The following is a 72089-nucleotide window of genomic DNA, read 5'->3' as shown; positions in this document are numbered from 1 at the left end:
TTTTATTTCAATATTTGAACTTAACAAATTTTAACATAGGCCACCTGCTCAATAAATAATTTTAATTAGCATAGACTTACATAATATTGTACTATGTGATAATATATTTTGTATACAAAACTGTTACCTAAGGCTATTTTTGCCAAGTAATAAACCTAGTGTTATTGAAGGAGTGACATGTTGCCTAGTAAGTAAGTAATAAGAACATCATTTGATATAAATTTTGTTTGTTGATATAAAAATTTGTTCAGTTTTTTATAAGAGTTTATTGCTTATTTATTATTATTGGCTGACTTTTTATAGCATATATACACTTGTTATGTACCTTTATGAATATAAATATCATAGCCTGGTATTTCATACTTGACAATTATGTGTCAACAAAAATAAATAAAATTATTCATTTAAAGGAAACGTAAGTTCCTTGAAATTCAGTCCATATAATCGCTATCTTTAAATATATATTGTATTATATATATATCAATAAATTAAATAAATTTACTTTTTTTTTGAAATCCTTTGTTAAGATGACTTTAATAACATGCCACAGCAATTAGTGGATAAAATGCTTTATTAGTATACAGCTCCTACACTTGCATAATCTTAAGGATTATATTAAGTAAATTTGGTGAAAAAAGCAAGGCATTTTTGAATTATATAAATTCATTCATAAATTTTATATCAAGGAACTACTTAGGTCATACAGAATGGGAATGAAATAAAATATTTAGTTTCAAAAGTATACACAATAATATTTACAACATTGAAATATTATCTTCTATGTCTCCATATTTTTATAGGACAAAATCAAAAGAATAAAGAAACTGGAATTCAGGGTAACCTATCAGATATCCAACCTTTGTTTACCTTGATTAAAATATTATTGGAGTCTTAACCAATTATATCCCTCAAAATAATTGCATATTTATTCATACAGCTGAGCATAAGATGAGTTCACAGTGATTTTTTCGTGATATATATTATTATATATATCACTTAATTAATATATACAATGTTTATATTAATTCGACAGTTACAAATTATATTTAATTATAATTACAATTTATGCAAATATATGTACATAAATATATACATACATATTATATATATAGAGGTAGTACATAATAAATAAATATATAAATTTATATTTGTAAAACGCCATGGGTAATTGTGCTGAATCCCACAGTGTCAAATCGCTAAAGGATCCAGCGCACCGATATCCCGCGTGCGTTCAAATAACTCCGTTTTGAGAACAAATGAGAAATTCACATACGTGTGATACAAGTATATATATGTGGAACATTACATTAATATAAAAAAAAAAAAAAAAAAAGAAAAATGGTATCAGGGAGCATTCCTGATAGACGTTTTTGTATTCAAAATTGGGAACAAATGTTAACAAGTGATACTTTACAGTATTATTATTATTATTTTAATAGTACCTATATGTGGATAGCCTTCTTACTGCAGCAATAAACATTTGAAATGCAGAGAAAATATAAATGATTACTATATTTATTTTAGTTCGAGACAAAGTATTACATACTTTAGCCTCCACTATTACCAATCAAGTTAATATAAATGATAACTATACATAAAATTATGAAACTTGAGAAGTTTGGACTCTGTAAAAAAAAAAAAAAAAAACAAATTCATATAATAATATTTTAAATATTTTATTTATGTTTCATAAGGAACCACATTTGGTCCATTTGAACCGTTTTGGTGGTATCATTTAGTACACTGTGCTATAGATTGCCTCATCTATGCAATCAAAAGTTATGCAATAAGTGTTGTTACATATTATCATTTATTATATATACTTATGTAATAGATAAGACTTCTGGGGCCACGGCAGTGCCACCGCCAAGTCGAAAAATATTTATTTTATAAGTACTGTGCTTTTTTTTGTATTGAATGTATAAGATGCTGAATTATGCTACATTCTCTAATTATAATTGGTTCTTTTTTAAGTAAAGAAGTCATAAACACACACAGGGAAGAATTAATGGAAGCGCGGAGTTGAAACAGAATTTATTATTTGATTTTCAGGATGTTTCCTAATTGAACACTGCGTTTCCGACCGGTACAGCGACCGTTCCACCACACAGGTCAGCACCTGCGTGGCGTATTTATTTCATAGCTGTGTGATGTTTGTCCGTATTGATTCTACAACAGGTCTTTGAACATCTAACAGTCAGTATTCTATGATCATCGAGGACGAGACAACTAGGGCATAATTGTACAATCAAACAAACTTACCAAGTGTAGTTCGATTGAAATTATGCTCCTGGTTGTCTCGTCCGAAGATGATCAGTCCCACCCTCCCCTGCAGGTATTACACCTGCTCCCGAAAGTTGTAGAATCAATTAAGTGTAGTAACAGATGTCCACGGGCGGCAGTAGCCACTTGACATCCGGTGGACGGCATACTTGTATGCTACTCCTATACTAAAATATATTTACAACTTTAAACTGAATGACAGCTCGACGTAATGACAGCGCGTGACAGACAACGAGGTACAGATTATGCAGAATTTTTATTTTCAGAAAGATTATTTAAACTTATGTGGCGTTAGTAAGTGCTCTAGGGAGCTAACTAACAGTCAGTATTCTATGATCATCTTCGGACGAGACAACCAGGAGCATAATTTCAATCGAACTACACTTGGTAAGTTTGTTTGATTGTACAATTAATGAAGTTATCAATAGTATGTAAAGTCTACCAAGTCCTCAGGGGCAGCGGCGCGTCTGTGGGCGACCTCGTAGGAATCTAATCTGTGGTTGATTACAGATATCCATGGACGGCAGTAGACACTTACCATCAGGTGAACTGTTTTTATAAAAAAAATACTCACACTGTTTCTTTCAACTTGGAGCAAGCAAATGAAATACATGCTTGAAATGTGAACCACAGAATTGCCACAGAAGCCGAAATTGATGCCACTAAGGAATTACTTAAACCATTATAGTAAAGTAACACGTTCCTATAGTATTACATAGTAGCACTACACAAAAGACTTAAGACACGTCATTTCCTGTACACATATTAGCGAAGTAGGTTGCGTGGGGTAAATTCGATTAAGACATTAACATTGCCGTCAGATCCTGTGAAAGTTTTAACTTAATTAGTTATATTAGCAGCAACTTGCCACTATCGCGACAGTAATGGCTTTTTCCGTGAAGGTACCTGTCGGAACAATAGGGCGACTAGATTAGACGTTTGTAAGAACACCGTAATGTAACATATTATACAATGTTACATTAAGCTAATGTTACATATAGCATTATTATTTTTTACATTTGTATACAGGCATTTTTTAAGACTGCTATTTAATGAATTCAAAATTCTAATTAGACGACGCAGGAAGGAGTAGGTATACACTTATTTTTTACTATTTAGCATTTCTTGTGTAGTGTCATAACATTATAATTACCAGTATTACCACTACTCAGGTGATCAATAATAATAATAATAATAATAAATGGACGACATAAAACTCTACGCGAATACACAGGATGAATTAAACAGATTAGCTCATTTAACTGAAATGTTCTCACAAGACATTTGCATGCAATTCGGTGTCGATAAGTGCAAAGTTAACTCTATTGTGGCAGGAAATTTACATAAACACTCTTATCAAATGCAGACAGGTGAACAAATAGACTCAATAGATGAAGAAAATGCTTATAAATACCTAGGATATTATCAGTCTAAATACCTACATAACAAAGAAATAAAGACTACACTAACCAAACAATTTAAACACCGCGTTACTTCGATTCTTAAATCCGAATTAAATGCTATCAATATCACTAAAGCCGTAAATACATTTGCTATACCCATACTCACATACTCTTTTGGAATAATCAGTTGGACCCAAACAGAGCTAAAAAATCTTCAGCGCATAATAAACACATCATTAACTAAGTATAGGAAACACCATCCTAGATCTTGTGTACAGAGAATGACACTACCTCGAATTGAGGGCGGTAGGGGATTCGTAGACATAGTTAATTTGCACAATAAACAAATACAAAATCTTCGAACATTCTTCCACACACACGCCACTACATCAATTTTACATAAAGCTATAACACAAAACGATAAAAAATTAACACCTCTAAATTTATATAATATAGAATCGCAGAAAAATGAAATGCAGGTTGATAGACAAAGCAAGATTTTGGAATGGACCCGTAAATCGCTGCATGGAAGGCACCGCCAAGACCTTTGTCTACCTAACGTCGATAAGGTTGCATCGAACGAATGGCTCAGACGTGGTCAGCTCTTTCCAGAGACAGAAGGGTTTATAATAGCAATCCAAGATCAGATAATAGAAACGCGTAACTACCAGAAACATATTTTGAAAACACCCATCCCCACCGACATATGCAGACGATGTCACAGTTCATCCGAAACGATCCAACATATCACTGGCGCATGCAAAGCAATAGTGCAAACAGATTATAAATATCGCCATGATCAGGTTGCTAAAATTATACACCAAAAGCTTGCACAGAAATACGACTTATTAACACAACCCATCAAACCCTACTATGATTACAATCCTGAAATAGTTTTAGAAAATAAGAGATACAAAATGTACTTTGATAGAGCTATACTAACTGACAAAACGATACATTACAATAGACCAGACATATGTATTCTAGACAAGCATAATAAAACAGGTTATTTAATTGATATTGCAGTTCCTAATTCGCACAATTTACAGAGCACTATAGCAGAAAAACTTTCCAAATATACAGAGCTAAAAGATGAAATAACCAGAATGTGGCAACTGAGAAAAGCTGTAGTTGTTCCAATTGTAATTTCTACAACTGGTTTAGTGCCAGTAAACTTAAAACTATCTCTTCAAACACTGGATTTGCCATTATATATCAGCAGTAATTTACAAAAAGCTATAATTTTGAATACATGTAGAATAGTAAGAAAATTTTTGCAATTAGAATAATAATAGTACTGACATTTAATTAACGACGCTCCCTTTAACATTCACTTGGTTTTGGCCCGTGAACGTTAAAAACCACCGGGTTTATAAACCCGAGCTCTTTGAAGAAAATAAATATAATAATAATAATAATAATAATAATAAGCCTTTTATTTATCTTTAACCTAACCTAGATACATATAATAAAAGTTTAGTAATAAAAAAAAAAAAAAAAAAAAAAAAAACGAGAAATAAAATAATTAAGTTAAAGCCCCTTTGCGGGTATAGGCCTCCTCCAGACGTCCCCATTTTCCTCTATCTTTCCCTTTCTCTATCCAGTCTGTGCCCGCTATTTTCCTTATCTCATCTGTCCAGCGTTCTGCAGGGCGACCCCTTCCTCTTCTTTTGACCGGACCTTTCCAAATTGTAACCCGCTTAGTCCATCTATCTTCCGTCATGCGGGCTATGTGTCCTGCCCATTTCCACTTTAAGCATAGTGCGTGTTGTTGTGCATCTTTAATCTTTGTTATGCTTCGAATATCTTTGCTCTTGCGTTTATCGCTAAGTTTAACATTTAAGATGCTTCTCTCCATGGCACGTTGGCAAGATCGTATTTTACTTTTCGTTGATTTGTTAAAAATCCAGGTTTGGGCACCGTATGTCAAACAAGGCAACAAGCACGCATCCATTATTTTTCTTTTTAGCCTTAGAGATAAATTTGATTTAAATATTTCTTTTAGGCTCCAATATTTTTTCCATGTAAGGTTAATTAAGACAAGACACAAAGATGATCAATAAATTGAGTTCAAATTAATTTCCAAAATGTCAGTTTAGTTAGTCTAATATGATAGGTTAGTATTTAATCTATTGGGAGTATGTAGATAATACCTCTTGGATTAAAGAAAACCTTAAGACGGTTTTAAGCCTACGCTCGTTAAGCGAAACGCCTACTGAATTGGCGCTGGCAACAAATGTGAAGTACGTTTATTATGTAAAGAATTATTCAGCTTTAGATTGTAATTTGTAAAATCACATTTTTATACAGAATATCAGATAAAAGTATGTCAGCCTTTATGAACCTTTAATATAAATCAACTTCATTTTAAGCTTTATTCGATGTTTGATTGACTCCGCTGGTCGCAACGCTACATCTATTTATTACATATTCATTATAAAAAAAGCAAAATAAAATAGAATATGTATAACAGGTCACATATTATATTACGTTATATGTCATCACGTGTTACCTTCGAGGTAACACATATTACCACAACTTTCTAAGCTAAACACAACATCACAATCATCGTTGTTAACGGAAATAAACGTATAGAAAATTCCCCTTTTTAATCATAAAACTTTATAAATGTATTTTAAAACTTGTTTATTTATTTGCATAGTTAAAACGGTTGTATATTTTGCTTCGGTTTAAAAACCGTTCTGTAAAACCCTGTCCCCGAATGGGGATGAAATAACGAAATTGGCCCACAAACCGGCGGCGGAGTTCACGCAATTATGCAATTCTATTGCAACTTTATTTTCTACGAAGAACTGCGTTTTCAAAGAATTTGAATTGTTATCAGTGTTGATTTAAGTTGTAATGGAGTAAAGTTCTGTAAGTACAATTAATGAACATCGTTTCATACGAAACGGGTTATAATTTCTTATTTGCTGAATTTATATATGAAATTGGGTAGATTAGAGACAGTCACTTTCATTTACTTATTTATTTATCCTTATTGCATTTACCTTATAAATAAGCTCCACACTTATGCCCAATGACATTACTTACCAGCCAACCCTAATGCTACGAAATGGGTGCCTTATTAAACATTAAAAAAACTTACCATTTTCATTGTATTTTATATGTCGTGTGTCAATCCTTAGATCGACCTAAGTAGGTCTCGTCTACGAAAAGGAATTTGCAATCAGGGCATACATTTATATGTGTTGGTTGGTGACCACCATAGATTTTATAACTACGCACCCCCACATTTATTAATAAGCCATAATAATTGACTTGATTATAATAATCGTAGTGTTAAGTTCAAATCTTATATTATTCAAATTATTTCGCAGGCAATCAATGTACGAGTAAATCTAGCATTACATGCAATGTTCTTTGGCGGGCTGTATTATGAAAGTTTATAGAGGTCTTAATACGGTATGGCTAAGCGCCAAAGTACTGTTTCCACCTCCGTCTAGTTAGTTGCATCTGTGTCCGCAAGCTAAGCTGCAAAGTAACTAATGAATTCGATATTAAATTTGTTTATTGTCACTGAAATTAACGTTACTTTTTATTTCTGATAGTAAAACTGGTTACGTAGTCTATGTAATAATATTGTGATTAATCTAAAAAATAATTAAGTTTAAAAATCAAAAGTGTATCAAAAAAGTTGCACGTAAAGTATATTACATAAAGTAGGTATATAAGGTGATCGAATAACATTAAAAATATATCCAGGTGTCATTTCTGTAAATACACAAAGATATACTCGTACATGGGTACTCGTACCACGTACAAAATAATGACTTATTTATATTGTGAAACAGGTAACCTTCTATTTCTTTTACACGTAGACTTAAGCTAGATCTCTCGTTATTGTTTGTTTCCTCTTATTCTCTGATTGGTAACGTAACACCATCCTAGCTAGCGCCTTGCACAAATTTAATAAATTGTTCGAACAACTTTTCATTTAATATTGCTCTTAACTTCTTAGTAACGATAGTAAGTAAATTACGATAATTTTGGATATATTAGTATTAAAATCGATTCATTTAGATGTGCTTATCAATTTTGCCTCAGTTTCTATCAATCCGAAGTACATGCGTTTATTGAGGGATACATTAATTGTATTTTTCTTTAATATTTTATTTCATTGCACAAGCGTTTAAAATCATTTAACGTAAGTATTATTTACAAAGGCTCTACATTCCTGCGAAAACATCTTTATAATACATTCAGCTACCTTTATATTATTTAAAAAACAACAACCAATCAGCCCATAAAAATATGATCTAAGCACGATAATTTCATACGTATTTATATTGTATACGAAGTTTACTTCCGATGTCGCCTAGAAGTCTTGCCTTAAGAACTCTAATTAAATCTGGTGGCTGGGGAGCGTCTGTTTGACTTCCTAATTAGGTTTCCGTGTGAGTTACGCTTACCCCCTCGTTTGTTGTTATGTCTATAAGACTTTGATATAAAAACCTATAGGGTTTCATACTCTAATGATAAACGTAAGTATGAAGTTTTTAAAACTAAATCTATTCAACAGAGTGTCGCCTGAAGATTTACAGTACTAGAGAAGTTGTAAAATTTGCGGGTTCTAAACAGTCTTCTTTCGAAGAATACCACTTAAATGTCTACCAGAATATGTGGTAATAAAAAAAGAGAAAATATCATACACATTTCTTTTAGTCAGGTCATAATTATATCCATCTAACTTTTGAGTTATACAGCTAGTAATACTAGAAGGTCTCTTGTAAATATCACTACTCCAATCGCTTATGTACTCGTAGCTTCTAAATCTAACAACTTAATATTAAATATTATAGGTTTTAGATTTATCCTATGTAGCACAATCTTTGCTTTCTTTGTTTAAGCGTAATTGTCACTCATAAAAGTTTCTTTATAAATTAGTGAGTAAAATCCTGTTTAAAGTTTGCTTTAAAAATAAATATAATAATAACTTTGAGCTGCATCTGGCTTACCGGAACCTTTAGTAGAGTTCTTTTGAATATCTATCCTTCAAATTCTCATTAAATAATATTTTAGAACGAAAGTGGTAGAACCCCTTGGCTCGATACCGGCGGCACCACCACTATACGCCATAATAGTGTCAAGCGCAGCTGTGTTCTGGTTTGAAGGGTGTGGTAAGGGAGGTATACTGCATTCCAACTTAGTCCTCAGGGGTAGCGGCGCATCTGTGGTCGACCTCAGGTAAGAAATATAATCATATCTGGGGTTGATTACATATGTCCACGTTCAGCAGAAGCCACTTACCATCAGGTGGACTGCATGCTCGTCTGCTACTCCTATATTATATATTATAAAAAGTACCCATGTAGGGCCATTTAAAACAATTCGTATGCAAACAGCCAGCTCGCAACCTCTTTATAATTTCGTTTTAAACTCTGCTCTAGTTGAAAAATTTCAATGCACTGAAACGAGCGTGTAAAAATTCCCACAGAGTGTTTTCAGTAAAAACTTTTATATGAACGTGCTCTCATTTAGCGAGTGGATATAAAACGCTTTATTTGATGACATTTTAGGGAATCCGTTTGGATTTTTTCCTTTTTAAATTTTTGTGAATGAATGCAATTTTATATTTTGAAATCTAACTACGCTCAAAATTTACACGATTTTGTCAGCCGATGTCATAGTGAAGATATTTTCATTTGTAGGTGTTCGCGCCAGTTTGCCGGATTTTTCAATATGTATGTCAATTCTTATAGTACCATGATGATGATAATTTACTCGTATATAGTAACCATCTAAATTTGTATGATATTGCTGTGTGGGATAAATTGGGTCAATTATTTTCTTAGACGTATGGGTTTGAAAGTACATATGTGTTTATTACTTGCCTTGATTAGTTTCGTTATTCCAAATTATTATTCCAAAACTTTAATAATATACTTAACCTGAAAAGTTTGAGTCAGTACTTAATCCATATTACATTAGCTAGTAATACCTAAGTCAACCTTAATTTTGCTAAATGGAATTAGGAAATCGTTCGAGTTACTCCAAAATTAATTCCAACTTGTGACCAATTGAATATCGTTATATCTCTAAATTGGAGAAACTCAGTTATAACTCAGGATATTAGAGGAAATTGCCTATAAATCTTTGGTCATTCCTATCTATATTGGGCTTAATTAGTTTCTAAGGGCCGGTTCTACGTCATAAATCATAAGTCAAGAAAATTGGATCAACTTTTTTTTCATACGTTTTAGGTGTTCATGTTAGATTTGTTTTATTTGTAATAAATGATTATTGTTCCAACATATCAGTTATTGTACCTATAATACCAATATTGATATAATTACTAATATCACGCAATTATAAAACATAGTCAACATAATTAAATCGATACATATTTGTTAATAATGTATCCTAATTCTAAAAGTTTATTTTTCTAAAACGTCATAATTTAGTTGTCTTATAAGTAGACACATCGACTTTCAATAAACAAAATATAATTAGATATAATGAACATATGATATAATAATTTATCAGTCCCTTGCAGTATGGTATAGTTATCGCCAAACTGCTAGTCAGCTCTGAAGTTCTTGCGAGCCTTGACCGTTGTACCGTAAAATTGTGGGATGTTTTGAAAACTCATGGTAAGGGAGGTGTAGTCATACAATTTGCTATGGCAACGCGATTCATTTCTTTATTCAGAGTTTTACGTGGACTATACACAGTTACATGGGGTAAACGCCACTTTGTTGTTGATAACAAGTTGTTATGAAAAAACTAAGACCTAGATTAAATACCGATAGGATATGAAGGTGGCCACCGGGAGACACGCGGCCTACATGTCGCGGGAATTCATATCTTGGGGCAACAGAGATGGATTTACGCACTAATTATTTTATCTTTTAGATCATAATCTGCTACGAAAATAGTTATTTTCGTGTAGTTACAATTGATTGAATAAAACATTAAAAATACTATGCAACATATAACAACAACATATTATGTATTACTAGCTGACACGGCAAACGTTGTGTTGCCATATAAATAAAAAAAATAAGGGTGAACAACCCTTATTACTTAGGGGTATGAGAAATAGATAGTTGCCGATTCTCAGATCTACTGGAAAATAATCGGAACTAATCGCAAAATAAAACTCTAAAATTCAATTCTTAGAAATAAAAAAATACCTTTTAACGTCAAACAGATTAATTACTGCGGATGATAAAAACGTAATTAAACGTATTTTTACGTTTACAAAATTAAATGTAAAGATGTCTACAAACTATTCACTCCAAACGAAAACGGTAACCTTGTACCCACACCAAAGTCAGAAGTTACAAGGGCTGTAAATCGAGTAGAACAAGTAGTTTCGATTTCAAGTTCCCTAATGCGTCCCTGGTGACACATGAACATGACACGCCAGGCCCGTTGACCCGTTTCTCAGCCACCTGCGACCAGTCAATTTACCTTAAAAAATCTCAGAAACCACCTAAAAGAAAAACAGTATGTTTACTTAACACACATACTCGGCCTACCGCCCGCGTGCCCTCGTTTTCATCTCCACGGCAAACTACACATCCCACTCTTGTCACACCTTTGACCATAAAGACGGTATTGCCGTGAACTCATAAGTGGTTTTTCCGTCATTCTAACCTGAGATATCAGTGGAATGCTCGGGAATAGTTTGAGGTCTGAAACGGTGTTTACGGTATTCAAATTACTATCTAGCTTCGCCAGGTCTCTCTAGAGTATTGTATGATCATGTGAAATTTATTTTCTCTCGGTTTGAGTGAAAAATCCGATTATAATAGCTATTTCTTCAAAAGACATTTGTTCATTGTCTAGTGCACATTAATACTGTTATTCAGCAATGAACGTCATACAAATAAACACATTTTTTTTCTTTTTTCCTATGGCAAGGATGAGTTCTGTTTTGGTGTTTGTTTACTTGACTTTGTGTTTACCAATGTCACCAATTTCACAGGGAATCAGTGTGCAGGATTATGAGTGTTGAAAGTGTTATACCCAATGATACGCTTGAGAATCTTAGAATATCTTAATCCTCAGAAGTGACAGCATTAGCAGCAGCAGGTAGAACCCCTGTTCTACATGATGTGAAGAGGTCTGGAGAGGTGTGGAGAGAGAGATGAGCGACAGTTACCGTTTACCATCGAATTGACTGAATGTTCGCTCATATAAAAAGATAACATAAAAGTGACGCCACACATACCGTATCTGAGACATATTGGTGAAAATTGTATTCAAAAGTGACTAGCAAATACGAAATGGTACATAAAGGCGCTTTTGGATACGATACGTCTACACCTACGAAGAGATGAATTATTCAAGAACCCTAAAGTCGGCGGGGATACGGGAATCTGTCCTCAAGATTGTTCTGATAAAAAGTATTTTGTAGCAACTTGCATGTCGAAATAACTTCAACGAGATAGCAGTTGTTAGTTGTTGAGATAGTTCCAGCTTAGTGTATTTTGAGCAAAAAAACTTGAGTAATATATATTTCAGACAAGAATTTTGTTTAACGAGTTTTATCGCTTCATTATTTTTGCGTTATATCATCAGTGTAGTATTCCCTTTATTCGAAGATGTAGCAGAATTACAATGCTGCTATCAGAATAATTCTCATATTATGTAAAGGCATGTTAGTTAAGTGGAGGCAAAAGTTTGGGCGCTAAAGTAAAGCTAAAGCGCTAAAGTTCCACGAATCTGAATATTCCGTTTCCGAGTTCAATTACACTGTCTGATATTTGCGGCAAAATTCAGATAACGTTTCAATGTAAATAGTAATAAAACCATAAAACATCCAATTACAATGGATGGATGGCTCAAATCCAAAATAATTTCCGCCTCGTTTTAATGTATCACAATTTGCTTTTTTTATTCTACGAATTACATGAATTTCTGGATTAAGTGGTTCTCATAATGGGGTCTAAGTGGTTCTATTTTATAGTTATAGTGGGTCTAAGTGGTTCTCATATTTTTAAATAAACTTTCCAAAGAAGAGAGGTTATTCAAAATAGGATACCTATTAGATTTTTTTTTATTACAATCACCTCATGATTCGAAGGTTACGAAGAATATGTAATTATTATTCGTCTCTGAAGTTTTAGCACTAGGTTAATAATTGATTGATAATGATCCTGATATATATAATATGTAGATATTTAAAGTTTTTAAATTACTCTTAATTGCAAATCTTAATAGGTACTACAAAAATCTAGTATATACAGGGTGTCCCGTAAGTACCACGACAAACTTGGGGAGAACATAGGTGAGGGTCCGACCTCTCTGGGAAAAAAAAATTACCTTAGTAAAAGTGTCACCGTTTTTGCACTATCAATTGTTTTAGATTTTTTGAGAAATTCAGCCCTCTTCATCTTCTTTCGTTAACAGCGTGTACAAATTTGGTGATGCAGTGTTTATTTTTTCTGTTAAATTCTATCAGATAGTTGGTCTATCATATTGAAGTGTAAATTGGTTAAAAGATGTAAAGGAACCATGAAAAAAATAGGGCTATTTTTAGATTTTAATTTTTTTGCTATTTTTCCCTCAACTTTGACTCGTCGCGGTGAAAAAAAAATGTACTGGATTATAAGTGTACATTGCGCAAAAAAATATGTCCAGTTAATAGAGATTTCAAAAAGGTACCACACTTACTATTTAAAGTTGAAGAAAAAAAGTTAAGGCCGTTTTTGCATGAAAGGGACTGAAACCAACTAAAACGTAATGATCGAGTTTTTATTTAAATTACACTTGCTACCATCTCAAAACGTGTCAAACAGTACAAATTTACATCATTGACTAGTTAGACACTTAAAAATATCCTTTTCAGTTGTAAAAAAACAATTAAGTAAATAACTAGCAAACAAATTAATACAATTTATTAAGACAATTTTTACCTACTTTGAAGTGTCGTTTCGAACTGAAACTTCGTACATGTATGTAATTTGAATAACATTCATTCAAATTTGTCGTGGTACTTACGGGACACCCTGTATATCTAATCTAGTACAATAAAAAAATATAGGAATAAAGTAGCACCTATGCAGTATCACTTATGAAGCACCTATGAAGTAAGATCCCTGCCACTAATGGACACCTGTAATAAATTTCTTATAGAACAGGAATCCTACCTAAAGTCCTTATATGTAAATAGCCGACATCCATGCCATTCTACTGAATAGTAAAATCTGCTTTACACTAGAAATAGACACCATACTGGTTCTACCACCATTCATCTTAGGGTATTGATCTTTCCATTTTTAATAAACTTTGTTCAACACAATTAATGTACAAATATGCATAAATACACATAATACGGTTGTAGATAGCATCTGGATATTTAACTTTGATTTAAGTCTTACAATAAAACCAATTAATTTCTACAACTGGCGATATAAAGTAATACACATTCTCAGATACTATATTTGGATATTTTTTTTTAGATTAGTATGTTACGTTTGTTACAGACAATATTAAAAAACATCATTTATCTGCAAATTAAACGAAACATATATTTAACTTTCTCACTTTATTATTAAGAAATAATTGTAATTTGAGTTTCAAAATACAAATTTAAAAGTTAAAAACGTTTAATTTGTTTATTTTAATCACACAGTATATCGATTACATTTACCTACTAGCGAGATTACGACTTAAAAATATGCTGTTATAAAAATATTATGCTATATTTTGTCATGAGCTGCTCTTTACATAATCCAGTAAGGGCAGAACGAAGTCGACGTGATACGATTGTGCAACGCCGTCGGGCAGACCTTTAAGTGCTAAATCCTCTATCCAATGTCCGCCTCCGGCTCAGTCCTTCATCGATACCGGGTAATAACATACGCCGCGAAAAAATAAATATGAAGTGAATATAGAACGAACGACAAGAAATGTCAGCGATTGCCCTAATTTTTGCAATTTCGCTGGCAAATCAAGTTACCGCGCAATCGAAAATAACCACATCTCCGGCGAATCTAACGACTGAGATAAAAACATTACCAGAAGCCTCCACAGAAACCGCCTTTGCCTTGCAAATCCCAAGAATCCGGACGGCAGCGGAAGAAACGCCCGCGGCCTCCGCCGGAAACAATCTTAATGTCGTTGGTCCCAGCGTGCCAAGTAACTCGTTTGATGTACAAGAAGAAAATTTCCAGGCAATCTCCACAGTTTATCCGATTGCAAAAGCGAAATCCAACGAGAAAAAATATTACGATGGAAACGGAGGTAACGTTCCGGTGCTTCAATCTGCCGATGGAAATGACGTAGCTAATAAAAAAACAATATCCGCAGAAAACCCTGAGAAAACCAGTAAGTTAACGGAACCTTCGAAATTAGTGTGGGATAACTGCTTGGAGACTATTTACAGAGATAATTATAACAGTCAACATAAACCACATAGTGACATGGAGAATGCCCATAACCTAGAAATACAGAATAGTAAAAGCAGTACCACAACAGTAAGTAAACGAGATTCCTTGAACACTAATAATAATTCTACTGCATTGAAAGCCTGGTTGGAGAAATATAATAATTTGAAAAAGGCCAAAGAAGACGAGATTAGTCGTCAAAAGCTGAATAATTTATTGTTTAAAAATACTTCCATTACTTCATTAAATGTGCCTGTCACTAATGTACCAATTGTACCTATAACGAGAGATATCCTTAAGGACTATATAGAACCTGTAAACATAAGTCTGGATGTCGTCGTAACAGAAAATAGCATTAAGGCGAGCAACGTTGAAGACTGGCTGAACGGAAAGGACAAAACTAAAATAAAATTTAGTAGCATGCCCCAGACACAAACCTATTTGATACCGAAGTTTAAGTTGGAAGAGGGATTTCATCCTTTCGGTTTTATGTCTGAGTTCTTTTACTTGATATATCCTTTTGATTTTCCTGTGGGTAAGTCAATTATTATACTATTTACACTTTTTAATAGTTATAAAAAATCATGTCGTTTTGAGATGTTATTTAAAACAACGTTTGCCATTTTTCACTAAGAATTAAAATAGGTTGTGTATATGGAATAAATTTAAAGTATACTAAATATAGAAGACCTATTTTAACTATGTACTTATTATATATTTATTAGTAAATTATTTCATAGGTCTGATCAAGGATATAGTATGGGGTGAATTTACATTTCCATACTCTTTCTTACAGGTATTATACAATACATTTTATATAATTTATTGCTAGTTTGCACGTTATCTAGCATAATTAGTTACATTTTCGATATGATTTATATTATATTCTTAATTCTGGCCAGAATCCCGATAATATTTACATGCTTCTTTTTAAATAAGCTTTCGTAGGCTAAAATAAGTTGCCATAAAAACTTCGACTAATGTCCCGATTGAAATATTTTAAATATCATACGAGTGAAATTAATATCCGTTATAATATTGATTTAATTATTTTTGATTTCATTGTATTACATATTAAAAAGTAATACATGTATCTATTCACCAACTGTACAAAAATATTGCATATTATTTTTGAAATAAGTAGATAACATCGTGTGAGACTTTTGTGTGAAATCTGCCAATGCACACAGGTCAGTGCAGGTCAATAGGTTAAGCCGAGATGAAATCGAGCCGTGATACAAACTTAATTTACGTATTTAAGTGTTTCCAACTATTCGACAGCTAACACCTACTACAGAAATAGTTTAGACGTGTCTTTACTATTTAGTGTTTTCATCTTTTCAATTTGAGACTTTTAATCAGAAATCAGGCTATTTGATTCCCCATTCTACATAGTTTTGTGACAAACGCATATATAGTGGAATTTGATAAAAATCCAAAATATTTATTTTATATTACGAATACTGGACAATCAGTGTTTTATTTACATTAAATTGTATGTATTTCTCAGTTAATTTTATAATGTAATATGATACCTTATAACAAAAAGTGGTCATTAAATAAACCACAGATAGTAGTCACTAACCCACTGATGTTCTTATATTTATGACAATTATTTTATAGAGCCCCAAACTCTATATACCCATCGGCTCTTAATTATGACAAGGCATAGTCTACGAAGTCCCAGTCTACGATAGTCCTAATTTCCTCAGATGCGAGAGCGCTGCACTACGTGACACGAATGCAGGTCAATGGGTTAAACTGACATGAAGTTTATAGAGATTCATTTAATTTTACATACTCGTAAGTTTTCCTTACGAGGTTTATTTACAGTATAACAGATTTAATCCTTAGAGTGAACATTATTATTATATCTGATTGTTTAAACGCACTATTTTTGAATATAATGTAACATGTCTATAGTTAATTGCTACAACCAAGATTTAATATAAATAAGTATACATCATAAACCCATTATCGTCCCACTGCTGGGTCGGCACGGGTCTCCTCTCAGAATGAGAAAGATTAGGCCATAGTCCACCGCGCTGGCCAAGTGCGTATTGGTAGTCTTCACATACCTTTCAGATTTTTTTTTTGATAAATCGCTCAGGTATGCAGGTTTCCTCATGATGTTTTCCTTCACAGTTTAAGCAAGTGATAATTAATTTCTAATACACACATAACTGAAAAATCAGAGGCGTGTGCCTGGAATTTGAACCTCGGACCCCTCGATCGAGAGGCCGAGTTTCTTAACCACTAGTCTATCACTGCCTATATAAATAATTACTGACCCATAACTTAAACTTAGTCGTGTGGCGCCGGCTGCGAGCCGTGTGGTGCCGGCTGCCAGCCGTGTGGTGCCGGCTGCCAGCCGTGTGGTGCCGGCTGCGAATAGCACCACTCCCTCTCTTCCCGTGGATGTCGTAAGAGTCGACTAAGGGACAAAAACCAGGAGATGGGCAGCAGCGTCTCTCTGTGAATTTACCACCATACTGCGGTCACCAACACGCACAGCCAAGCGCGGTGACTATGGCAAAAACCCCCTAATGGCAGCTGCAACAAAACCCCGGCCCCCAGTCCCCGGCAGCCCCGCTATTCCTGGCTACGGTAGCGGTCACGGTTACGGCGGGGCAGGGGGTGCTAAGAATCTCCGGCAGAGATCGGGCTACCATAAACGACGACTGCTGCACCTGGCAACATATAACACCAGGACTCTGAGGAACGATGAGAAGATATATGAGCTGGAAGAAGAGATAGGCAAGTTAAACTGGAGTATTATAGGCTTGTCTGAAGTCCGAAGACAGGGGGAGGACTCGACGATCCTAAAATCCGGTAACTTGCTCTATCACCGGGAGGGCGAACATCTGTCCCAAGGTGGTGTCGGGTTTATCGTCAACAAATCCCTCGTCAACAACATAGTGGAGATCAAGAGTGTGTCGCCAAGGGTAGCATACCTTATACTCAGAGTATCTAAAAGATACTTGTTGAAGGTCATACAGGTATATGCGCCGACATCGACACACTCCGACGACGAGGTTGAGGTTATGTATGAGGACATATCAAAAGCCATACATACCTCAAAATCGTACTTCACGGTTGTGATGGGGGACTTCAATGCAAAACTAGGTGTCCAATATGGCGATGAGTCGAAGGTGGGGCCTTTCGGATTTGGTCATCGGAACCATCGAGGCCACTTGCTGGCTAACTTTTTGGAAAAGGAAGGATTCTATATGATGAACTCCTTTTTCAAGAAGAAGCCCCAGAGGAAGTGGACCTGGATGAGTCCCGATGGTACTACCAAAAACGAGATTGACTTCATATTGGCGGACAAACGGCATATATTTAACGATGTCTCTGTGATCAATAGGCTTAAAACCGGAAGCGATCACCGGATGGTTAGAGGCACGTTAAATATCCAAGTCAAGCTGGAACGGTCCCGCCTTATGAAGTCGATACTTCGTCCAACACCTTGCCAGGTCCAGGGCTCTGAAGACTTTCGACTCGAGCTCGATAATCGTCTGCGATGCCTAGAACGTTGCGTAGATGTTGACGATATTAACACCAAGTTGGTAGAAACTGTCCGTGAGGTGGGGTCGAAGTATTACCAGACCGCCTCCAAAAGAACAACTCAAAGGCTCTCAGCCCATACACTCGGACTTATGGCAGAGCGGCGGGCAATGTGTGTGCAGTCTCCGGCTTCACTGTCTAAGTACAGGCGGCTCAACGCACAGATCTTTAATAGAATGCGACACGACTTGCGCCTCTCTAATGCTATTCGCATTAAAGAGTGCATTGAGCGGAATAAAGGCTCCAAAGTCTTCGCAAGGGATCTGCGGGTTGGGCAAAGCTTGCTGACGCAGCTGAGGACGGATGCCGGCACCACAGTTGCCACGAGGCCTGAAGTTCTGAGAGAAATTGAGAAGTTCTACGGACAGTTATATACCACTTCGCGTGCGCCTCTACGACCTGTCTTTGACAAGCGAGCCACGCTAACCCGGCACTATACCGAAGATATCCCGGACGTCAGCCTTTACGAGATAAGAATGGCCCTCAAACAGCTCAAAAACAACCGAGCCCCTGGCGAAGACGGAATAACAACGGAACTGCTAAAAGCAGGTGGCAAACCGATTTTAATAGCACTCCAACAGCTATTCGATTCCGTCATTAGCCAGGGTATAGCAAAAGCGTGGAGCAAAAGCGTGGTGGTACTGTTCTTCAAAAAAGGCGATACGTCTTTGTTGAAGAACTACAGGCCCATTGCGCTTTTGAGCCATGTCTACAAAGTGTTCTCGAGGGTCATCTACAATCGAATAGCTCGCAGGCTCGACGACTTCCAGCCTCCCGAACAAGCCGGCTTTCGAAAAGGCTTTAGCACCATGGACCACATACACACGCTGCGGCAGGTGGTACAGAAGTCCGAGGAGTACAACCTGCCGTTGTGCGTGGCTTATGTGGACTATGAGAAAGCCTTCGATTCTATCGAGACGTGGGCGGTATTGGAGTCACTCCAGAGGTGCCAGATCGACTATCGATACATCGAAGTGTTGAAGTGTATGTATAAGGCAGCCTCAATGACGATCCGATTACACGACAGAAGTACGGACCCCATCCAAGTGCAGCGAGGTGTGAGACAGGGTGACGTATTGTCTCCAAAACTGTTTACCGCTGCACTGGAGGACGTGTTCAAACTGATGGAGTGGAAAGGATTCGGCATCAACATCGATGGCGAATACATCACTCACCTTCGATTCGCAGACGATACCGTCATCATGGCGGAGTCGCTGGAGGACCTCAATACCATGCTCAATGACCTCTGTGACGCCTCTCAACGAGTAGGTCTTAAGATGAACATGGACAAGACGAAGATCATGTCTAACGTCCATGTCACACCCATGCCGGTCGTTGTAGATGGCGTCACACTCGAAGTTGTTGACGAATACGTTTACCTGGGACAGATAATCCAGATGGGTAAGTCCAACTTTGAGAAAGAGGTCACTCGTAGAATCCGACTCGGTTGGGCAGCGTTCGGGAAATTGCGTGACATCTTCTCATCCAAGATACCTCAGAGCCTGAAGTCGAAGATGTTCGAGCAGTGTGTGTTGCCAGTGATGACGTACGGTGCCGAGACGTGGTCTTTCACTGTGGGCCTAATACGAAGACTCAAATTTCGCTCAGCGAGCTATGGAGAGAGCTATGCTCGGTATTTCCCTACGCGACAGAATTCGTAACGAGGAAATCCGTAGGCGAACGAAAGTTACCGACATAGCTCTCAAAATAAGCAAGCTGAAGTGGCAATGGGCTGGCCACATAGTTCGCAGGACCGATAACCGGTGGGGTCGGAAGGTCCTCGAATGGAGACCACGTCTCGGCAAAAGGAGTACAGGACGCCCCCCGACCAGGTGGACTGACGACCTGAAGCGGACGGCGGGTAACCGCTGGATGCAGACGGCCCAAGACCGGTCGGAGTGGCGCAGACTAGGGGAGGCCTATGTCCAGCAGTGGACCAGTAAAGGCTGATGGATGGATGGATGGAACTTAAACTTCTTCTATTCAGCATTTTCTATTTAGTTCATGGCACTATTATATGGTTCTATTGTGCACTTAATTGTGAGTATAAATATTTTTATAAAGATTACAAGCAAGTTATGGTTACACATGATATACCGTGGTAATGGCAAGCTAATTATCTCATGAACTCTGCAGCCGACCTCAAATAGGATGCGCCTCAACCTTACACGATTATGTTATTATGTGTAGTTACATGAATAATTCCCTTATGATAGTTGGATTACTGCATACTTTTTATAATATTAAAGTGGCAAATGAACCTATGGTAAGTTGTCATCATGGGCGTCTATAACCCACTTTACATACGACAGTCAAAATAAATATAGTTCGAAAAACTAAAAAACACGCTTTTATGATAAAATCAACTAAAAAGTAGAAAATAATTTTCAATCTAGGAATCAATTAAGAAACGTTAAATAGTGTTGTGGAAAAAGCGTTTTCGAAAAGCGCGATTTTTACCGCACTAAAACCCCCTCGGTGGCCGTCCTCGGCGCTACGTAGAGGACTCCGGGATCTCCAACGGAACGCAACCGGAGTCCACTTGGCGCGTCGTCCCGTTGGACTCCGCTCAGGTGAGCTTGTCGCTCACCACACCATCTGATGTTCACGACGGTATGCGACAACACATACCGCCGTCCATCCCGGGGTTGCTGGCCGGGCGGTTCGAGCTCCCACTCCTGCCATCCGCAACCTTCGAAGCCCCTTGTAGTCGTATCTTACGACAGGCAGGGTATACCGTAGCCCTATTCTGGTCCCGTAACTACAGGGACAAGCAGATGGGTAACCTAAAAAGAATATCACGAAGCAAAATACAAAATTAAACGACTAGTTCCCTCTTTCAAGATTTTCAACAGATACCTATTGATTTAAAATATAAACGTACTAACAGATCTTTCACCAATAAAAACAGTTTTCTTGAAACGAAAGATACATTTCAAAAACGAAGCGTGCAATCAGTTCTATTTAATGTCAAAGTATTTTATCTTCATTTTTATAGCCTCGCTACAATTTCTAGTCTCTTGTGGGTTTATAACTGCGAGGATTAAGATAAAGTAAAGTTACGAGGATGATATAAGAGAAAATTTATAAGAAATGATTTTAAGTCTCTTTAAAAGTACATTTAAATAAGTTTTAAAAACCATAAATCAAAATAACACTTCCAATTTCATTTAAGTCGAAACTGTTGAATAATGTGATCCATAGAAATTATCAATGAAACATATTAATTGCTTTAATATGAAACTAAAAAGTTCATTTGAAACCTTAAGAGAAATGTATAAATAAAACCATGTAGTTAAATACTTTATAAACAAAAATTTTATTACACAAACTAAGATAAATATTTTTTTTGGATTAAACAGATTTAAAAAAATATCATTAAAAATAAAAATATTATAGTCCTCTTAATACAATTTAGATATATGACATAAAACTAAGCTATAAGTTCATTTTTAGGGATCTTTTTGAAGAATTTTTTGACGACATTCAGCGTTAACTTAAGCGCTTCGTTGACCATTGGTTTTCCGAATTCATCAACAACCTGCTCCCAATTCTCGTTCAAGAAAGTCAAGATGGTTTGACCTAAAATAACAGAATAGAATTTCTTTAAGTCGAAATTTTATGCCTTCGAGATACGAAGCTAAATATATACAGACGCATGAAGTTATATTTATTACACCTTCTTTATTTAAATTACTAATTTCAACTGCATTTTTTATAATATACGAGTAGTAGGCGAGCATGCAGTCCACCTGCCGCCATTTATAATCAACCCCAGATAGGATTAGATATTCCTACCTGAGGTCGGCCACAGATGCGCCGCTACCCCTGAGGACTAAGCTGGAACGCCTCGGAACAGTATGTCTCCCTTACCACGCCCTTCAAAACAGAACACAGCAGCGCTTAACAGTGCTGTCTTGAGGCAGAAATAGGTGTTGCCGCCGGAGTCGAACCACAAAGGGTTCTACCACCTTTAGTTTTGGTAGTATTTTAGTAGGAATTTGTTTGCATCACCCTTAGTACGAATCAATGATCGCTCCGTCATGCATCAGTAATTAAAATCGGTACTTACTCAATTCAGGGTTTCCTTTGAACAAGTTAGTAAATACAAATGATACTTTGTCGCCAAAACGCGAAGTCCATTTTATGTTTTTAATTTCATGGTATGTCACGCCTTGGCGGACCTTGTCTTCGAAAAATAATTTAGTGTTCACGATCATGCTTTCTGTTAAAAAGGAATAATATTTTATTAAGTAATTTAGAAAAACCAGAACAAGTAAATAACGTAAAGGTCGAACTTCATGTAGGTAAGTCAAACCTAAAAACTGTACTAAACGGAAAAATACTAATGAATTTGCAGCTTTTTCGTTCTGATCAGACTAAAATAGTTTGAAATTTCAGTTACCTATATAACATTATTATTAAATATAATTGTAAATCATAAATTAATTTTAAAACTAATGGCACAGATTTAAACTTTATAAGCTTGTTAAAACAAATGATTAAATATTGATTAAAATTGACATTGATCAAATAAAAAACTCAACTTTAAATTTGTAAATTAATTGTAAGTGCAATGAACTTACTAATTTTGATTTTTGCATCGCCATCTCCATCGATAGTGAAAAGCAGAATTTTTCCTCTTGCCTTGTATTTCCCTTTAACTACTAACTCACAATTTACTGTAAGGTCTGCCGTATAGTCTTCGTACCTTAAAAATAAGAACAGTGTTAGCAATAATAACAGGAGTATAGCCTAGTGGTTGAAAGTCAATCTTTCCGTCGGGGCGCCGAGGTTCTACCTCAGGCACACTTCAATCTGTTTTTTTTTTCAAATGTGCGAATCGGATATAAGTTACCGCTTGCTTTAATAGTAAAGGCAAAAATCTAGCGGAAATCTACATGCCCGGGAGTTTAAAAAAAGTTTTTAAGAGTGTGTGAAGTGTATATATGTACTTGGCCAGCGCGATAGACTATAGCCTAACTCATCTCATTCACTGGAGACAATAATGGGTTGACGACGAAGCAATACGAGGAATAATAAGTGTTGGTCTTATATAAAAACTTCTTATATTATGTACACATAGTAATGTAAAACGGCTAGCAAAATCTTCATAAAATTGCAAATAAACGGAGTAGCGAAATTAAAATAATTTAGGGAAAAAATTGGCGATTAAAAATTGGAAATTTGGAGTCATTGACAAATAAATGGGGTACACATTAAATAGAAAGCTATAAAACGTTGTAAAAGGGAAGAAACTAAGTAAAAACTTACTTTACAGAATCCACGATACACTTCCGTACACCAGTAATATTTCCATTGAAGAATTCGATTTTCAAGTCACCAGGCAGGTCAAGTTTCAAATAATCTACTTGTAAAGGGTCTGTTGCGATTAACCCTAAGTTTGGAACGCCCTTGACGAAATGCGGGATGGTCTTTTGAATGTTATCCTTCAGGCAATCCGATTTTAAACCAGGGCAGATGTGTATGTAATCGGCTGAAAAAAAAACATAATTATAATTGATTTTTGTGTTAAACCTTTTATTTCAACCTTACTAATATTTGGTAACATGATTTCTTCAAGTATTTTGTACAAAAAACATATATAGATTATGATTATAATACTTTTAAATCTGAAGTGATGATTTCTTCGAATTTAGACGTATGAAAATTAAGACCACTACATTAAATAAATTGATATGCCAAAGCTTTTAAAAATCTAATTTTATAATACTTAAAAAAAAGTGAAAAACAAATAATATATTAAAATGTAGTTCAGCCAGTATTTTTAGTTCTTTCGATTTTACTACTCGCCTAGCTCGGCTAGCTCGGCATCATAATTATACATAATTATATTATATTTCTTCCTCAATAATATCCACCATTATAAAGTTATTACGCGAGACAAATTAATTATTCTAAATTTATATGAGCAAATATTTCGCTATACAACGCTACTCCGAGCTGTAACATTTTAATGATGTAAGTTTTGTACAGAGGCCATTAGGCATACGTTACTCGTATTGAATAATAGGGCATTACAGGGTTACGTTATATGAGAAAGGCAGTAAATGTAGATCAAGATAAGTTTAATTTTACGAAGATTTTTTTAATTATAAGTATAGGAGTAGCTGACGAGCATGCAGTCTTCCTGATGGTAAGTGGCTACTGCTGCCCATGGACATCTGTAATCAACCCCAGATAGGATTAGATATTCGTACCTGAGGTCGGCCACAGATGCACCGCTACCCCTAAGGACTAAGCTGGAACGCCCCGAAAAAGTATGTCTCCGAAGATGTCGTATTATTACATATATTATACGTACAGAATTTAAATCAACCGAATATAAATATTTGTATGCCACTATGTTTATTTTATGCGAGCCCGACTCACACTTAGCCGATTTTTTTATCTTATTTCAAGTTCGGCACAAGTATTTAAATATTCATAAACACAGTTATATAACACAGAAAAAACAAAAAATGGCACGTCTCTTGAAACCCATTATTTTATTTTCTTTGGTCAAATGCGGTAATAATATATATTCTGTAAAAAACATCCGGTATAACTGTATGCTTTAAAAATACACCCTTATCGTAATAACGGACGTACGATACATATAATTTAGATGTCATTAACCGGACTACATTTTTTACTTTAAACAAAACAATTAAATAGTACACATTTTTTTTTTGGTTCCGGTCACATGTTCTGTAATTTTTACAACAAATTAATTGCTGCAACTTTTTGTAAGTTACCTACAAAATTGTTTAAGGAAATAACTGTTGCCATTAACAGGTTTACTTCATTAGACCTTTTTTAAAACATGTTTCACTATACAGTCCTACCGATCTATATATTGTCACATTGTATTATTTTTTATTGAGGCTTGATATTAAACTTTCTAGTACAGAAGAGTAAAATAAGTACATATATAAACAAACAATGAAACGTGTTTATAGATTTAAAATACCCATAATCATATATACTTTTCGTGTATGCTTTTCATAAACGTTCTGGTAAAATCAATAAATGCTTATATAAAAATTGATTTATTTTAAAAAAATATATATTATTATGATGATGTTTTTAAAAAACTATATTATAACATAAAAACCATATATGTTATTAACAATTATCGTCAAGACTAATCATTATTGTAACGTTAATCACAACAATATCTTTAGTTAAAATTTCAATTTATATTTTTTATAACGTAACCTAGCGATAAGGCTACTTGATAGAAAGGAGTCACCATTGCCTACAGACCACCACAACTCTCTGGTGTATCCAGGAGCATCGCCAGTTTTAAAGATTTTTTGAAGAAACCCATACCATATTTATAGTACGAGTATAGGTAAAGAAAGACTAAATATTTTACAGTAATATAACGTTAAACGACGTTTAAATGCAAATGTATCATTGATGTGAATTTTCATTTTCTACACAATAAACACTCAAAGTATATTTAAAGAAAAATATAATTTATTAATTAAATTGAAATTTATTTTGTACTTGGCCTTGAATTCAAGTAATTATGACAAATCAAAGAGGTAGTACTCAAGTAATTTTGATAATCATGGCGCGTGTAAATGAAAGTTAACCTTCACGGTTTGCAAAAAAGAATAAAAATATATTTTATCGCCCATTATAACCAATAATTAGAAGATAGAATAGTGATTGGAACTCGACCTCCGAATCTGGGGTCCAAGGTTCGAACCCCAGGCACTCCTGATTTTTAAAATTTAAGTGCGTATTAGAAATTAATTATCACTTCCTATAACGATGAAAAAAAAACATGGTGAGGTAACCTATAGACCTGTGACCAAAGTTCTTAAAAACTAATCAAGTTCTCAAATTCTACCAAGTCGTACTTGGCCAGCGTGGTGGAAAGAAGACCCATGGACAGCAGTGGAACAGTAATAGGTTGACAAAGACTGCTGTATGCATCCCCATCTATCCGCTCGACTCTCCTTTTTGGATAAGAATGGACTTTACAATTCTTTATTAACATTATTAAGAAGTATCATGTTTATATGCACATATACTGACAAACTTTTCAAGTTTAAAAAAAACACAATGACAAAAACTTTATCAAATATAATATAATTTTGTCATAATTTTGCACTCATCATAATTCTACCGTTTAAATTAATTAAATAAACATTTTCTAATTAACTTTATTACTAATCAGTAAGCAGTCGCTTAACCCTGCTAAAAGCCACTTCATTTTACATCCCAAAATAAACCTTAGCACCAACTTTAAAAGTTAATAATATTTTAAATGCAAGAATGTCTTTTAAACGTTAATGGATAACACAAGAAATATTTATATTTTGTTACTCAATATTATTAACAATATTAATGGAGTATCAATGTTTATTAATGGTAACCGGATAACAATACTCTGTGTTTTTGACTGTGGACTAATATTTCTTGATTTTAAAGAAGATCTCCACCCAGCAGTGATTCGACACGTCACGTGTATATTTTGATTACTTGTTAATATTTTACAATATAAACTTTCGATTTGTTTCAAATTACAAAATAAAACTTTCAAATAAATGACAATACAATTATTAAAAATAAATATATAATATTTTTAATATTTATTTTATTTATTACTAGCACTACAGTTGACTACACTCATACCTTATCTTAGTTTTAAATAGTTATTTATTTAAATAGCACAGAATATATTTAACAAAACACTACTTTCTACAATTAAATTTTGTAACAATTTGATTAAAATTTCATCCTAAAAATAAAGAACTATCATCAGATATAAATAAAAAATGTTTAACTCACGTGCAACTTTTGCTGATAGTCTACAAAAAGTAGATATAAACACAGTTAAAATTATTATTTTGTAAGACATTTTTAAATAAATTATATCACGAATAAAAAATATTAAATTAAATATAGGACGATCTAATCCTACGGCCGCGTATGCTAAACTAAATGAATTAAGTGTGTTAAGTGTTGGCCGAAGTCCCTTTTAACTACCGGCGAAATCAGAAGTTTTATTTTTTCAACGAAGATTTGAGTTTTTACACAGATTGTACGAAAAATGTAGATAGCACGCACGCACGTAGAGAATTAACCAAACAACACTTGTTTAGAATAAGGTGCTTTAAGAAGTGCTTTAAGATTAAGGCTACAGTATACCCTGTATGTCGTAAGAGGCGACTAAAAGGGGGCTTCCAGGATTGCGGGCGACAAGATTGGGAGGTCGAGCCGTCCGGCAAGCAAGCCCGGGAAGGACGGCGGTGTGTGTGGTCGAATACCGTCGTAAATAACAGACGGTGTGGCGAGTCCTGAACCTCACCTAGGCGGAGCCCGAAGGGGCAACGCGTTCAGAGAACTCCGGTTGCGTTCCGTTGGAGATCCCGGAGTCCTCTTGGCATCGCCGAGGACGGCCACCGGGGGGGTTTACTGCGGCAAGAATCCCACATAACCCTGTGTCGCTCCCACGGCACCGGGTACCTTTTGAAGGTTTCCCCCTCGATAACAAATAAAAGGTGCTTTACATATATCTTTTCTCTTTAGGTACTATATTTGATGCAATAAATAAAATATATTAAGTACAACCACTGTGCTTTAAATATATTAGGTATATTGTTTTACACAGAAATTAATTTAACAAGACGATTCGAATTCATTTAGATTATTTTATATATTTACTAGATTTCAATACCTAAATAATTTATCAGAGGTTGCTATTTCAAAAGTTGTGAAACAAGTATTTCCTTATTCCTTACCATACAGTTAAATAGTTATATTGCTTATTTTAATTAAATGTTTGCTTCAAACAAAATTACCTATATTACCCATATTTTACCCTTTTAGGGGTGGAATATTAAAAAATCCTTCCTTTAAAATCTTTATCCAACTTTCATGTTTCTAGCATCAGTAATTTAGTACCTGGGTTGATAAAACTCAGTCACTCTATTAGGACATAGTATTAAGCATTTTTATCGCTATGATTCCTTCGCTTTTACTTTTGGTCGCTCCATCTGATTTATTTTTTAGCATCTGTGAATATCCATATGTATAGAGGTCGATTTGAGACTTTGTTTTACTCTATTATTCATTAAGTAAATTAACATGTTATATGCAAAAGATAATCAACCTTCTACAAAGTTTGAGGTCAATTATCATGTTCAAGTGTTTACAAAAAAGTGTTATCGATGGAACATTAGCAATAAGGGTAAGTATGTATGTATAAATATATTTATTTACTAATTTCTTCTTCTATTTATTGAAATAAAGACGAATCATTGAACGTTACCATCTAAAGATACATCTACGTCTTATACAGGGTGTCCCGTAAGTACCATGACAAACTTGGGGAGAACATAGGTGAGGGTCTGACCTCTCTGCGAAAAAAAAATGACCTTAGTAAAAGTGTCACCGTTTTTGCGCTATCAATTGTTTTAATTTTTTTGAGAAATTCAGCCCTCTTCATCTTCTCTCGTTAACTGCGTGTACAAATTTGGTGATGCAGTGTTTATTTTTTCTGTTAAATACTATCAGATAGTTGGTATATCATATTGAAATGTAAATTGGTTAAAGATGTAAAGTAACCATGAAAAATATAGGGCTATTTTTAGATTTTAATTTTTTTTACTACTTTTTCCTCAACTTTGTACTGGACTATAAGTGTACATTGCGCAAAAAAATATGTCCACCAATGCCCGTGAGAAAACAACTAGTGGGATAACATTATTAGAACCTATTTGCTCCTAGTTCTTATCATTGTTTGTAGTCGTTATTCCTTGTCGGAGACCTATGAGTTTGAAAACATCCGGTAAAAGTTGGCCACCAAATTACTTAGGTACTGTACTAATTCACGTTGCAAAACCCGGTAATCAATGGGTTTACGACTGTATTAGACTTTAAAAACATTATTAAGGACATAATATATAGAGAAATAAGTCATTAAGTGCAATAAAAATAAAATCATAATAATATAATTAATATGCAATGTATTCTGGAAACTTTTAAAATGATCGTTTTTGTTTGTTTAATTTAAATTTCATAGTAACACATGAGATCGTATCCGCATGATTTAACATTTTAAACCCATTAATTTATACGAGGTTCCATTTAAATTGATAAATATGTCTTAGATACACTAAGTTTGTATGCATTTGAATATTTATACTCAAGCTTCTCTAGATATTACTAACTTACATAGTTTTTATATATTCCTGGATGTAAATATATTTTTCACTTGGTATATCACTGTAAGATCATTTATTTCTGTCGTATGCGTATTCAAATCAATGAAATTCAGTATCTTTAAGTAGTATGTGGTATAAACAGACTTACAAATTATAAGAAATGTTTTATGTTTGGTATTGTATAAAATAAACATTTATATGAAATATTACTTGTTATTATGTGTCTGATAATGTCGGTTACTTCAAATGATTCATAATTATTCCTTGAAATCTTTTTAAGATTCACATTTTTTTTTTATTTACGTTATGTACCGCAATAAAGATGGCAATAAAGATTATGTACCGCACATAATCTTTATTGCCATTCAGTCCCAAGCATGGTCTAAAATTTAATCCGATCTTATTTTAGTATTTTAAGCGTAGCTGTGCATATGATAAAACCTAAAAGTATCGAAATGATATCACTAGCTGTTACTATAATATTATTATTTAGCTATTTTTAGATAGTACCTACGTTTCCAGCGTTAGATTTACTAAACGTTACATTACGTTTTCTTAAATAAATTGGTCATGAAAGTAAGTTTGCTTTAGGTAAGCTTAAACAGCCCTTTTCGTAGTATAAAGACGTTATTGAAGATACAAGAAATCAAGAATACATTTATGAATAAAATGCTGTGATATTAAAAAACTAATTGTTCTGGTATACTAACAGAAGCACATTAACACAAGCTCAACTTATGTAAGCACATTTCTATACTGTACCCTTCGTACGAGTTTTTACAAAAATGACTGTTTTGGTATTTGTTCACATATTTGCCATACATTTCCAATTTAAGTATTTTTTGCAAAACGGTAAAAACTTATACTAAGGGTACAGGTCATAAATTAACTTCAAAGGATATTACGCAATTTATTCAGATTTATAAAAACAAGAATGTTATGTAATACGTCATTTATTCGTCCGTGTGTATGATTTAAGTTATTAAAATAATACTGCGTTTAGGCGATGACTAATGTAACTTTCAGTAAGAAAAATGAGCGCTTCAGTAAATGAAAAAGCGGCCACGTGCGTGGCGGACATGCGTGATAGGTTCCGTAGTCTGACCGAACTTTCAACTATAAGTAGTAATGTATTATGTTTCTCAAAACTATTGGGTAATGTAGTTATTATTATTTTTAATATATACTTCAAAACGATGTCTAGTTTAGCGACAATGGCTATGACGAATAAAATGGCTATGACGGCTATATCAACAGGAAAAGTTTAGACTGGATGAAGTTATAAGATTATCGTTGTGGTCATTTTTTACGCAACGCTAAAAATGAGAGCATTCAGACAATTACCATAATAAATTGGAAAATGCAATTCTGGAAAATATTGCATGTCGTCCATTACATTAATTTCTTGTTAGCTTAAACTCAAAAATAAGCAGCATATGATGGTGGAACTCCACGCAGATGAAATCGAGCCGTGATACAAACTTAATTTACGTATTTAAGTGTTTCCAACTATTCGCCAGCTAACACCTACTACAGAGATAGTTTTGACGTGTCTTTATGATTTGGTGTTTTCATCTTTTCAATTTGAGACTTAATCAGAAATCAGGCTATTTTGATTCCTCATTCTAGTTTTGTAACAAACGTATACAGGGTGATATTTTCAAATAGGCCTTCAGGGCTAAATCTCTAAATTTTGATAAAAACTAAAACTGCATCATTAGTTTTTTAAAAAATCTTTTTCGCTAGCCGGGAATCGAACGAGTTCATTTTGAAAAAATAAACACCCTCTATATTATTCCACTATCTGATAGTGTTGCTTATAAGGATCAAATTCTGGAGAGTAATGTTATGTGACAAATTAAAGGAAACTGTTTTTTTTAAAGAAAACCATATTTTTTCATACATTGGCATACTAAGCCTTAAGGATTATACATAACATATGACTTTTGTACAATCCTTAAGAACTATATATAAGTCATATTCTTCGATGTTATGACCATGACATACGGCTTAGTACGAGAACGTAACAGGTTGGCAACTAAGTTCCCGCCGTTTCTAGGATTTATTTTTTAATAAAAACAGGTAACTGATTAATTAGTAAACTCTTATTGTTTGTTGTTTACAACTTCGTTTCAACGTTAAATATGATTTTCTATATCTCTTTATTTAGTAATCACTCGGTTTTGACTCGAAAAAGTCATTCTCGCATATTGTCAACTTTACATCTGTACTAAACGAAGTTCCGCGCATAGTAAGTTGAAAATCTATCTATGTAATGGTCGTAAAAATAACTTTAACTAAGTTGAAAATAAATATATAAATTCTTGGAGAACTAAACTTCAGCTTTCGAATGATTTGAAAATTAGGTCACAAAAATTTGTTGATACGCGAAATGTATAAATTAATGAATGGCAGGAACTTAATTGCCAAATTAATATGGAAAATATGGAAAAATATGTATATGTATATGGAAAAATATTAATATGGAAAAATATGTATTTTCTCAAAATTGAGGCTTTTCCTTTAGTTTGCCATTTATCATTATTTCCCATAATTTGATCCTTATAAGCAACACTATCGGATAGTGGAATAATATAGAGGGTGTATTTTTTTTCAAAATGAACTCGTTCGATTCCCGGCTAGGGAAAAAGATATTTTAAGAAAGTACCTAATGATGTAATTTTAGTTTTTATGAAAATCGGCCTCGTAGCTCCTTTCTGCATTTTTCGCTAAACCTTATAGTTTCGGATTTGGCCCTGAAGGCCCGTTTGAAAAATTCACCCTGTATATAGTGGAATTTGATAAAAATCCAAAATATTTATTTTATACTACGGCGACCGGGCTAAATTACTATAGCCCGGTCGCCATATCATTTAAATTGTATAATAATATAAAATCGAAAAAATAAATTAATTAGTAAAATTATTATTATTAAAGTAGAATTAGTAAATTGTATTGCACTATATATTTCAGGTAAAATATGTTCAGAAAAAAAATATCCTACATCAAAAAGTAATCATAAGGCGTCGTTGCAATATTTTATCAGTCTGGTAATTTTACGATTATTTACGGCTACAGCTTGCGGCTTTGAATTAACTTTCAAATTCAATATTTCAAAAAACTTAGATTTACCAATAATTAATTATTTATTTATCAGTTTTTCATCATAACAACAATAACATAATTCATACTTTATTCCTTTGAATGATAAAATGATAAAAATATGGAACATCGTAAATATTTCAAAATCAAGTAAAATCAAAGGCGATTGAATAGTACCTACCATCACGAAAATAAGCCTAAATTATATGACCAAATGCTTGCAGTATATAGAGATTCATTTAATTTTACATACTCGTAAGTTTTCCTTACGAGGTTTATTTACAGTACAACACAATCCTTAGAGTGAACATTACATCTGATTGTTTTAAGACGCTATTTTTAAATATAGTGTAACATGTCTATAGCTAATTGCTACAACCAAGATTTAATATAAATAATTATATATCATCAACCCATTATCGTCCCACTGCTGGGTCGGCCCGGGTCTCCTCTCCGAATGAGAAGGACTAAAACCTCCCCCCAGTGGCCGTCTTGGCGCTGCGTAGAGGACTCCGGGATCTCCAACGGAACGCAACCGGAGTCCACTTGGCTCATTGCCCCGTCTGGCTCCGCCCAGGTGAGCGCCAAGCTCACCACACTATCTGGTGTTGACGACCGTATGCACACATACTGCCATCCATCCCGCGGTTGCTGGCCGGGCGGTTCCAACTCCCACTCTTGCCGTCCGCAACCCCGGAAGCCCCCTTTTATTCGCCTCTTACGACAGGCAGGGAATACCGTAGCCCTATTCTGGTTACGGAACTACAGGGCCAAGCAGGTAACGTTATAAGGCATGTAACCTTATAAGAATATAACGAAGCAAAACACAAAATTAAGCGACTAGTTCCCTCTTTCAAGATTTTCAATCGATACCTATCGATTGAGAAAGAAATACAAAAGTACTAATAGATCTTTCACCAATAAAAGCAGTTTTCTTGAAACGAAATATATATTTCAAAAACGAAGCGTGCAATCAGTTCTATTTAATGTCAAAGTATTTTATCTTCATTTTTATAGCCTCGCTACAATTTCTAGTCTCTTGTGGGTTTATAACTGCCAGGATTAAGATAAAGTAAAGTTACGAGGATGATATAGAAGTAAATTTATAAGAAATTATTTTAAGTCTCTTTAAAAATGCTTTTAAATAAGTTTAAAAGTATTTTTTAAAAACAGCAAATCAAAATAAAACTTCAAATTTTATTTAAGTCGAAACTGTTGAATAATATGATCCATAGACATTCGCAATGAAAAATATTAATTGCTTTAATATGGAACTAAAAAAATCATTTGAAAATTAAGAGAAATGAATAAATAAAACCATGTAATTAAATACTTTATAAACAAAAAATTTATTACACGAACTAAGATGAATCTTTTTTTAGAATAAACAGATTAAAAAAATCTTTAAAAATAAAAATATTATAATCACTTAATACAATAGGTTTAGATATATTACATAAAACTAAGCTATAAGTTCATTTTTAGGGATACTTTTGAAGAATTTTTTGACGACATTCAGCGTTACCTTAAGCGCTTCGTTGACCATTGGTTGTCCGAATTCATCAACAACCTGCTCCCAATTCTCGTTCAAGAAAGTCAAGATGGTTTGACCTAAAATAACAGAATAGAATCTTTAAGTCAAAGATATACAATTTATACTAAAATTTTATGCGTTTGAGATGCGAAGCTAAATATACAGCTAAATATAAATATAAATATATTTAAATATTCTATATTTAAATTACTAATTTCATTACAAATTACACTGCATTTTTATATAATATAGAAGTCGTAGATTTTGCATGCCCTTAAGGTTAAATAAGTGGAAGTCATATTCTTTATTACACCTAATTTACTGTACCTTACTTAAGCAAATAAAGATTTATTATTATTATTATTATAGAGGAGCATGCAGTCCACCTGCCGCCATGACATTTATAATCAACTCCAGATAGGATTAGATATTCCTACATGAGGTCGGCCACAGGTGCGACGCTACCCCTGAGGACTAACCACGCCCTTCAAAACAGAACATGAACGAACAAATTAGAACTTAGTACGAAATAATGTTCGCTCCGTCGTTCTTCAGTAATTAAATTGAGTACTTACTTAATTCAGGGTTTCCTTTGAACAAATTGGTAAATACAAATGATACTTTGTCGCCAAAACGCGAAGTCCATTTTGTGTTTTTAATTTCATGGTATGTCACGCCTTCGCGGACCTTGTCTTCGAAAAATAATTTAACGTTCACGATCATGCTTTCTGTTAAAAAGGAATAATTAATATTTTATTAAGTAATTTAGAAAAATCAGAACAAGTAAATTAAGTAAAAGTCGAACTTTATGTAGGTAATTCAACCGAAAAAGCTGTACTAAACGGAATAACACTAATGAATTTGCAGCTTTTTTATTCTGATCAGACTAAAATAGTTTGAAAGTTCAGGTATATAACATTATTATTACATATATTTGTAAATAATAATTTCATTTTAAAAGTAATGGCACAGATTTAAACTTTATAATCTTGTTAAAGCAAGTGATTAAATATTGATTAAAATTGACATTGATCAAATAAATAAACTCAACTTCTTTAAATTTGTAAATTAATTGTAAGTGCAATGAACTTACTAATTTTGATTTTTGCATCGCCATCTCCATCGATAGTGAAAAGCAGGACTTTACCTCTTGCCTTGTATTTCCCTTTAATTACTAACTCACAATTTACTGTAAGGTCTGCCGTTAAGTCTTCGTACCTTAAAAATAGTGTTAGTTAAAGAACAGTGTTAGCAATAATAACAGGAGTATAGCCTAGTGGTTGAAAGTCAATCTTTCCGTCGGGGCGCCGAGGTTCGACCTCAGGCATACTTCAATCTGTCCTTTGTTTTTAAGTTATGTGTGAATCGGGAATAAATTACCACTTGCTTTTATAGTAAAGGCAAAAATCTAGCGGAAACCTACATGCTCGAGAGTTTAAAAAAAGTTTTTAAGAGTGTGTGAAGATTATGTATGTACTTGGCCAGCGCGAAAGACTATAGCCTAACTCATCTCAGTCTGACCGGAGACAATAATGGATTAATGACGAAGCAATACGAGGAATAATAAGTGTTGGTCTTATATAAAAACATCGTATATTACGTTTACATAGTAACGTAAAACGGCTAGCAAAATCTTCATAAAATAGCAAATAAACGGAGTAGCGAAAGTAAACATATAAAAATAATTAAGGGAAAAAATTGGAGATGAAAAATTGGAAATATGGAGTCATTGACAAATAAATGGGGTTCACATTAAATAGAAAGCTATAAATGTTGTAAAAGGGAAGAATCTAAACAACTCAATTCATATCGTAAAAACTCACTTTACAGAATCCACGATACACTTCCGTACACCAGTAACATTTCCATTGAAGAATTCGATTTTCAAGTTTCCAGGCAGGTCAAATTTCAAATAATTTACTTTTAAAGGGTCAGTTGCGATTAACCCTAAGTTTGGCACGCCCTTGACGAAATGCGGGATGGTCTTTTGAATGTTATCCTTTAGGCAAGCCGATTTTAAACCAGGGCAGATGTGTATGTAATCGGCTGAAAAAAAAAACATAATTATAATTGGTTTTTATGTTAAACCTCCTATTAACCTTCCTAATACTGTGTAACATGGTAGGTACATATGACTGCATTTTGTCTTCAAGTATTTTGGACAAAAAAGATGTAGCAGACTAGATGTAGATCTAGCATTTTTTTCAAGATATTTTGTCATACAACATAATATCTTGAAAAAAATGTATACTGAAGGTAACTTATGATACTTCAAAATCTGAAGTGTACTTTAATATCTATATGATTTCTTCGAATTTGGAATTTATGAAAATTAGGACAATACAAACCATGCAAAATAACGTTATGCCAAAATACTTTTATGTCAAAGTTTCTGCTTTTAAAAATACAATTTCATCACAGTTGAAAAAAAAACATGGAAATAAAAATAATATATTGAAATGTATTTCAGCCAGTATTTTTAGTTCTTTCGATTTTCACTAGCTCGGCATCATAATTATACATTATATTATATTTCTTCCTCAATAATATCCACCATTATAAAGTTATTACGCGAGACAAATTAATTATTCTAAATTTATATGAGCAAATATTTCGCTATACAACGCTACTTTGAGCTGTAACTATTTAATGATGTAAGTTTTGTACAGAGACATACGTTTACCGTTACCTTTATATCAGAAAGTCAGTAAATGTAGAACAATACTGTAATCAACCCCAGATAGGATTATTCCTACCTGAGGTCGGCCACAGATACGCTGCTACCCTTGAGGACTAAGCTGGAACGCCTCGGAAAAGTATGTCTCCGAAGATATCGTATTATTACATATATTTTACGTACAGGATTTGAATCAACCTAATATAAATATTTGTATGCCACTATGTTTATATTATGCGAGCCCGGCTCCCACTTAGCCGATTTTTCATCTATTTCAAGTTCGGCACAAGTATTTAAATATTAGTAAACACAGTTATATAACACAGCAAAAACAAAAAATGGCACATTTCTTGAAGACCCATTATTTTACTTTCTTTGTTAAAATGCTGTAATAATACATATTCTGTAATAAAAATCACCCGCTATACGAGTAACTGTAAGCTTTAAAAATACACCCTTTCATGCTGTTTTAACGATAAAGGAAAGCATAGCGAGAGCATCTGCAATGTACTTGAAGGGTCGTCAAGTGTACTAACTCCTCACCTCGCCCTCACTTTACGAGCTATATAAAATAACCCTTTCTTTCTGAATAAACTGGTCCCTAACCGTAGGACAAACAACAATACAAACATTTGAATAAAATTAACTTAGACTAGGATTTTGTTAACCGACTTTCCAAAGGTAAGAAGCTATTTAATCGTAGCGTATATGCCACATGATAAACGGTAAGCATTCTTTGTTAATAATCTATCCAACTTAGCTGACCAAAGATCAAAATTTGACAATTTCTAGGTAGGAATTGTCAAATGTCTAACCTTAGCATCGTAATAACGGGCGTACGATACATATCGAATAATTTAGATGTCATTAACCGGACTAAGTTTTTAACTTTTAACAAAACAATTAAATAATAAAAAAATAATTGTTTCCGGTCACATTGCAATTGCACATTGCAGTGCAATTTTTACAACAAATTAATTGGTGCAACTTTTTGTAAGTTACCTACAAAATTGTTTAAGGAAATAACTGTTGCCATTAACAGGTTTACATAATTAGACACACATATTACACCTTTTCTTAAAACATGTTTCACTATACAGTCCCACCGATCTATATATTGTCAATTGTTTTATTTTTTATTGAGGCTTTATATTAAACGTTCTAGTACAAAAAAGTAAAATAAGTACATACCTATATAAACAAACTATGAAACGTGTTTATAGATTTAACATACCCATAATCATATATACTTTTCATGTATGATTTTCATAAACATTCTGGTAAAATCAATCAATTTGGAAATTGTTTAATTTTTTATTATTATTATGATTATGTTTTTAAAATTATGTTTTAATATTTTACAATATAAACCTTCGATTTTTTTCAAATTACAAAATAAAACTTGCAACTAAATGACAATGCAATTATTAAAAATAAATATATACTATTTTTTTAATATTTATTTTATTTACTAGTTTTTGCCCGCGGCTTCGCCCGCGTTTAAAAGAAAATAATATGACAATAACATACTTAAAACTTCGTACCTTCATTGGAATGACAGTGGCGCCGTCTGGCGAAAATTGGTTGTACCAACTCACTAAAGATCACTTGATCAAATGCATAGTTTACGATTCAATCCCTACTAATATCGATTAAAATAATCGACTTTTTGGTCCAAAAGATCGATTCTCCGATTAATCGATCTTAGATCGCCATCCATAGTTCCCGTGGGATTTCCGGGATAAAAACTATCCTATATCTGTTCTCGGGTTTTAGACTATCTTTGTACAAAATTTCATTAAAATCGGTTCAGTGGTTTAGGCGTGAAGAAGAGACAACCAGACAGACAGACAAACAGAGTTACTTTCGGATTTATAATATTAGTAAGGATTACTAGCACTACACTCTCAGTTATAAATAGATATATGTATATAATCTTAGTTATTTATTTAAATACTAGTAACACATTTTAATAAAACACTATTTCCTACAATTAAATTTTGTAACAATTTCATTAAAATTTCATCTTAAAATATCGAGAACTATCATCTGATATAAATAAAAAAATGCTTAACTCACGTGCAACTTTTGCTGACAGTCTACAAAAAGTAGATAAAAACACAGATAAAATTATTATTTTGTAAGACATTTTAAAATAAATTATATCACGAATAAAAAAATATTAAATTAAATATAGGACGATCTAATACTACGGCCGCGTATGGTAAACTAAATGAATTAAGTGTGTTAAGTGTTGGCCGAAGCCCCTTTTAACTACCGGCGAAAACAGAAGTTTTATTTTTTCAACGAAGATTTGAGTTTTTACACAGATTGTATGAAAAATGTAGATAGCCCGCTCCCAAGTAGAGACTTTACCAAACAACACTTATTTAGAATAAGGTGCCTTACATATATCTCTTCTTGTGTAGGTACTATATTTGATGCAATAAATAAAATATATTAAGTACAACGACTGTGCTTTAAATATATTAGGTGTATTGTTTTACACAGAAATTAATTTAATTAGACGATTCGAATTCATTTAGATTATTTTATTTATTTACCAGATTTCATACCTATTTTAATTTATCATTAAAATAGGTTGCTATTTTAAAAACTGTGAAACAAGTATTTCCTTATTCCCTAATTATTAGCAATTAAGGTAAGTATGTATGTATAAATATATGTATTTACTAATTTCTTCTTCTATTTATTGAAATAAAGAGAAATCATTGAACGTTACCATCAAAAGATACATCTACATCTTATATATAAAACGAGCTTTTGCCCGCGGCTTCGCTAGCGTTACGAAGTAATATTATTAACTAAGAAGATTTATACAAACTTTCATCCCCTGTTTTATCCCCTTGGGGGTAGAATTGATCAAAATCCTTTCTTAGCGGATGCCTACGTCATAACATCTACCTGCATGCCAAATTTCAGCCCGATCCGTCCAGTGGTTTGGGCTGTGCGTTGATAGATCACTATGTCAGTCAGTTACCTTTGAGTTATATATATTTAGATTCTCGTGTCACAATGTTAGTTACCGTACTCCTCCGAAACGGCTTTACCGATTTTCACCAAATTTTATTCCTATTCAGTAGGCCTGGGAATCGGCTACTATCTAATTTTCATACCCCTAAGTGATAAGGGTTGTTCACGCTTAACATTTTTTTATTTACATGGCAATACAACGCTTGCGGGGTCAGTTATTATACATAAATCAAAAGGTACCTATGATAAAAGTTTTTTTTTATAATATGGGAGTAGCAGACGAGCATGCAGTCCACCTGATGGAAAGTGGCTACTGCCGCCCATGGACATCAGTAATCAACCCCAGATAGGATTAGATATTCCTACCTGAGGTCGGCCACAGATGCGCCGCTACCCCTGAGGATTAAGCTGGAACGCCTCGGAAGTATCCTCTCCCTTACCACACCCTTCAAAACGGAACACAGCAGCGCCTAACACTGCTGTTATTAGGTAGAAATAAGTGTGGCGGTGGTGCCGCCGGAGTCGAACCACAAAGGGTTCTACCACCTTCAAAGTTTTAGGTGCTACATATTCTAGTAAACCGAAAGGTTTATCTTTTTTTACAACTGCTGACTGTGATCAAAGATCCTGAAACAATAAAACAAAAACGTGAAGGATAGTTGTTTACCTCATTCCGCATAGCTGTGGACTAGTAAAATCATTGGATATGCGTCCACGTTAATAGATACACAACAGTAAGTATGGCAATACAGGTGGTAAAACTTCTCGAGATATGGACCTGAACTGCAGTGACACCACCGATACAGTTTTTTTTGTTTTAACATAGTCCATACATGTTACTCGCATCTGTGTGAATTAAAATAAAATTGCACTATTTGTAGTTTGTTCGACTGACAAAAGTCGCCATGATTAATACTTAAGGGGAATAAGTTGGTAGGCTTCAAGTCGGGAGCGTTTATTGAATAGAGAACCCACACACCTCGATACATGCCCGTGAGAAAACAACTAGTGGGATAACATTATTAGATCCTATTTGCTCCTAGTTCTTATCATGTTTGTAGTCGTTATTCCTTGTCGGAGACCTATGAGTTTGAAAACATCCGGTAAAAGTTGGCCATCAAATTACTTAGGTACTGTACTAATTCACGTTGGAAAACCCGGTAATCAATGGGTTGGCAATGTATTCTGGAAACTTTTTAAATGATCGTTTTTGTTTGTTTAATTTAAATTTCATAGTAACACATGAGATCGTATCCGCATGATTTAACATTTTTAACCCATTTATACGAGGTTCCATTTAAATTGATAAATATGTCATAGATACACTAAGTTTGTATGCATTTGAATATTTATACTCAAGCTTCTCTAGATATTGCTAACTTACATAGTTTTATATATTCCTGGATGTAAATATATTTTTCACTTGGTATATCACTGTAAGATCATTGATTTATTTCAGTCGTATGCGTATTCAAATCAATGAAATTCAGTATCTTTAAATATTATCTGGTATAAACAGACTTACAAATAATAAGAAATGTTATATGTCTAGGTTTTGTATAAAATAAATATTTACATGAAATGTCACTTGTTACGATGTGTCTGATAATGTCGGTTACTTCAAATGAGTCATATTTTTTCCTTGAAATCTTTTTTAGATTCACATTATTTAATTACATCGTGGTACATATTATTTATTGCCCTTCAGTCCCAAACATGGTCTATAATTTAATCCGATTTTATAGTAAGCTTTATGATTGGTTTTAATATTAAACAATTGTTTTAAGATTGTGGAGCTCGTGTTTCATCTCTGGAGGCCTATTTTTAACTCATTTTATTATGTTAAGCGTAGCTGTGCATATGATAAAACCTAAAAGTATAGAAATGATATCACTAGCTATTACTATAATATTATTATTTAGCTATTTTTAGATAGTACGCAAATAAAGGAAAATTTGTAGCCCTAGATTTAAACGTTACATTAAGTTTTCTTAAATAAATTGGGCATGAAAGTAAGTTTTCTTTAGGTAAGCTTAAACAGCCCTTTTCGTGGTATAAAGATGTTATTGAAGATACAAAAAATTAATAATACATCTATAAATAAAATGCTGTGATATAAGAAAGCGAATTATTGAAGCATAATAACAGACGCACAAGCTCATTTTTTATTAGCACATTTCCATAAAGGTCATAAATAAACTTCAAAAGATATTAGGCAATTTACGTAGATTTATAAAAACAAGAAAGCTATGTAAAACGTCATTTATTCGTTCGTGTGTATGATTTAAGTTGTTAAAATAATACTGCGTTTAGGTGATGACTAATGTTACTTTCAGTAAGAAAAATGAGCGCTTCAGTAAATGAAAAAGCGGGCAAGTGCGTGGCGGACGTGCGTAATGGGTTCCGTAGTCTGAACGAACTTTAAATTATGAGTAGTAAGAAAGTATGTGTAATGTTTCTCAAAACCACTGTAAAACGCAGTTATTTCTACGGCGGTAAGCCCAAAAGATTGAATATGTTCCATACTTCCTTAACTGTTCTTTGAGAATCCTAATATTTCTTAGAAATTTTCACCTCAAAACTAAAAGCATAATAGGAAGAATATATCACTCAAATTTCAATGCATGTATCAATAAATACAGACTTGCACACATTTTGAAAGCTATTTACCATATTTATAACGATTTACTTAAGATATCACGCTTTCGTGTGTCACTATCATTATGTCCTTCAAAACGATGTGTATTTTAGCAACAATGGCCTCCGAATAAAATGGCTATGACATATCGACAGACAGAAAAATTTTGATTTGATATAGTTATAAGATTATCGTTTTGCACATATTTTTACGTAACGCTAAAAATGAGAACATTCAGACAATTACGATAATAAATTGGAATACGCAATTCTGGAAAATATTGCATGTTGTCCATTACATTAACTTCTTGTTAGCGTAAACTCATTGAAAAATAAGGATGTAATGATGGTGGAACTCCACGGAGCCATCAAGGACTCATGTATTTTTTAAAGTGCCTAATATTGGTCTAAGTAGGTATACGCCTTTATCCTGTTAAGTGGGTTTGCCCCGGCAAATCTTTTCTACATTCGTGTGACTCGCACCTTATTGTTCGTTTCGTAAAAGACACATGTACATAGGACAAGGAAAATGCAACTTAATTCAGGCGTTTGGACGAATACACGAACGCGGACATAAATCCGCGTAACAGGAAAATGCCCTTATTTCTTAAGTTGCAACGAACTTTTAGTTGCAAAAAATAGTTAAAATGTCACTTAAATGTTAAGAGGCTCATTAGTTTTTTGTACGTGTGCGTGTATACGCAGACGTACTGGGGGGACGTTAACGAGGGGGAAACGTTCCGCGCACTAAACCCAAAATTCGATCTTTGGTAGGTAAAAAATGTAAAGATTGGATATTACTGGAGATATATGTGAGACTTGAACAGATAAGTGTGCATCTAAAATTTGGAAGTAGTTGAATTTGCGTAAGAGTCTTAACGTTTTCCTATTTTGATATTAATTGTTATATTATGTTTAGTGCATATATTCTGCATGTAATTATTTCTGCGAATCAGGAAGCCATCTTTTGAAATGTCATTGTCACGATGCAGTCAGAGATACTTTTAAATAGAACTGGTATGTAGCGATGATGAAACTGGTATGGATTTCATTACGCCATTCTTTTACAGCCTATTTTACTACTATTTATATTGAAATTATGCTGCTTATAAAGAAACAAAGCAAAATAAAATCGTCAGAATAAAAGAAAATTAAAATCTGACTGACATGGATAGTTAATAACAATCATTTAATGCATACATAATTTATAACTCAGCAATTGAACATGTTTCTGTTCATTTTTAATTTTGTTTGAATAATATTGTATTGTATTAATTAACTAAAAAAGAAAATAAGCATTGCAAGCACTAAGCGTGTCACTATCACTAAAGTTATAAATAATTGTTATTTTTTAATTTATTTATTAAAATTTGGCAATTAATTAAAATATGCTATAGTAATATTGTTAACGTAATATTAGGTAGTAGATATTGTGATATGAATGATATGTACGATACCCAGACCTAATCTCTACCAAGCAAGTACTAAAATGCTATACTTATGCTAGAATTCTAGGAGTATAATACCCGTATAAGGATTTAAATCAAGTTTTGTACAAATTTAATTGATTTAAGTCATCATGCATACTCGCCGGACCCCGACCTATAATTTAAGAGATTTTTATTTAACATTTTAGAATAAGAACAGATAATAACTGTATTTAATTAAATTGAAGTATGTACCTACTATTACATATTAAAATAAATTTTAATTATTTTGCCAGCCATAACAATATTTTGCTTTCAAGCAATACTTTTCATATTTATTAATGTTGATTAATAGTAGATATTGGTCCATAAGTTGACAAATAACTTAAAATAATATTATTGTAATAACTTCTGATATCAATGTTAATTAATATTGTTTTAATAATTAATATGCAATAAATCAATATTATATTAGCTATCACAATATTAGGTACAATAATACATAATATAACGTGGTTTAGAGTCGTGCATGAAAATAATAACAATGAAATAAAAATATACAATGATATATTCTCGTATGATATTATTGAAATTTTATTAATTAAGATTTTACTTTTCAGTCAATAAAAATGGAGTCTACATTTTTGGCGTTCGTCATAATATTCACATGTATTGCTCTAGTAATACCTTCATACCTCTTCATACTGCTGATTCTATCCTTGATGTCGAGAGCTAGATGTAATGATGACGTACTGGAGTCTGGAGCTTTGTTCCCGCAGACAGAAGAAACGAGTTGCAGTGACCGAGTCCTGACCATTGTCACGTTTTTTGTCGTGATTTTATGTTGGTGAGTGTTTTAAGTTATGCAAAATAATATAACTCTGCTCTCATAATATACCTAATAATATCTATGAGAGCTGACAGTCGTGAAATATTTAAACCAAAAATATATTGGATTAATCTATTTGTCTATTTGTATTAGTAGTAATATAGTAATATTATCATAGTATGTAATATGCAAAGGAAAAGCTACCTAGTCTTTTTTTAAGTTCGGATTTTCTTTTCTTTTTTCTGTTCATAAATAATATAAATTATTATGGTCGAATTTCCACTACTGGGCAAACTACTGCCACGGTATCAAAACAGTCGGCTTGACATGAATCCAATACCCATTGAAATTTTTGATGCTTATCTATTATTCAATGGCTAGAAACTTGAATGTTTCTATACTTTCTCGACTAAACTTCCTTTTATATCGTGCTATAAAGTAGAACATGTTTAAAACACAGACCAAAGAAGGTTAAAAAATACACTAAAACAAGCTTGCAAATACCCCAACCGCACCCAATCTGAAGCTTTTAGGTAAATTGAACCTTTGTTGAGCGGGTCAGAGCGCAAGCATTAAATACCCTTAATGACGGTCAGCCCCTTAAATACACCCATCTTAAAATACCCAACGGGACGGTATAGAATGCGCCTTCTGTTTTAGTGCATTCAAGCAAATATACGGTGGAGTATTTTATACGAAATAACATATTAATGGCCGGCCGAGTGGAAATTAATTGTATGTCGTGTGACCTAATTTGGCATTATAATAATACTTTTTTATGCTGTTAAAAGCATACTTATCCTGCAGGAATATTACATTTACAGATCAATTTACTTAAGTATTTAATAAAAACATATCAAAATTTAAGTTTATGGATAGGTAATTCTGAACGACAATTTAATTCGCTGCTCATATTTAAAGAACTATGATGCCAATCATTGGGTCAATCATTGGTCTTGGAACCTCATTTTCTGAGCCTAACGCATTGAATTACTATTTTTATTACACATTAATATCAGACCGAAAATCTTATGACCATCATCTCATTTAATCATTAGACCTACAAAACAAATACAGGTCTGCGATTAGACCAGTCTGATAATACTAATTTATTATACGAGTATTGTATTCATATTTAAGTGTAGGTATACAAATTTACAAAATCTAAAATATAATCAAGCAAGTAATTATTTCTTACTTATCAAATTTATGTAAGAAAACCTTATGCAACATTTTATGCTCCCAGCCTCTTCATATCTGGCATGGTGCTGAGCAACGAGCAGTCAAGGCTAGCAGCTAGCGATGGTCGCAACGTGGTCAGCTGCGCTTGCACGGACATTGGCGCTTGGCTTACTGCGGCTGCACGGGAACTGCATCAGAGTCTTGTTCCACCGATTGATCTAGTTGTGTACGCTTATAGGAACGACTTGGATAGTAAGTATACAACATAATTAATACTGTTCTGTACCCTTACCATGAGTTTTCAAAACATTCCACAATTGTACGTTACGTTTACTTAATCCATTATTCTGTTTCGTTTGCTTCAGTAGACTGAGTAAACGTAATAATAAGTAAGTGCTCAAGTATTTTTGCCTGCCTCACATGTTCGCAAAAAAGAGAGACAAAACATAAAGCGCCATTTTGTCAATTCAACATTTAATGTTACGTTACTGACACTATAGTTCTGATACAAACCGCTAGGGGCGCTGATTGGAATTTGTATGGGCAAATATGTAAAGAAATACCAAAACAGTCATATTTCTCGAGACGTAAAAACTCATGGTAAGGGTACTGTACGGATAGTTACGGTTCTCATTGTCTTCAACCGATTACTGTCTCATTGTACTGCGGCTGCATCCAAGCCTTCTTCCGCCGATTGATCTAATTCTATACTTATAGGGATGACTTGGATGCTAAGTATATGACACTATCGGTACAGCAGAACCAAGAGTTAAGGTAATCGTCGTCACTGCCATGTTATATTTGTTATCCCACTGCTAGGTACAGTTCTCTTCTCAAATTGAGAGAAGTTTAAGTTAGGTTTGGATTAAATAGTCCAACGGGCTAGCTAAGTGCGAATTGGTAGACTTTCATTGAAACTTTTTTAAGAAGTAATTACATAAGGGTTATGTACTTTACGTCATACGTAAACATTACAAAATTGTACCTATATTATTTTAATCAGATGCGGTATAGTACGATCGGAAACGAAAGAGTAATATGTTAAAGTAATAAACTAAAAATAAAATAGTGTGTTTGACCCTAAAATTAGTTGATCAGTATTATGCATAAGAATTAGGAAGTTGAATATCAAGTATACTATGACGTAAGATGAGTGTATATGACTGGTAAATAATAGTTTAAAAATAAATAACCTCAAACTAATGGTCCGAAGGTTGTAGAACCCTTCGTTATTTATTTACGGTAGCACTACTTTACTTCCCTTAATTTCTTGTAGGCCTTCAAAAATAGATTCAAGTTGCTAATAACCTTATGTTCCGGTTGTTGCAAATATTAATAGCTTCTACGCTATGCAACCTATTCGTGGTCTAATTATGCAAAAAAGTCCGTCATTCCGTAGGATATAAACACAAAACACAAGCAAGGGTTCCGTAGCAAATAAAAAATTAATAATAGCAACGACAGCAAATAACACGCCGATAATAGCAAATTGTAGTTTGTGATTGTAACTTCAGAACATGCGACATAAACAGTGGTAACTTGTAATATTTTCGATCTGTTGACCTATAAGATTGTTTTTTTACTGCTGAAAGAGAACCAAGACCTGCTTCTAAAATTTTAATTTAATACCTGAAGTTCAGGTCTTAACTGTCAGACACACGTACAAATGGACAGATTTTACAATATAAGGCTTCTTTTCTCTTCGAGATACTTCGAGGACCCTAAAACTCAACACGTGCGTATACTTAGGTACATTACAAGTAATACTTCTGAGACGTGATTATTTTTTGTTATTATTATTGTATGTCTAACAAAAAGAGTAGGAATTGTCCTGTGTTTTGGAGCATAATGTGAATGGATAAGTGAAGAATGAAGATTAACATGAACTTTAGTGTCCGAATTTCATAAAAAAAAGTATAAATAATTGTAGTGATACTTTGTACACAAGTTGGCAGGGTTCCCGAAAAGGACATAAAAATTAGAGTTCCCGAGGGATAGACAAAATCAACTTTTAAGGTGCCTCAATAGATGCCATCGATTCACGTCTTCTGAATACGATGGGAGCCATGGGTAAAACGTAGTTATACTAAAGTAGTATTATCTTTATATATATATTTCTTATGTGCGTGTGTATGTCACTGAACTCCTCCTAAACGACTGGACTGATTTTGATGAAATTTGTTGTGTGTGTTCAAGAGGACTTGAGAATGGTTTAGATTCACAATTTAGTCCGTGGGAAAAGGTTTTTTTGTAACACGCTTTTATTAGCTTCAGACGTATGTATGTTGGTATGTTGGTATGTTGGTATGTTAGTATGTTAGTATGTAACGGAATCTTTGAACATGATTTTAACCCCCTTCAAAACGTCGGATTAACTCGAAATTTGGCATACTTATTAAGGACCGATGACAATTCAATATTTTAAACATTAATAATTTTGTACCATTGTCCTTATCAACATCCTCAGGATTAACGATTTTCGAGGCGAGATTGTTCAAGCACCTTCAGCAAAGTTCATCGCAACTTTAGATTGCAAATAATTATTGCTATTTAGTTTCAATAGGCGTAACTTCTATATCGTGATTTTTAGTTTAGAAAATAATAATGTTATTTCCCTATAACTCAAATGTTCTGAAACATCTCTATAATGCCCTCTTGTAGAATGATTTTTAGGATTCCGTACTCAAAGGTTAAAACGAAACCCTCTGCGGTCTGTTCGTCTGTCGTTGGGCTTTATCTCTTAAATCGTAATAGATAGACACTTGATTTTTTTACAAACGATGAATAGTCGCTATAACGAGAAATACTAAAAATTAATAAATAATTATAGTTCAAAAAACTAAAAAACACGCTTTTATGATAAAATCAACTAAAAAGTAGAAAATAATTTTCAATCTAAGAATCAATTAAGGAACAGTAAATAGTATAATTGTGGAAAAAGTGTGGGGTGCTTTTCGAACCTGATAAATGGAGCACCCCACACTTTTTCCACAATTATACTATTTACTGTTCCTTAATTGATTCTTAGATTGAAAATTATTTTCTACTTTTTAGTTGATTTTATCATAAAAGCGTGTTTTTTAGTTTTTTGAACTATAATTATTTTAATTAATTTTTAATTCGTAGGTAGTTATAGAAAGCGAAACTATGCATTTGATCAAGTGATGAACTTTAGCAAAGTTGTTGTCCAAGAGCCCACTAGGGTTTGGGAGTTGGTAAGACCAATTTTCGACAGATAGCACCACTGTCATTCCAATGCAGGTACACATTTTCCGTTTTATGTATGTCATATTATTTCTTTAAAATGCTGGCGAAGCCGCGGGCACCACTAGTATTTTATATAAATACTATTTTAGTATAATGATTAGTATGGTCTTGGTCATAACCATAGTTCATGGCCTTGGGACAATGTAAATTAATTTGTGTGACTTTGTTGATACACTTGACTGTAATTTACAATAATAGTTATAATGGAGCATGAGAAGTCAAAGTCGTAAATATTAATCGATCTTGCATGAACCATTATGTACATAATAGTAAGTAAATTATAGTTTAAGAAACTATAAACCACGTTTTTATAGTGAAACAAACTAAAAATGCGAAATAATTCTTAATATAACAATAATGAATGACGAGAATTAATAATACCGTCGTAAAAATATGAGGCACTTTGTACGATATTTAAACTTCGATTCGAAGTCGAGTCGAAGACAAATTTTATGATTTAGAGTTCATTTTAAACAGCAGATGAAATTTTGTAATGGTTTTTTTCTAACCATTTTACAAGCTTTAATTTAACTTGCTTTGTTAGGTCATGAGGTCATGTGGTTCATGTCATCAACCCATTACTGTCCCACTGCTGGGCACGGGTCTCCTCTCAGAATGAGAAGGATTAGGCCATAGTCTACCGCGCTGGCCAAGTGCGTATTGGTAGACTTCATATATCTTTGAGATTTCTTTTTATAAATCTCTCAGGTATGCAGGTTTCCTCGCGATGTTTTCCTTCACCGTTTTTTAGTAAGTGATAATTAATTTCTAATACGCACATAATTTCCAAAAATCAGAGGCGTACCTAAAATATTTTGAACCTAATATTGTAAGGGTATAATGCATTTATAAAGTACCCTTACGTACCGGAAATTTTGTTTACCCTTCCATATCATAGAGTTATTTAAGTTCCCATGAAGATGACATGATGACACTCAGGGTTGTCTATTTAGAGTTCCAATATTTGTCAAATTGTCAAAATTTGTCAAATTATTTAGAATATGTAGTGCAGAGAACAAATCTTAGAGCCTGTTAACAATTTTTCATGAAAATGCATAAAACCGCCTTTAGCCGTCTGACTCTAATACCTAACATAATTACCATAACACAACCACAACGTAACCACTTCTTGCAGACACATTGTCACTGGTGTGTATTGTTGTTATAGTTAAGTGTGGATAGACACTAAGTGTATGAACGTTTTAATTAAATTATAAAAAATATACTGTCCACAAAACACTAAAGCAAAGCGACACATCCTTAAAAACGAGACTGTGATCTATCTCTGATAGAACTCATCTACTGTTTCAACATTTGACCTGTTGTCCATCGATAAATATAAGTTAACATAAAAACCGCTTTATTTCAATATTAAATGAATATGTGTTTTAGCCCTTTTAAATATAATAAGAGACTCCAATGTCTCTGACGAACTCTAATTAAAGAATTACCTTCAATAATTTTTCCTGAGATTCTGCAGTTACCTACTATAAAATTAGCCTGAAGACATCTTAATATCCTTGGGGTAATGAAGTCTTCGTTCATCAAGCTAATATTAATTAACGTTTTATAAAATTAAACCTAGCAATAAAAGAAACTAGAGAAGTAGCAAATTTTCTTCGACTTTCTACATTCATAGCCCCACTAGAATTTTTTCTGATCGTGGATGCTATGGAAAAACACAAATATGAATACGCATTCACCCATACTCAAAACAAATATCAAAATTCATGATTTTGGTATTTCTGTACTCGTGTATCAAACCCGAAACCCATCAGACCAAGACGTGGGGGCTGTCAAAAGCTTTATAAGAAAGCTTCAAATCTTTAAGAAGACTGCTCACTATGTAAAACTTTAAATTTTAATAAAAAACTTTAAATGAAAGATTTTTGATATGCTTCTGAACAAAAAATGCTTTAAAAATATTATTATAGTATTTTTGTCAGCCCTACACGTAACGAGCGCGGAAAAGTACGATCCCTTCACAGTCCTTCACTTAAGTTTCCGCACAAACACGCTGATGACACACAACATACAACTTATATTAAATAGGGTTCTGTCGGCGGCAATAAAATACACGGAACTGATATCTCATTTAGTTTCCGGAGTTCCGGGTAGATTGCTTTTGTACAAACAGTACCCTTACCATGAGTTTTTTCGTAACAATTCAAACAAATACCAAAACAGTCATATTTGTCGAAACGTAAAAACTCATGGTAAGGGTACAGTTTCGTATAATGTGTCATGACTGAAATGAAATGCGGTTGTAAATTCGCCAGTGATATGGGTTTAGCTGATTGGAAACGTTGTAAAAGATAACTTGTTTTTAAAAAGCATTAAAATATTTTATCTATCTTATATTTCATTACTTTAAGGTGGTATAACCTTTTGTGGTTCGACTTCGGCGGCCTCCGCCACGACTATTTCTGCCTCATAACAGCAGTGTTAAGCGCTGCTGTGTTCTGGTTTGAAGATAAGGTTGTGATAAGGGATACATAATTTTCCGAGGCTTTCCAGCTTAGTCCTCAGGCGTAGCGGCGCATGTGTGGCCACCCTCAGGTAGGAGTATCTAATGCTAGGATTGATTGCAGATATCCATGGGCGGCAGTAGCCACTTACCATCAGATGGGCGGCATGCCCGTCTGCTGCTCCTATATTATATTATAATAATTTAACTGGTAGAAAAAGTACACTTTAAATTGCAGCTATTTGTACTTTTTGGTGAGAGAGTTATTTTAAAAGTTACAAAAGTTGAGTGTATGCGGTAATAAGGACCCGTTACCTTACTTCTGTATTCACCGTATAAATAAAATAATCCTAATGTTTATTATGATTAAAAACATATAAATGAATATAAATAGTAGGTACACATTTGTATATGTAGATCGACTTATCAACATATTCACGCATATCAATATACTCTTAGGTATAAGTATATTTATTATCTTTGTTGTGGAATTAAAAAAATGTGTAAAGCAAAAAATACACATTATGTATAAATAAATACAATATAAATACCTATTAACCATTGCTTTGGGTGATAAATTTAATGTCATATATACCTATTCCGTGATAAAGAAACAATTGAACACGGCTTTATTATTCCTTTGTCCTTTTAATCGGATAACCTTCCTTTTTCAAATGTCCACAATAATCCTTTGAAAGCTTCAATTCAACGTTATCATTTACTTATCTTATTAACATGGTATTACGAATGACTGATTGATTGATTTTGGAATGATGTTACTATATAATCAAGTTGCAGAAAAAATAGTTGCTGTTAGTCTCACAGTGGTTCAACTGGTTTTGCTGGTTTGTCATGAAGGTGATCTTTCCAATCCGGTAGTAGATTATAAGTTACGAAAACAAGGCTGGTGATTTTAAGTGCATCCAGATCTAAATATAAAATATACATGTAGTGTACAATTTAAGCGCCTACTGTTAGCACACATTCTGTGGTACTTACATAAATATTTTGGTAACATGATGTTAATTTATTACCAAAATGCTTCATTAAATGACTGAAAAAAATGTAAAATCAAGATCGTTTAGTTTTTAATTGTTTGCAAATACTACACAACAAGATTGTAGCTCTAAGTAAGATAGGTTAAGTATTATGGTACTTATATGACTATAATATTACCCCAAAAATGTTCCCCTATTCCGGCAATAGGGGTAATGCTAATGGGGTAACATCCAATGGAAATACTAAAGTCGAAGTCAAATTGAACATCATTAAATTGTGCAACACCCTGTATATATAAAATCGTGCGTTCCATTTTCAACTAGCAATTATGTCAGCTACGAGTTTTAAAATATTACAAATTAATGTGTACACCTGCAAGAAACACAAACGCTGCTTAAAAAATCAACTATAACACATACCAACTCCAATTTTTATTCATGTATAGGCAAAAACATAAAACCTTTCGTTTATCCTAATCTATTCTCAGGTAAAAGAAGATTAATGTTTAACGCTTTCAGATGTTGAATCTCTACTTGGCGAGCCTATACAAGAAGCAATTGCGTCGGAAAGTGGAATTGACCTTGTGTTTGATTCATTAGCAGATATCATCACAGGTATATACAATAATGAGTATATCAAACATCGTATTGTACTCGTATTTTGATTTAATTTAATTTTATCTTTTATTAATTCATTAGCAGGTAATTGCACATATCCTCTACGCATCTCGACTCTACCTTAAAACTTCCAATCATCTTGAACCTTGCTAAAAAAATATAAGGAAAACTTTTTATCTCTTAATATTTCGTTAAAGTTCTAACATTTTTCAGAAACCGAAGATATTTCAAACAAGATTTCATCTCTTCGTGACATAAGCACCAAATCAAGTTTAATGGTGGCCGTAGCTTCTGACAAAGTAAAGGAATTGGCGCAACAAATCGACAGCCACAAAAAACAATGCACTGCAAAGGATGCACCGCTTTGCGATACACTAAATACTAACTCTTTGGACCTGCACATGAAATTTGATACGGTACTACAAATATTCAAATGAATGTGGCAATAAAACATTTCGTCAGAAGTACTACCATAATAGCTTATGCTTTATAGAGATTAAGGATACGTAAATTGTAAATGTAACTTACATACTGAAGATAGCGCAAAAACGTCTATTTTAATATTTTTATAATATAAGAGTAGCCGATGAGCATGCAGTCCACCTGATAGTAAGTGGCTACTGCCGCCCATGGACATCTGTAATGAACCCCAGATAGGATTAGGTATTCCTACCTGAGGTCGGCCATAGATGCGCTGCTACCCCTGCGGACTAAGCTGGAACGGCTCGAAAAAGTCTTTATACATAACTCAAATATACTCGTATGTAACATGATCATTTTTTGCACTTGTATTTACACCTGCTCGTTTACATATGCACGTGATCTTAATCATATGACTTGAGTTGTGGTATGAACTGTATATTTTGATATGAATAATTAAATTATCAATCATATACCCAATTTAATTTGTTTTAGATATTACAACATGAACCACAATTATTAGAACTTAGGTTTTTAGGCGTTGAGAACCTCACTATGGCAATATCGGCGGCCAAAAAGGAGTTCAAAATGCTACCGTCTGCGGTTACTACACAAACCTCATCCATAAGAGATGGTGAGTAAATTATCTTAGAAGATTAAAAATATTATTTATTCTTAAGGTTTACAACACAGTGCAAAAATAACTTTTGCAAAGCATAAATAATATTTTGAACCATGTCGCTATCATATTTATAAAAAGAACAATATTGTTCAGTAATATTTACAGTTCAGGTAATGAAATATATATTAAAATAATTATATTTTTCATCTTACATACTTATCGAATGATGTTTAATGAATGCCAAAATAAAGAACAATTCGTTCGAAAAATACTCGTTATTTTATTATTAGTGGCATCGAAAAAAGTTTAACTCTATAGTTTTAGTAAATCTAATTGTTGTTAAAATCTTTATAAATATTTAATTATCACAATAATTTACGTAGATACGTAATTAAAAAAATAAACATAAATATATATGAGCACTGTAAATTACCGAATGCGTACGAATAATTCGCTAATGAACTATAATTGTTGTAGTATACTGCTAGTAATTTCAAAAGTAACAATGGATTGACCAATTTACCAATTGTAATTGTTATTATGGTTTGCCATATTAAAGTTCTGTGAATATGGCGTAACAAAATTACTTTTTTACTAGGGGTATGAAAAATAGATCGTAGCCCATTCTCAGACCAGTAGAATATGCATATAAAATTTTGTGAAAATCGGTAAAGCCGTTTCGGAGAAGTACGGTAACTAACATTGTGACACGAGATTTTTTATTTAAGATAATCATTATAACAAGAAACGAATATAATTATACAAAAAATGTATTTACGAATAAGATAAAAGTTCCTTCTTGTATCCAATTTTCATTGTAAAATTGTAATAATAATACTACTACACATATAACTAACGTATGATTTAAACAATAAATAAAAAATACACGATTTTTACAACCCATTTCCAGTACAGACATAGCACTAAAATATTTCGCTCCAATATTTCACATTTTTGTAAAATTTTCATTGTTTTTTAAACCAACGTACGATCACTACCGAAAACATTTTCAGATATCATGCGAGATATCGAAGTGCGTCGTCAGTCAGTTCACAGTTCATCGAAGATATTTAACGACATCGTGCGCCATCTGACGGCGGGGCTGCACGTTTTGGCCAGGCAACTCGAGGCTGGGTTAGATAGATTACAGAAATACGAGTTTTGGAGGTGGTTATTCATACTGGGTAAGAAATAGATTATTTTTTTACACATATATAAGCAGTAAAAAAAAATTGTGAGCCGTCACGGGACGCCTGGCAGATGTGAAACATCGACATTATTTTGTAAAAGTAATATGCAGAAAAGAACATATTGTGATAGGAACTAAATATGTCAATATGATAAAATAAAATATTACGATTTTTTTCCAGATAACGATGACTATTTATTGAATAAACATTTATTTTCATTAAATACAAAAAATTACGAATTTACGAGTATTTCAAATCGTGACTACTTAATTCGTTTAATCAGTGACGCATGCGTCGCCACGCCAGAAATCGGTTTTACGTGCGGCTATAAATGTTTCACATCAAAAAATAAATTGGCTCCAATATATTAGTAAACTCAAGAATCTTAGCTAGTTATTTCAATATATTACTAAAATCGTAAATTATAAGTATCAATAATGAATGTTTCACAATAAATGCCACTATGATTAGAAAAATTAATTAATTTTTTAATGTTCATATTTATAACAAATAAGAAAAAACTTTCGTGCGCTGCACGCCATCAGCTGATTTTGAAATACAATTCTGTCAGTCTTAATAAATTTATTCTCTGAGAAGAATGACATAATTTAAAAACATTGTATGCAATGATTTTTATGTGAATTTTAATCTACCAAGATAGTAGATTTTACATTTGCTGGCGCTCAAAACACACCAAATATACGCGTGCTTAATGCACAGATAAATGCATACTTTAATTATAAAAAAAAAAAAGTGTGTGTGTGTCAGCTACGACGCACGATTGGAGTTTACTCCTTACGAATGATAATTATGATATATATCGAATAGAAAAAAGGGTAGGTAAATTAACGCATCTGCTAAAATGATAAGAGAAACAAACATATATCTGTAATTATTCGGATTATTTATATTACTTCAATAATGCGTATTACATAAAGTATGTTACAAAATAATATAAAATAGCGCCATCTAGTGGCAAGTTTTATAAATTGTAAGTTTGCAAGTTTATCAATCTATGTATTTTGGTTCCAAATATTATAATGGTAACTTAATATAATTGTTTATATTAAAGTAAATTTTAATATAATATAATTATTTATATTTAAAACAATGTTAAACGTTTTATAACTTAAAACTTAATCATTATAATTTCTTTGCCATCTATAAAATATCCTTGTTGCAATTTACGGATGAAATTTATATGAGACTCAATAAACATGTTATTATATGTAATTTGGATTGTTTCTGAATGTTTTATAATTCTAGAATTCATTTAAAACGTATTGCTAATTTTATATAACTTATTTTGAACATAATTCATTAGCAATAATTCTGTAATAAATATTAAATAATACTGTTTTGATTTTGCCCGTTTATCGTTGATAGATGGTGCTGATCAATAATGCATCCATTTTTATAAGTTAAATTAATATATCAGTAACTTACAAAAGCCTCTTTATGTTAAAAACTTATTTTGCTAATATTATATCTTATTCAATTGCTTACTGATTTTATATGTTACTCTTCTTTAAAAACGTTCATAAAAGATTGTTAATCATATTATGGCGCCAATGTTCATATTTTTCACAGTGTTTATAAATGATCAAACCTATAACTTCATTTATGCAAAAATGTAAACAAATTAGTTAATGACGTTTTAATGTTTTATATATTGCTAATTATTTTTATTGTAATAATTACTTTCATTTGGGATTTGAACTTACTGTATTTTAAATTAATAAAAGCACTCTTGATTCATATTTTGGTTACCGTTACGCCTCAACTTTTCGTGTTACACTTGATTTTACTCCTCATAAAATTTCCGTACCGGGCCTTATAACTCAAATCGTTTCTTAAGGAGTGAACTCCAATAATTAACTTACTGATGACTTGATGGTGTGTCATAGTGTGATTTTGCTTTCTTTGCAGAAGGCTGATCACTTTCACTCTCTAAATTATCACGGTCAGACATTTTATTATCAGAAAAATAAGCGGGCAATACTTAAAACATACAAAATACGTCAAGTGGTGTAAAACGAGTTAAAACGACTCCAGTCGCTCTCGCGCGGCGTAGTAATACACACGAATGTCACTGAACACGTTAAACGTCATTATTTTGAATTTTAAGCCTCAAAATGCCTTCTTGTGCAATGCATAAATGCAAAAATTATGCTCGAAAAAGAAACAAGATTCATGGAATCACCTATCACACGTAAATGAAGAGAAATTATTAAATTTTGTTTATTTTTCGTGTTCGATCCGCCATGATTACATGAGTAACCAGAAAGAGACAAAGTATGTTTTTGTCAATGAAAGTGATAAAGACGCAAAATGCATGACCATGCATTTTGCGTCTTTATCACTTTCATTGACAAAAACTTTCATTGATTGAATTGAACTGTCATAGATCAATGAAAAAATTTTCATTGATCTATGACCATAGATCAACAGAACAGAAGTGACATTTTATTGAAGCTCACGATGTTCATACGTGTATGTTATAGTTTAAGATCCCACTGCTTAATTTTTATATTAGTGTGTTTTAGTCAAAATATAACTTTTTATAGTTTATTTTAATAAAATAAAATCGATATATGGGAAATTCTGTATCCTAATCTCTAAATTTTCTTCGATATCTGTGGTAAATAATAAAAAATATTACCATAAAATTTATATAGGATAGTATACGGTATTTTAAAATTTCTTTAATTGAATAAATTAACCTAAACATAATTTAATAAACAATCTTTGTATAGCCAGAAATTAATCCTCAAAAAGACCACGGTAAGATTATATAAAATTCGCATGTCACGATGTTAGTTACTGTACTCCTGCGAAACGCTCTTACTGATTTTCATCAAAATTTATATGCATATTCAGTAAGTCTGAGAATTGGCTACTATCTATCTATTTTTCATATCTCTTAAGTGATAAGGGTTGTTCACCCTTAACATTTTTTTTATTTATATGGCAACACAATGTTTGCTGGGTCAGCTAGTACATTTATAAAATGTACACAACTTTGCAATTAATGGTCGTGTGTAAAATAAAACTGAAAATAATAAACATAAATTAGTAAAGATACTTCGCCGCCTTGAAATTGAATGAAGCCACAAACGGCTTATTAGTAAGTTTTTTTTTAATTCTTGACAAATAAAAACATTTTTAGAGAAAATTTACAAATAAATAACTAATACTGCGTAATTTACATAATAGATAAATAATTATTTCAAATATTTTAGGGACATTTTAGCACGGAGACGTGGCAAAACTTTTTTACGCAACTATTTCAATTCTCAAAACTGGGTACATTTTCTTGTTAGGACTGAGTAATCTTTACTAATATACGATAATAAATATAAACAATTTTTAAATCGTATATTTTAAACCAGTCGATACATCTGTATAGATACATTCTTTCATCAAATTATATATTTATATAATAATAATTTATTTAGTTAAACTGTACTATAACATTTCTACGTAAACGATGTACTAAAACTATTATCGACAGTTCTGGACATTTTTTACCTTCTGTTCCATTATTTCATTGTCTTTGACAAGCATGAGTATCAATGAGAAATATACGTCCATACGTCCCGTTTTTAACGGCACAGTCCCTTTTTTCGATGCTTCGTGCCGTTGTCTCCGAAATGAACCGTTGCCATTGTCAATTAAGTAACAGTAAATATTATAATTGTGAAAAAAACATGGGGTGCTCCATTTATCAGTTTTCATAAAGCGCCCCACATTTTTTGCACAATTATACTATTTACTTTTCCTTAAATGATTCCTAGATTGAAAATTATTTTCTACTTTTTAGTTAATTTTATCATAAAAGCGTGTTTTTTATTATTTCTAACTATATTTTTTCAAGTAAAAAGTATTTGACATAAAAAAATCGATGTCCCGTTTTGACTGAAGTAATCATTGGTCACTATATTCCATGGTCAATATTTACGTTTGCGTACACTTGAAACGCAAGGTCAAACACTAGTTGTCTTTTTTTATCACATTGTTCTAATAGCTCTGTCCCTTATAGAACATTTGTCTATGTAGTTAAAGGTAATCGTCGCCACGCCAGAAATCTTTTTTACGTGCGGCTATAGATGTTTCACATCAATAATATAACCACTATCTATAACTATCCACAGTTTAGATAGTGGCTAGAAACTCGATCCCTCCAGAGAGAACGGATTCGAAAGAAGCAACAAAGCCTAGGTTCTAATCCTCAATGTCCCTGTAGTACCGGGACCAGAACAGGGCTACGGTATCCCCTGCCTGTCGTAAGTGGCGACTAAAAGGGGCTTCCGGGGTTGCGGGCGGCAAGAGTGGGAGCTCAAACCGTCCAGCAAGCGACCCCGGGAAGGACAGCGATTTATGTGGTCGCATATCGCTGTAATCACCAGGGGATGTGAGAGGAGCATAAATTGCTGCCGCCAGGGCAGAGCCCGATAGAAGAGCATCGCGTTAGGAGGACTCCGGTTGTGTTCCGTTGGACATCCCGGAGTTCTCCACCAAACGCTGAGGACGACCACCGAGGGGGTTTTAGTGCGGTAAAAATTCCACATAACCCCGCGTCACTCCCATGGAGTCGGATACCTTTTGAAGCTTTCCCCCTCGAAAAAAAAAGGTTCTAATCCTCAAACACAGTAGTGACTTAATAAAAGTATTGCTCTTTCCTAAGCAATTCCTTTATCATTTTGCATGCACTAATTTACAGATGTCTATGGGCGACAGTAACCACATGACATCAGATGGACTGTAGGCTCATTCTCTACTCTAACCTTATAAAAACATGATTTATATTCCTCGTTTGGATATTTGTGCATTGGTTTTTGTTTGTATGTAAAATACTAAAATCTTAGCTATCTATATGCACATAACAAATTGTCTTTTTCAGCATGCAACGTGGCTTTTGGTTTCGTGATGCTCCTTATCTTGGCAGGGATGCTGTGCGGCTGTGGAAATACGAAAATACACGCGAAAAGGACTTTACAAGTGTAAGTATTTTGTAAATAAACGTAAAATTAATCCTTAACTAATGCATTGCCATAATATCTAGACCTAAAATATAGAGTTATTATCACGGTGCTATCATTAGCGTCTAGCGCCCGCTGTTAATATTTAATAAGACATTTTACAATTTTTATTATTAAGTCAAATATCATTCTCGATTAATGTCGATGGATAGATTAATTATTATTAACAGACGTTAGAGACATTCCCATGAGAGTAACGTCTCCCGCGTAAAAATAAGCATGCGATCAATGTTAAAATATTTAACTTCGCACATCAAAAGATCGTGCGATTTTCATTTAATATCAGTATTTCTTATAAAGATAGCGCCATTAAGGTCCATAATTATATGGTAAAATAATAAATCATACTAGTTAGATAGCCATAGAGCCAAACTAGACGTATTTCTCCAATATCTTGGCGAAAGCGATTCATCTCAAACTTTGCTATTGCCATCAAGTATTGATGGGAATAGTTATAACTATCTGACCATCCGAGGAGGATTCATCGTTGTAAGATCGATTATAAGTAGGTGGCACGGATAAACTACGATATTCACAATCATTTTACTGTTCCACTAAAGTCCCACAGGATAAATCTTCTTTCTTTCTTTCTCTTCTTCTTTTTTATTTCTTTTTAATAATAGTGGTTAAGATAGAATACCCAACAAGCCGATCAAACGTCAACTGGTAGGTAACCTTTTTTGTAATTTCATTATCTCATAGTTGGTACGAGTTTTCCCTGATATTATTTAAGGCCACAATATTAAGTCAAGTCAAGACCGACAATTCATGTGGATGACAGTCGCCAGTCGACGACACACGGCAAACATACGATTCTACATATGAGTCGATTCTATATAGCTATTACGCTACACAGGTGTCTCAGATATAAACAGACGCATTAATAATAATCATTTATTTCGTACAATATAGACAAAGATACAAAAGTATATTTGAATACAGAGGTCCATATCATATATACCTTACAGACTAACATACATACTAATATATACTTATAACTAAATCACGTAGTTGCGGCAACGTGAGACGCGAGTCTGGTGACTTCCAGGGGTGCTCTCCTTTCGCGGTACTTCCGGAACACAACTCCCTTCGGCCACAGGTCCTCTTTCAGGAAGGTCGCTAGATGCTCGTTTGGATTAATAGTCATATTATCTTTGCAGATCTTCAGTTTGGTTATGCGCCATATCACTCATATTGTGGAGTGTTATTTGTGCCATCTTTTTAATAGCGGGGCACGCAGAGGTAAGTAATTGATCCCATTTAAAAATTGTAGAACAGCTCTATGTAGCTACGTTATTTTAAGACAATGGTGAAAAATTGGTGGTATTATTTGGAGGGATGAGTGACTAAAAATAAGTTAATATAAAGCTTTTAAAGACAACAACAAATCTACCGTAGGCAGTAGACACGTAGATAGTATGCTCTTAACTCCTTTGAAATATAAATAGCAACGAAATATCTCTCAACATTTATTGCGTGGAAACGTGGTTGACACATTCTCTTAATTCTATATTTTACAAACAAAATGATCAGGTTCAAAAAGCTTATTACTAAATAATATATTTTGTTAATTAAAATTAACAGCAACATAAAGAAGCGTAGCGTAATAAAGTTAATTTTAAACTTATTTTTTTCTTAAATTTTATCTTTTAGAGAAAGTACCATACTAAATTACATTCTGGGTCTGTAAATTAGTCTAGACTAATGAGTAATTTAATTATAACTTTGTAAACATATATTGCAAATAACGAGTCCGTTAACTTTTCAGGCGTTGTTAAGTGGAAGACAATTTTCACCTGTTATGTTTGAAAATATATCATGATATTCTTATTAAAATTGAGTTAGTATACGAGCATATAGTCTATCTTATAGGAACTAGTTACTGCCGCCCATGGACACCTGTAACAACTCTACGAAGTTCCTACAACTGGGGTTCGAAATGAAGACGATCACAGAGTCGTTACCGCTTCTGAGGACTAGTATGGTAGTTCATAGTTTGGTATGTTAATCAGCCGCCGTCAACACCGTACCACAGAAAGGTAAAAACTACTTCACGCTATACCTAATTAAGTGTGGCAGTGTTACGCTGGTCGTCTTATCTGGTTCTACCACAATTAAAATGATCAAAAATGTTTCGCAAAAAATATGCCCCATAACGCCTACGATATAAAATGTACCTAAATGTAACTTTTTCTTTTTTTAGGTCTATGTATGCCATGCCCTTTGGGATACTCCTGAGTATAAAACCCTTTCAGCGCTTCTTGATAAACCTTCACCTCTGCTAACAAATGATGAAGGGATTTTTGATTCGATCTTCCGAGAGCTAGAAAATGTTACGATAGAAGTATCGGTTAAAGATATTTTAAGGCAGGTATTTTTATTTAATTACAATTATTATAAGAACGCATTGTTCAACGTACTTTATAAGACTATATAAATATAGATATACATTTCTACCTAATAACAGCAGTGTTAGGCGCTGCTATGTTCCGGTTTGAAGGGTGTAAGGGAGACAGACTTTTCCGAGGCGTTCCAGCTTAGTCCTCAGGGGTAGCGGCGCATATGTGGCCTACCTTAGGTAGGAATATCTAATCCTATCTGGGGTTGATTACAGATGTCCATGGGCGGCAGTAGCTACTTACCATCAGGTGGACTGCATGCTCGTCTGCTACTCTTATATTATATAAAAATGACGAGGTAAGATAAAAATAGAGTCAAAAATATCAAAAAAGTCTATACACCTAATTAAGTTTCTTTCTCGTACGACGATAATTACAAATTTTTGCTTTCAATGAAAATTTAAATAAATAATTGGTACTTGGACAATTAACAACCCTTACCAGTTTTATAAATAAACCAACATATATAGGCACAGATTTTGTTTAGCTACCTTAAGAAACAGCTAGACTAATTTCTTATATATTATTTTCAGTACTCAATAGGTAAAGAATAGTACATCTAGGACTTTGATCTTAACCAATCTTCCATATCTATAAAAAAATATAAAAATCGCCTTATAAATTGAGCCGAAGAAGAAACTAACTTTTACATCAAAATATTTCATGTTGCGAAGAACAAAGCTTAGCCAATATTTTTTAAAGAATCTGTAATATTTAATGCAACTTGCTTCGAAGAAAATTAACGCCTCGTCTTAATCCAAATTCTTTGAAAGTAATCAACGTAACTTATTGTTCAAACAAAAAGACGCCTGAAGGTGATTTAAAATTAATGATTTCGTTTACATATCATTAACAAAGCGTCTACATAATTTTCTCGATATCAGGGATAAAGGGATAAGGATTATATCAATACTAAAATTATGCAGACACATAACCTGAAATATTAATATTAAAATACCTTATAATAATCAAACTTAGGCTATTTTTTATTATTCGGAGGCCACCACGCACACGTGACAAACTTAAGGGATTCTTGTTTAAGATAAAATATATCACTTATCTTCCAAAGAAATTTATTTTTAAATATAATATTCGAGTAGCTGATAAGCATGCAGTCCACCTGATGGTAAATCGCTACTGCCGTCCATGTACATCTGTAATCAACTCCAGATAGGATTAGATATCGCTACCTGAGGTCCGCCACAGATGCGCCGCTATCTCTGAGGACTAAAGAAAACTGTGTCTCCCTTACCAGACCAGAATACAGCAGCGCTTAACACTGCTGTTATGAGGCAAAAATAGGCGTGGCGGTGGTGCCGCCGGAGTCGAACCACAAAGGATTCTGTCACCTTCAGTTCTATACATTGTGCTATAGTGATATACTTATCGCATCATTGAGCGTAGTTAAGTACACTACTTAATGAAAGTGATCAAGCTATTCATATTACAGGGATTGTGAACGAAATCGTCCGGCCTACAACGTGTTCCAACTAGACAGACTGATAGACATGAACAAGGAGACGTCTTACTTCGAATGGGGGGAGCTACAGGCGGATTTGGGGCGTCTGGCCACCTCCATAGATGTGGGATTACTGAAGACGATATCGGTCGCATTTAGCAAACTGTTGAATGATATGCTTGTCGTAACTAACGTCGATCTTGCGAAATACAGGTATGATATTTCTACGTATTGTTGTGTCTACTGTATTCTGTTGGTTACCTTTTGTCACCTCTTAATGTCTACGGATTTCTCAATTTTAAATGGGAGCACGGTGTACGTACGTAGTATACGTAATTATCGAGTACGTAAACCAATGAAAGTAATTGAAATGCACTTTTAAATGTGTCTGAATCTTTTTTTATCGTTTACTTCTAATATCGAATCTTTCTTATCGTTTACTTTTAATATCGAATCTTTTCTTTCTTTTCTTATCGTTTACTTTTAATATTTTAGAATGGAATACAATGCGCCAGTGGTCGGTAAAGATTTACCGTCATTGGTTGACCAGCTCGAAAATATAGCAGCCCAAGTGACTGACCTGAATACAGCAGGAAGATTGGAGACTTTAGGTAATCATTTTTTTTATATTTGAAGTTTCGGTTGTATTGAAGCAGGTTTCGGACAAATACAACGGAAAAATTATCATGTTACGTTTTGGAATTCTTTGTTTGAAGTTTCTTTAACATTAGAGAATAACGGTAATTAACGTCGACATGTTGGACAAATTTACAAACATGGAAAAACTTTTCATGGCTGTTCTGAAATAAATTATTTTGTAAAATTATTTAATATTTATGTTTATCTATTTTATCTTTTCATACCCCATTGAGTTGTAAGTATAATTTTAGAACCCTTAAAACTGAACTTGAACCAAAAGTAAGAGTCATTCTTGACCCGCTTTCTTAAAATCCCGGCTATTTCTTACAATGCACTTTATAGAAGAAAATTGAAATAAAACAAACTGTGCAGGAAGAATGAAACGTCGTTTGCACTGAGAATTTCTGGCAACAAGCGCTGTAACTTCAAAGACCAGCAAAGTGCATGTTGCGGCTACGCGAGAAAACTTACTAGAGGCTATTGTGTCGTTCAATTGTTACTAACAAAACAAAATGTTTCAGCCACGAGAACTAAGAGACTGCATTTAACCAATATAAAGCCACTGGAGCAACTGAGAGCGGATTTAGTCTTCAAACTGACGGAACTCGAGCTGCAATTGATGCCGTTTAGGAAGAAGCTCAACATATCACTCAGCCACATTCATACCGCGCAATATTATATTGATAATCAGGGGGATATTATTGCTCAAAAGGTAATGTACACATGGTTCAAATGTAACTTTTGTTTTTGTTTCAAAACTTCGAATAATTGAAAAGTAATATAGGAGTAACAAGATAACAGTCAAAATTTTTATAAAAAAGTGATTACAAAATGACTACTAGTAAGCTGTTAAAACTTATAGCCTGCTATTTTTGTTGTATTTGTATAGTCTTGTGTAATTGCTATTTATTTTCGAATCAAAATTTTCTACCAAACAGATGTTTTAAATGAAGCGAAATTATTTATTAATCACTTTTATATAAAGACTTGCTGATAATGATGATTCTTACAAATATTCGAAGTTATAGGATAGCTACCTACTTCATAATTATGAAACCTGTTTAGGTATATAATAAATATAGGTCCATCCCGTAACTAAGCCATCTCAAACCCAGGTAACAAGCGGTAGTATCACCTCTACCTGTTCTTTTTTATCTCTCTTTATCCTCAGAAATTACAGTACTTTAAAAGGTGAGCTACAGAGTTGTTCGCTACTTTTATTAGTTAAAATTATAATCATAATATGATCCAAAAAGCCTTTCCAATTAGGCACGAGTACGTATGACAATGTACCAATTTTTTCAGAAAGTATCGACATATGTGTCTCGTCTGGTGTCGCACGCGGCCGGCTGGCGCACGCACGTGCTCTCGTCCACAGGAAAGCACGCCGCGCGCTGCCGGCCGCTGTACGCTGTATACGCGGCCATGAGGTCCTTGCTGTGCACCAAATATGTTGCTTCGCTGGTAAGATAATGAGCCTTGAAAAGAACCTGCATACGCTAACTAACTGCTAACTGCGCGTAAAGCTATGTCACATCATCACTATGATAGGTAGCAATAAAGTATCAATATACGGCTCCCGTCTGGTGTCGCACGCACGTGCTCTCCTCCATGGGGAAGCACGCCGCTCGCCGCCGGCCGCTGTACACCGTGTACGCAAATATGTTGCGTCCCTGGTAAGATTACGATCACTGGAAGGATCATTATTAATCTGTATGAGCAGGAATGCATTTGCATCAAATGCTCATCACCGAACTTTAATCTTATTTGGGATTGATACAGTAAGTTAATGGGCGACAGTGACTACTTGCTAGCATCTGGAATGCATGCAAATTTAATATTTCAGTTAAATGATTAACAAAATAATAAAAAATCTCTGATTCAGTTTTTATAGTCTCTCAGTATACCTGCTGTTATAACTAAATATCGATTATTTTTTTTTTAATTATCTGTTATGTGTATGAATTAAAAAATAATTTGTATATTTTGCAGCATGGCTGGTGGGTTTGCGGCCTACTATTGGGCATATTCTGGTGCTCTACCCTCACTCCGCTTTGCGTAAAACTATGGCGAAGTTATGGGAGAAAAATCAGGTCCCAGGACTCTCTTACTTTAACCCACTTGTGCTCAGGGTAATTTCATCTACATATTATATTTATAAGTAATACATTTCTTATAATTATTTTCTCTATATTAAGGAGCTTAGTCCTAGAATTTAATATTTATCTATTATTTATGGTTAAATAGAAATTTAAAAAAATGCGTGTTTATAGGTTTCAAATGACCCAATAATATAATTAATTTATAATTTTTTTTGCAGCCAAGATGGAACGCCCACAACCGCACTATGCGAAAACAGCACTTGGAATTCGCCTGGGTTAGTATTTCATACATTGTTAAAGTTAATTTGACGATAAGCTCCTTTGCAACGCTTGGCAATATTAATCAGGCGCTAATAGTCTCTCTTATAAAAAGGGTGATATCGTAGTCAACACGTTTGATTATGATTTTTTTTGCAAACAAGACATTAGCATCTATTCAGTAGGCACCTGCCTAGAAGTTATAATTACACTAATTACAAAGCGTATGTAAATCGAAAAAATACGTACATACGAGTACAAAAGACAGTGGTAACAATATGTAATTTGTTCTAATTCAATTTTTTCAGGCCACCGCCCCCTCCTCCTCGGAATGACAGTTGGTGAATGATCGATACGTCCGAACATGGTGAAAACATGACAAACTTTGTAAATAATAACCCAGTAGAATATAAGTAGGTATATTAGTTTAATACATGGTACATCCATACGACCATTTTATGAAATTGGAGTAGTAAATGAGCATGCAGTTCATATGATGGTAAGTAGTCATCGCCGCCAATTATCATATGTAACCAACTCCAAACAAAGCAGGTGTTGTTATGCCTACTTGATGAAAGATAATAAAACGAAAATGTACTTTCTGTCGACGAGGGTAATCTACACATTAAAGTAAATTAAAAGCTCCAGCCGTTAATATTAACAAAGTTAGGATCAATGTGTAAAGCAAGAATATAACGAGAATCATACGAGGAACAGGTTGTTCATTACTAAATCAATTTTTCCAGCGTCTTAGATTGTCCATAGATAACATCACAGATCTAAGTGGATAACATAGTCAGTATAAATCAATGTGTCATATAAAACCAAATCGATAACATTCTGATTAGCACAAAAAATTTATGATTCTCAAAAATCATTTGCAAAAACATTTTCATTAAAAGTTTAATCAAAATCTCCCGTATTGTTTCTGAAATACGAGTAAGCCCAACACATATTGTGTAAGAGTTATGAATAGGTAATGATAAGGTATTAAGCCGTTTACCAAAACACGTACTATATATGAAATGTATTTTAACTAAGTCTGTATTATTTCTTGTTTTTCTCTTTTCAAATGTTGTTTTACATTAATTAATTATTAGCATTTATAATATACAAGATAATTAGAGATAAGAGTTTATGAATGTTTAAAAAATGTTATTGTTTTTTTTTTAAATTAAATACCTATGTCAAATTGTTGTAAATTAAGAATAAGTGGAAATATAATATTGTGATACAAAAAGTAATAAATTGTAAAATAAACAATATACCGTTTTTATTTGGACCTTCTAAACTGTGGTGCATATGTAGTTTGCTTACACATCGTTATCCGCTTTCTGCATCAACCTTGTCATGTTAATGATAATAAGTTACTATTAAGTAACTTGAGGCAACCTCTTAAATTCAAATTTTGGCAAAAAAACATACTTTGTCACAGACGGCAAAATCAATAAAGTGTCATATTCATATTGCCACATGCGGAAAAATTTTAAAGACAGACTGCTGCGTGTTGCTCAATATGGCATATCGTTTTAAAGCGCAAATACTACGAGCTTTTAACTTCTCATTGGGTGCTAATTATTACTTAACTAAATTCATACCTTTACTTAACTAACTCGGTACCTTAATTTAAAGTTGTTTATTATAAATCACTTCACAATTTATATATCCTTACCTAAAATAACTACCGACCTACTGGGCGGCCATGTTTTATTCATTAAACATTCTCAGTTGCATGGTAATAACACATGTGACCCAAAATACCTTATATCCCTCTACAGAATTAATTTCATATTAATAACTTGATTATAACTTAGCTTTGCCGACCGTAAGAGGAATATTGTGGTGATTTAAAATTAAATTAATATAGAAATACGCGCAAGCCGAAGTTGGGAGTTCCGTTTATAACAGTAAACGTGCTTCCATAGTACTTATTGCAATAAAAATATTTTTGCTTTAAGTATGTTTAAGTATCTACTTAGTAAAAGTCTAACAATGTTTTTTTGTAATAAAATAGCTAATGACAAAACACGATCATAAGATGGTTCATGTTTTGCCGACGACGACGAGTCGACGACCATCGCAGGCTGTCGTCATCGACAGCTGGCGATAGTCAGTGACGATCCTTAACACGGCGGTCGCTCGTGTATTAGCTTACTAGCTCGTTTATTACTTCCATAAGAAAAAATATTCGAAAATGCACTCCATGATTTTTTTTTATATTTTATCTTTACTTGCAAATATTGGGTGGACGGTGACTACTAGTCATTGTAACAGAATTTAGACACTGACAAACCACAAACACACACAAATATTGAGTCAACCAAGACGACCACCAATACCGCTACAACAACCAACAATAAAGATTGCAATTGCAGACACTATTTATAAATATAGATTCTATTTTAATATATTATTGTAACTGTAACATCTAAATAAATCGAAATATTATCTTAGTTATGTCTAAATGGGGCCGCACGTCCTCCTCTATTATTAGGTCGAAATAATCTGACACACGAAAAAATATTTATAGCACTATTATTAAATCCTCAACCCATAACCGGTATGGTTGAGAAGAAAATAGCTATAAATACCATAATTGCCGTTTCCTCGCCATAACATTCTATCAATAAAAATAGAGACATCATCCTGCGGCCCCAATAAATGCTTACATAAACACGATACTTTATGGACATGCTTCACCACAAGCGAATAGCGAGTAGAGATATGCGAAAACTGTATGTATTTTTAATCTAAGTAAAAACATTTGAAAACTTACTACCTAGTAATGAGATTTGAGAAGGCCTGCATTGCATCACCGCGTCATTCGTTTTAATCACTCTATTTCATAATCGACTTAAATTAAGAAGATAAACTGTTTTAATTCCTAAGCTCCTGTACCGAAAATATTATAGCATAACGACAAGACAAATACTTAGAGTTCTTAATATACACATATACATATACGTTCACTTACAAAACACTATTACATTTAAACACATGCACACACCATCACTGATATACGATCTTATTTATAGAAATAAATATAATTACATTGGACATGCTTATAGGGTTTTGCGGATTATCATTATTATTGATTCATAATGGCTACCACAAACAAAAAATGTTTGAGATTAAGTTTACTAAATGCTAGGTCATTAAATACAGGACAAGACGAATTATATATGACAATACTTAAGTACAAACCGGATATCCTAGCCGTTAATGAGACCTGGTTAAAAACTGGTGAGGAGAGTCTCGCGCCTAATATACCAAACTTCAAATTTATGCATAGACCTAGACATAATAAAAAAGGGGGAGGAGTGGGTTTTTATATAAGACAAGAAATTTCGATAAAAGTGCTAAAACACCCAGCATCTGTATTGGAGCAGATGTGGCTCGAAGTGCGAATACCAGGAGCCACTATGGCTCTAGGCACAGCTTATAGACCTGAAAGCGTAAGTATTGCAGAGGCGCTGGACTCTCTCAGTGAGTCAATTAATGTCATGGGACGTTACGATTATACCTGGATCTTAGGTGATATTAATGTTGATATGGCAAAAACAGACTCTTCTAAAGCAAAAGAAGTTAATGTTTTTTGTGTTCAACACAGTCTAGAGCAACTAGTTAATGAGCCAACTAGAGTTACTGATCATACTCAGACTATTATAGATTTGGTTATGACTAATAGTCCTTCAAAATGTAAAGATATAAAAGTTATTCATAACCACTGTTTAAGTGATCATGCTCTGATATTAGTTGATCTTGACATTAAAAAACCTAAAATACAAAAGCGTATAAAATACCAAAGAACGTTACAAGATATTAAATTACCATCTTTCGAAAAGGACCTGACATTGACCAATTGGGACTCTATTTATAATCTAGATAATTTAGAAGACATGATAATTGCATTCAATTCACATTTAACAAATTTATTCGAAATTCATGCTCCAATCCATAAGATTATTCTGAAAGACCGACCAAAACCTTGGATAACTAACATGGTCAAATTCATGATGAGTTTACGCGACGACGCTCTTGTCAAAGCCCAAAAAGAAAAAAGCGACAGTTCCAAGGTTTATTATCGCACCTTAAAAAATCTTGTAACCGCAACTATAGAGCGTGAAAGGAAAGCCTTCTTTAACTACTCTATAAACAACAATTTAAAGAAACCTAAACTTTTATGGAGAAATTTACGGAACGCTACACAAGTCACCAGAACGCTATCTAACCCCATTCCCAACCAACTTAATGACCCGGAAATAATTAACGATCACTTTTTAAACATACCACCCAGCAAAAAAGGAGGAATAAACACTGATGTTATAAATCTACCTAACCTTGCACAAGATGAACTCTTAGAACTTAAACCGACCACAGAAATGGAAGTTAACAAAATTATAAATAGTATCAAGACTCTTGCAGCT

General features: G+C 33.4%; 3 protein-coding genes across 3 annotated transcripts; 1 reads left to right on the top strand and 2 right to left on the bottom strand.

Annotated features, from left to right (window-relative positions):
• The first annotated feature begins 14428 nt into the window (after positions 1-14428).
• On the top strand, positions 14429-68428 carry prom (prominin). Its single transcript, XM_073076526.1, has 18 exons — positions 14429-15581; positions 15787-15842; positions 44791-45017; positions 46246-46433; positions 53433-53528; positions 53745-53947; positions 54447-54585; positions 55587-55757; positions 60667-60766; positions 61966-62047; positions 63009-63172; positions 64655-64876; positions 65159-65274; positions 65824-66014; positions 66608-66766; positions 67295-67434; positions 67623-67679; positions 67971-68428. Exons 1-18 carry the CDS (start codon positions 14570-14572, stop codon positions 68005-68007), a joined length of 3360 nt encoding a protein of 1119 aa, XP_072932627.1. The 5' UTR covers positions 14429-14569; the 3' UTR covers positions 68008-68428.
• LOC140744645 (protein takeout-like) lies at positions 21909-27594 on the bottom strand. Its single transcript, XM_073076263.1, has 5 exons — positions 27422-27594; positions 23888-24110; positions 23200-23324; positions 22686-22838; positions 21909-22195 (listed from the first exon to the last, which is right to left on the bottom strand). The coding sequence occupies exons 1-5, from the start codon at positions 27489-27491 to the stop codon at positions 22047-22049; spliced, it is 720 nt and encodes a 239-aa protein (XP_072932364.1). The 5' UTR covers positions 27492-27594; the 3' UTR covers positions 21909-22046.
• Positions 34227-39353, bottom strand: LOC140744832 (protein takeout-like). Its single transcript, XM_073076523.1, has 5 exons — positions 39192-39353; positions 36259-36481; positions 35529-35653; positions 35011-35163; positions 34227-34512 (listed from the first exon to the last, which is right to left on the bottom strand). Exons 1-5 carry the CDS (start codon positions 39259-39261, stop codon positions 34364-34366), a joined length of 720 nt encoding a protein of 239 aa, XP_072932624.1. The 5' UTR covers positions 39262-39353; the 3' UTR covers positions 34227-34363.
• Positions 68429-72089: the final 3661 nt, after the last annotated feature.

This window comes from Epargyreus clarus, unplaced genomic scaffold (assembly GCF_041222505.1).
Source record: "Epargyreus clarus isolate Ecla_fem2 unplaced genomic scaffold, WU_Ecla_fem_2.2 ptg000009l, whole genome shotgun sequence".
Taxonomy (NCBI): domain Eukaryota; kingdom Metazoa; phylum Arthropoda; class Insecta; order Lepidoptera; family Hesperiidae; genus Epargyreus; species Epargyreus clarus.
This window is presented reverse-complemented; position numbering and strand designations above follow the sequence as displayed.

Coding starts and splice junctions, on each gene's coding strand:
- prom (XM_073076526.1), top strand. CDS start 14,570: ATGTCAGCGATTGCCCTAATTTTTGCAATTTCGCTGGCAAATCAAGTT. Junction 45,018..46,245: donor TTTGTCGTGATTTTATGTTG/GTGAGTGTTTTA, acceptor TTATGCTCCCAG/CCTCTTCATATCTGGCATGG. Junction 67,680..67,970: donor AGCACTTGGAATTCGCCTGG/GTTAGTATTTCA, acceptor CAATTTTTTCAG/GCCACCGCCCCCTCCTCCTC.
- LOC140744645 (XM_073076263.1), bottom strand. CDS start 27,491: ATGTCTTACAAAATAATAATTTTAACTGTGTTTATATCTACTTTTTGT. Junction 23,325..23,887: donor TGTATCGTGGATTCTGTAAA/GTAAGTTTTTAC, acceptor CTTATTTTTAAG/GTACGAAGACTATACGGCAG. Junction 22,839..23,199: donor CGATGCAAAAATCAAAATTA/GTAAGTTCATTG, acceptor CCTTTTTAACAG/AAAGCATGATCGTGAACACT.
- LOC140744832 (XM_073076523.1), bottom strand. CDS start 39,261: ATGTCTTACAAAATAATAATTTTATCTGTGTTTTTATCTACTTTTTGT. Junction 35,164..35,528: donor CGATGCAAAAATCAAAATTA/GTAAGTTCATTG, acceptor CCTTTTTAACAG/AAAGCATGATCGTGAACGTT. Junction 34,513..35,010: donor CAAAGGAAACCCTGAATTAA/GTAAGTACTCAA, acceptor CTGTTATTTTAG/GTCAAACCATCTTGACTTTC.